This window comes from Acanthochromis polyacanthus, chromosome 16 (genome assembly GCF_021347895.1).
Source record: "Acanthochromis polyacanthus isolate Apoly-LR-REF ecotype Palm Island chromosome 16, KAUST_Apoly_ChrSc, whole genome shotgun sequence".
Lineage (NCBI taxonomy): Eukaryota > Metazoa > Chordata > Actinopteri > Pomacentridae > Acanthochromis > Acanthochromis polyacanthus.
The window spans coordinates 31,254,328-31,315,275 of NC_067128.1; the positions used below are offsets into that span (position 1 = coordinate 31,254,328).

At 40.5% G+C, this 60,948-nt stretch overlaps 2 protein-coding genes across 3 annotated transcripts in view; one reads left to right on the forward strand and one right to left on the reverse strand.

Moving 5' to 3' along the window:
* LOC110963605 (F-box only protein 30-like) overlaps positions 1-4,481 on the reverse strand; it is a 6,937-nt gene extending 2,456 nt beyond the window's left edge. Inside the window, exons 1-2 of the mRNA XM_051960869.1 lie at positions 4,323-4,481; positions 1-1,761 (exon numbers count right to left, since the gene is read on the reverse strand). The exon at positions 1-1,761 is cut by the window's left edge and continues 321 nt beyond it. Of these exons, the coding sequence (XP_051816829.1) occupies positions 1-1,725 (1,725 nt within the window). The 5' untranslated portion in view covers positions 1,726-1,761; positions 4,323-4,481. The remainder of the gene's footprint in view (positions 1,762-4,322) is intronic.
* Positions 4,482-12,231: 7,750 nt separating this feature from the next.
* Positions 12,232-60,732, forward strand: grm1a (glutamate receptor, metabotropic 1a). 2 transcript variants are annotated; one of them, XM_022212023.2, is made up of 9 exons: positions 12,232-12,371; positions 13,189-14,029; positions 18,226-18,475; positions 46,486-46,721; positions 48,709-48,955; positions 49,522-49,690; positions 52,396-52,522; positions 55,755-56,691; positions 58,259-60,732. In XM_022212023.2, exons 2-9 carry the CDS (start codon positions 13,300-13,302, stop codon positions 59,067-59,069), a joined length of 3,507 nt encoding a protein of 1,168 aa, XP_022067715.1. In that variant the 5' UTR covers positions 12,232-12,371; positions 13,189-13,299; the 3' UTR covers positions 59,070-60,732. The 2 variants fall into 2 exon arrangements, with proteins under 2 accessions (XP_022067715.1, XP_022067723.1); XM_022212031.2 differs by having other exon boundaries at positions 58,294-58,523.
* The last annotated feature ends 216 nt before the right edge of the window (positions 60,733-60,948 follow it).

Below are 60,948 nucleotides of genomic sequence, written 5' to 3' on the forward strand. Positions count from 1 at the left end.
CTGGGAAAACGTGCAACCGTAATACGCCAGAGGGCAGCGTTGCTCCATCCAACCGTTGAGACCTGCGTGAATGTCGCCGTGGACATTTGTGAAATGGGAAGAAAACTGGTCCCGGCGAAATGACTGACCGCAGACGAAGGGGAACATGTGCTGGTAGCGGGGGTTAGGAGGGAGGTAGCGGTTATGCGGCACGGCCTCGACCTCCAGGGCTTCCAGGACCAGGCCGAGGCGGAGAGTGCGGAAAGGGCTGGGGTAGGTGAGCTGAGGGGCAGCGTGGTCACAGGCAGACGCAGACGCCATGTCACCGACTCTTGTGTTGGTCACCAAAATCGCAGCAGGAAATGTAAAGGTCTGTGTGCCAAAGTCAACATGGTAACCGTCGACATAGACTGTGTCAGAGATCCTTCGACACTCTCTGGACTCTTCTAAGCAGAAAAGTAGGGCTGCTGTGATCAGATCAATCTCACCTAGACCCATTGGATCGTCATCCTGCTCTAAGTCTGAGGTATCCGCTGCCTTGTCCTCCATTTCTGGTCGAACTCTGCATAGTGACCTGTCTGGCATAATACCTATCCGTCCATTGGATAATGAACATTGGCCCTGGCCTCTGAAAAACTGGTAGCTGTGGAACTTTCTCTCAGGTGCATAGTTATCAGTAAGAACTTGCCCTCTGTCTTCCAGGACCACATGACCAGCCCTCTGAGCCACAGCCTGGCCGATAGGCACTGGAGATGTCATTTGAGGGGACACTGGCTCCTGAGAAACATCCATGTCATTATCTTGCACCTCAACAGGACAGGCTGTTGCTCCTGACAACGGCCCATTGGCTGTGTTTATCACCTTTACATCTGCTCCTTTCAGAGGCCCATTTCCATTCAAACAACTCGAGCAAACACTTTGCTCCATCATGTCTCTTGTGTGCAAACCATCAGCATCTACAATCATTTTGTCTTCCAGACCATTCTGAAGGTCTCCACTGCCGCTAAGTCTCCGTCTCTGCACAGCAGCTCCTCTGTTCACACACTCTGTGTTGCTTTCACTGGAGCCAGCATTGCTAACAAAGTCCAAAGCTGCAGCTAAGCTTCTTGCAGTCTCCACTGTGGCCTCGTACAGTTTGCTATAGTGCTCCTCGTTCAAGCCATTAATTCCACTAAGAATTTTCTCTTTTGCCGACCCTGGTGGTGGCGGTTGTGGCTGATGTGAGGACTGTGAAGGTGACTCGGTAGAAGCAGATGCTAGCATAGCTGAGTGTGTTGCCCTGTTCTGATTACTAACAGGAACAAGCGGCCCTCCTTCGGCCGTAGGTGCCATTGCAATCACCTTGAGGGACTCCAGCAGTGTACGCTGGTCCTGTAGAGCGAGTGCCATGTCCAGCTGCTCCACCTCCTCCACCCCACGGCTCAGGCTCTCATAGGAAGTGTAGTCCAGGCAGCTAACAGGCCATCTGTTCCACTCCATAGTGCAGCACACCACTCCAGCTGGACACACTTCCAGGTGGGCGTACATCTGATTGCGCACCATGGTGGCAGGGCAGCCATAGCCACTGTTCAGGCAGGGAATCCTCATCAGCGGACACATGAGCTGGTGCTCATCACCTTTGCAGGAGTGAAATACGGCCCCACACACCAAGGGACAGTTGACAAGGTCACAGGAAACCCCTGGTTCAGGTCTGACCGTGCATCTCTGGTTGATACAGGACATGCAGTGAACATGGTCCTCCTCCATCTTCAGCGCTCAGGGAGTGGAAAGGTTCTGGAGTGACTCTGAGAAAATCAAAACCAAAAAAGGCAGAAAAAGAATGGAGTGTCAGTGCATTAAAGATACAACAAGGAAAAACAAGACTTCATAGAGGCTCTCTGGCTGATAATACACAGACACCAAAGTGTGTTTCAACCCTCTAAGGTAAACTGCTTTGATACACTGCATCAAAGCATGTGCCAAACACCAAGTCAACTGATGATGGAACAGAGGAGGACAATCTATCTTTACCTCTATAATTATTCTCACTTTGCATGTGCGCACTGACGACTGCCTTTTAAAACAAGAATATTAAAAATGGCATTATAGGTAGGAAGCATGTTAGCATTTTATTGTACACATTAAAGCATGAAACAGTAAAATCGCCATTGTTTTGTGCCAGAGCTTTGGTCCAGTCATGAATAGCTGCTATAAATTTGTAAAACCACCAGATGTCAGTGTGTGCACTGAAATCCATGACCCAATCTTCACTGTGCCCAAATATCCTTAGGCTTTGATGACTATTACAAGCAATAAGTGGTACAGAAGCCCTAAAATTTCGAGCCTCACTTGAATTAACTGATCACAGTGTAAGGGATCACACAAGAAAATGACTAACTTTTATGCTGCTCTGCTTTCAAATTATCTTGTGAAAAAGCAGTGACCTCATGCCGCACTTAGTCATGAATACAACAACATAATTTACAAGAGAACGAACTGTAATGAGCATTCAAATTAATCAATAAATCCAGTAGACTGACTGTCTGGACAAACCGAGACAGTCTGAGATGCTGGAGAGCTTTCTGTTCCTAGGATTTGTGAGTCTGCACAACAACAGTGAAACAGTGCCCCCACTCCACCCCGTGTTGAAGTCAACTGCAGTCACGTGATGCATCTAAAAGGCTGTCTCATACAAGCACCTTATTAGGAAGCTTCCCAGCTCGATATCAAGGAGGCTGAAACCCCTCCTTTCTCACATTTGGGACTAGAAAATACTAAGCCTTCATTCCATCATAATTCTGTAGTCTTTTGTCACTAGAAAAGTGGCAAATCACTTACTACGCATCCTAAAAAGCACTTGATTTTTTAGCACAGCATAGACTGTATCTTTTAGAGTATGCTGAACACACACTATTGTCCAGCAATGCACCACATAAATCATCCAGAAGTGTCATTCACACCTGTAAAATGTGGCACATGGTGGTGACATGCCTCCTAGAAGATCATACAAAGCTTTTCCCCTTGTCAGTTTAGTTGGCACTTTAATTCCAAAGGTGTGACTCTGTGTGATCTGATAACACATGCATTATGTAATTTACTGTAAGTGTAAACTAGTAAAGTATGTGGATTTACTGCACATTATGATATGATATAATTTCATGTGAAGACATATTACTGAAAAAATGTTCTGCAACTGAGAACAATGATGCTGCTGCAAAGATTGATCGTCTTCCAAGCACTTATTGTGTGCTTAATGTAAAAGCTCTATTGCTCAGTTTATTAACACCTACAACTGCTTTTATCACCAACAACAATCGCGTGTCTTTTTAAACCTCAAACATTCCTTATTTCTAAGTAATTATCGTGAAAAAAACGGTTGCATTTCAGTGTAATCAAGCACGACATTCAGGATGATTATCGACAGCGCTATAATATTGTTTCCAATATTTAATTCGGGATGTGCTTGTTTTTTTTTCATTGTTTAAACAGTTATGAACAAGATTTGCAGATGTGATTTATCTATTTAATAAAGAAATTATATTATCCTATTATTCTATACGCCATGATCTTTAAATTATAACATTACTGAGTGAAATCAAGCAATATTAATAGACATGTAGGAGCTACTGTCACTCTTTGGCAAGTGGAAAATTGCATTAGATTAATTCAATTGTTCCTTAACTGTTAAAAAGACCTGTTATAGGTATAACCCAGTGCACAGAGCAGTTAAAATAATGTAGATCGGCGCTCCCCCATCAGTTTTTGGCTATATCTAATGCAGGCAAATTGAAATTTGATCTCTTCTTATTACAAAATCTGTGGCTAAAACAATAATCGCAGCCTTGTTAGACAGTGTCCTTACATCACCTAATTGGAGGCACAAAATTATACATTTTTATCAACCCATCAGCTTGGGCCTATATGTAGTTTTCTAGCTTTAGCTAACTTTGATTATAGCCAGCAGTTTATCAGGCCGCTTTACTTGTCTTAACGTGAGCTCAGATTAAAGCGCATACAGTTTTAACCAGTGAGGCACCAGTGACAATAAACTGAAGCTAGTTCATGTTCCTAGCAGTTAAAGTTTATTTAGAGCAAACACTAACGTAATGAAGGCTCAAACGATAAACAGCTTCAGGTACGGTGCGCATTAGTCTGTATACTGCCACACAAGTGCACGCCTGTCTGTTGTCAGAGGTTCCTTCTTCATTAAATCAACTTGTTTTTGTAACAATGGCAGCTAGCTTCCAGTCGCCGGCGGCTAATGTGTGCTAACAACAGCTAGCTTGCTATCTCGGAAGTTGAACGGTTCACAACAAGGCAGCCGAGCGACAGAATGTCGGATTATCGCCGAAGACGCTTCTCACCTGGTCGTCGTGCTGGCAGGAAAACGCGTGGTACGACTGGTTTGGTTGTTTTAAAAATGTAAAAACACAGCAAACGCCGGCTGTTAACTGGAGTTACCTCAGTAGCGAAACTGCTAATGATAGCAGGGCTACTTGCATCTCTGCTCACTCAGCCTCCTGTTTTTCAATCGAGGAAACTTTATTGAGCAAAATCCACTTTACATTTGACACTGGTCTGAAGAGAAATAACAGAGAAAACAAAAGGGAATGTGGAGACAATTTCAAAGATGCTTAGGAAAATGTAAAATATCATGCAGTACAATAAAATCGTGTGTAAATACATAAGTTTAAAAAAACACTACAGACAACGTCACTAATAACAGCAGTATGGACTTTTATTTAGTATAACCTGTATAATTGTATTTATTTTATATTAAATTAAATGCCATTCTATACAAGAAATTAATACATAAATGAATAGATATGCCTATGAAATGAATAAATGTGGCTTTTATATTATTTTCATAATAAATAAATGAGGTAAATGACACAATAAATATGAAAATATGTATAATAATTCAATCTGTGTTTTTTATTTTGAAAATGACATTTTGAAAGGACCACTTGTATTTATGTCAGAGAAAATAGATTTTTGTTTTTATTTTTATTATTTTTATTATTTATTATTATTTTTATTAATAATTTATTTTATTTTTAATGTATAGGAATGTACATAAAACAGAATTCTATGGTACAAGCTATAATGAAGTGAAATATGAAAATCAAGTATTTTGGGAATTTATTTCCAATATAGGTAACAGTGTACTGGATTTAAAATTTGCAGTATAAGTTAGGATGTTTCGTTTTTTTTACTCTGCAAATTCTCCAGCAGTGACAGGGCTTGGCGTGGCAGGTAATTTGAAGTGTTTATGAGACACACCTTTGTTTGACCTTTGTGACTTTGTGCTGCATTAAAGTGCTCTGACTAAGCCTGTGTTGCTGAGTGTCAAAATATAAGCAACACAAATTCAGAGCAACTGTTTGGCTGTATGCGACAAACCACAATTAAGCATTAAGCTGATCATTCTGCAGAGGTACTTGTTTCTTTGCCAGGAGAATAGAGAGAATAGAAAGTGTCACATTAAAACATGTAATCCAAATTATATTCTATAGAATACACCAGAATATATTAATTTCCGCTTGTGATTTATTTTAACAGTTTAAAACTGTTTGCAGAAAACTCACATAGGTACTTACAAATAATGCTGGTTAACTGATGCAAACACAAAACAGACGTGAAAAGAGGTTTTCAAAATACAATGGAGATAATAATTTGAAAAGAATATGAGTGACGCTCGCTTATACTCATTTGAGTGTTTCATAGAAGATTGAAGTGTACTGGGGAGTGATAATCTCAAAGGACTGAAACAGGATATTTGTTTTCCAATCATGTCTTTTAAAAAACTAGGAAAAACATAACAGCAATGATTTTTCTTTCTTTTTCTTTTTCCTTTTGCAGTAACCAGCAACAAACAGGAGAGATCACTGTTGCACCGTGATTCTGTTCAAGCTGCTTCTTTGTCGTAGATCAACGATGCCTCATTTTGTTGTTGTTGTTGCTCTTAACAGGGGGAGATGCCACGTTCGGAGGTCGAGGTCACCTATGTAACAGCACCCCAGGAGCTGGAAATGCTGAGTCACAGACACATCAACGGGATGGTGCGTAGCGGTACTGAATAGACCCTGAATGCACTTGTCATGAGATGTTGAAACAGCAGTGGGACCATCACACATTTACACCAAATAAAATCAAGTAGCCAATTCAGAATCTGAGATGAATTTCTTTGATAAAAGTATTTTTGAGCTAAGCCAATTTTTTTAAAGGCATAAAAAAAAAAACATTATCCAAACTAAACTCATCTCAAAATAAACATACTTTAGTTTAAGGTTACATATCCAGATTGAGGTATACCTCATGTCATTTACAATGTTTTATTAATTAAAGCGTATGTTCAGTTGATTTTGCATGACAACAGAACATAGCTGGATTTTCTTTTCCTGTTTTTAGCTTGTTTGCTTTTGGATCATTCCAGAATTGCAGGACATTTTAATGTCCTGCTCATCAAATTTCAAATAATCCATGTACAGAATACTAAAACATACAGTTGTTGTGTAAATTTACTTGTCCTGAGACCAAATTTTAAAAAAAAATAGGATAAAGGAATGTTTGAAAATATTTTTAGAAATACCGAAGTCTGGAGTTCCCCCTAAAATGCTATTTTTCTCTTGTCCCACCCCCCTGATTACCAAATTGAATCGCAGATAAAACAGTTAAAATTAAATTTAAATGTCCTTTTTGGTATTATTTTTTTATTGATGTCTCTTGTAATTGTGGGAACTTTTTTTTAAAGCATCATAATATTTTAAATAATAATTATTTTGCAAGGAACATGTGTCCCACAACAACCCTGCCAGCATAACCTTTTTTGCTGGTAGAAGAAGAAGAAAACAGTGAATCACATGAAACGCTGGAATGAACATCATCAAACAGTTTTTCCTAAGAATGGGTGAAGCAGAGCTATGTCCTCTCTTCTATTTTTCATAATTTCATCACATTGTCGGCTTTGATTGAATGTCTCACTGTACCTCATACTGTTCTTTTATGCATATTATCAGGTTAAGACGAATTCTTTTGACTTTTTCCTTTACTTTTGTCCATCATTAAATTTATCCTCTTGATCAGCAGTCACAGCTAGCTAAATATCTAGCTTCTACTCCTGAGAAAAAGCTAACATTAGCATGGATTAGCAACCCCGTTACTGTGATTAGAGTAGGGTTAGCAAACTTACCCATTACTGATGACATGTTTTTTGTGCTTATTTTCAATTCTTGTATTTCCTTTTCATGTTGCCTTGTGGCTTAGCTTCACCACTAACGGTGTTGTGAACTTCACTCACCTTCACCTGCATCTGTTTACCAGTTTTTGTTTGTTTTCTTGAGCACAAATCCATGCCATCCTTTGCAAGTTGTTTTGAGTGGCATAACGTGTCATTTTTAGACAACAAACCAAGTATTAATGTAAGATTCTTTGCAGTGCAGTTTGTAAACTGTCATTTTTAATACAGCCTATCAATCCTGAGGTGGTGAGAAGGAGAGGTGTTGCTGCCGGTTGAGCAAAAAGCAAGGACATGCAAAAATGGACTCGCTAGAAGATTGATTGATGGTGTTTATGCTTCGAGGAAATTAAACAAGAATGCAAGTTTATGCTTTTTTTCTGCAAATGTGGACTTATGCCCCAATGGCAACATCAATATTAGGTGTAACAGAAAAAGGGAAACACTCCAGAGACTATAAGAATGTAAGAATAACACAGAATGCAATAGTTTTTAATGTTCCTTTAATTGATGCTTGTAGTAACCGGTCCCTTTGACCAATATTGTATCATCAAAATATTAATAGCTTGCTGCTGAAGTCATTGCTTGAAAGCCTTCCCGTCAACCCACGCAAACTGCAGTCCTCGAATAGACCAAGTAGCACATCACCCTTTGCCCTGAAGTGTGGCTGCAGCATCCAAGTAGTCTCGATCCTTCCCAAACATGTCACTTTTATTCAGGTTCACTATCAGATGCTCGCTCCCGACGCCCCGGGCACCAGCAGTGGCAGTGTCACAGTGGCTCCCTAAGTTTATTTATGATTTGTACCGCCTGGCGTGAGTCACGACAGGACCCCACCACAGATTAGCCAACACATGCCCACTGGGAGGAGACCCACACTTTGCTTTAAAGGGTTAAATTGAAGCACGCTCACTTCCCAACTTCATCACATGCAGCAATTTGGTGAAATCAACGCATTTATTCTCAATGTAAAGATATAAGTTGTGCTAATTTCTTATTAGTTTGACTAAAAATGCCTGTTGTTTTTATTTTCAGAACACTTTATAACTTAAAAATATGAGTTCTTTTAGCTTGAGCCACTTTGCCTCAAAATGTATCCATAGCTACACTACGGTTCAAAAGTTTGGGGTCACCCAGACAATTTTATGTTTTCTATGAAAATTCACACTTTTATTCATGTGCTAACATAATTGCACAAGATTTTTCTAATCATCAATGAGCCTTTCAGCACCATTAGCTAACACAATGTAGCATTAGAACACAGGAGTGATGGTTGATGGAAATGTTCTTCTGTATCCCTATGGAGATATACTGTTAAAAATCAGTCATTTCTAGCTAACATGGTCATTTACCACATTAACAATGCCTCGACTTGATTTCTGATTAATTTAATGTTATCTTCATTTGAAAAAGAAACTATTTTTCTTTTAAAGATAACGACATTTCTAAGTGATCTTAAACTTTTGAACGGTAGTCCATCCATCTCATTATCTATTCACCACTTAATCCTCAGGGATTACAGGACGGCTGGAGTCTATCCCAGTTGACTTAGGTCAAAGGCAGGGGACCCCCTGGACAAGACACCAGTCTATCACAGGTCTACATATAGAGACAAACAATTGCACTCACATTCACACCTACGGACAGTTTAGAGTCACCAGTTAACTTGCATGCAAACTCCATGCAGAGAGATCCTGGGAAGGCTAGGACATGAACCGGGGATCTTCTAGCTGCAAGGTGAAAGTGCTAATCACCAAGCCACTGAGGCTGGAACAATAATGTGTGAGGGTATATATGTATATTTTTTGTATAGTTATTTTATGATTCTCTTTTTTTTATTCCTAGGCATCACCATCCATCCATCATACACCGCTTTATCCTCACTAGGGTCGCGGGGGGTGCTGGAGCCTATCCCAGCTGACTCGGGTGAAGGCAGGGGACACCAGGTCGCCAGTCTATCACAGGGCTACATATACAGACAGACAGTCACACTCACATTCACACCTACGGACAATTTAGAGTAACCAATTAACCTCAGCATATTTTTGGACTGTGGGAGGAAGCCGGAGTGCCCGGAGAAAACCCACGCATGCACAGGGAGAACATGCAAACTCCATGCAGAAAGATCCCAGGCCCATCCCGGGATTTGAACCGGGGATCTTCTTGCTGCAAGGTGAAAGTGCTAACCACTGTGCAGCCCTAGGCATCACCAGTGAAACCAAATTCCTTGTATGTTTTGTACGTAATGGGCCATTAAAGCTGATTCTGGTGATAAGTTGAATGAATAAACAGCTGAGAGTTCACTTAACGCAATAAAATAGGTTCATGAGACAGAAAATTAGCTCACTATATAAGCAGACTTCCTATTATGCATTAATATATATTCAAAACTCAGTTTGTGAAAACAGACATCATGGAAACTTGCTGTGTTTTAGCACATGTTAAATTCTCTTCTACTTCTTTTCCTTTCGGCTTTTCCCTTCAGGGGTCGCCACAGCGAATCAATTGCCTCCATCTAACCCTGTCCTCTGCATCCTCCTCTCCCACACCAACCGCCTTCGTGTCCTCCCTAACCACATCCATAAACCTCCTCTTTGGTCTTCCTCTAGGCCTCCTGCCTGGCAGTGGGAAACTCAGCATCCTTCTCCCAATATATTCACTCTCTCTCCTCTGGACATGTCCGAACCATCTCAGTCTGGCCTCTCTGACTTTATCTCCAAAGCCTCTAACATGTGCTGTCCCTCTGATGTCCTCATTCCTGATCCTATCCATCCTGGTCACTTCCAAAGAGAACCTCAGCATCTTCAGTTCTGCTACCTCCAGCTCTGCCTCCTGTCTTTTCCTCAGGGACACTGTCTCCAGACCAAACAACATGGCTGGTCTCACCAGTTTTGTAAACCTTTCCTTTCATTTTAGCTGAAACTCTTCTATCACACATCACACCTGACACTTTTCTCCAGCCGTTCCAGCCTGCCTGTACACGCTTCTTCACCTCTTTTCCACACTCTCCATTGCTCTGGTCTGTTGACCCTAAGTACTTAAAATCCTTCAATTAAGTTATGGCTCCTTTGCTTTAATAATGATCATAACAGTTTTAAGCATGACAGAAGTCAGTTTACAGTTCCTACACTCAGAATTAACCCCTTGATGCCAATTGTTGCAAATTCACGACATACTACTTTCCTCAAACTGCAGTCGAGCTAGCATATCCATTCCCCCAGTGCCGGTTTGTGCATATTCAGTACGTACCTAGGAACGTTTTGCAAGCACTGGATCCTCGTAGGACCGGTCAGAGTGGGACCTAAATTATTATATGTCTGTTCTAGGTGTAACAGACAAATTAACAATCTCCACTTGATTTAGCATCAGCTGGGAAGTAAAGACACAAATAATTTTTAAAAAATATAGAACTGTAAATAAATTCAGATGTCAAGGGGTTAAAATGCATTCTCTGAATGGTTAAAAGAAAAAACAATAAAAGCACTCAGCGAGCGCAGTACTCCGCCAAGGCTGCTCAGTTGTTGTTTGATTCCTGATGGATAAGTCCCAAAAAGTCGATAGTGGTGGATTTGTAGTAGGGTCACAATCATGTGATCATCAGCAGACAGCTGACGTAGTGTTCACTTGGTGCTGAAATTACAGTGACATCGTGTCACTGTCTCACAGTACAGAAATCTTTAACAAATCCGTCAATCCAGACTATAAGTTCCATCATTGTCAAACTCTGATTACTTGGTCCTTGTGTCATTTCTGACTTTCCCTGAAAATTTCATCCAAATTTGTAAATCCATTTTAGAGTAATGTTGCGCACAGACAGACAAACAGACAAATGTACACCGATTGTCAGATAACTCTACCACGTTCCTTGGTGGAGTAACAATTGCTTCAACAGCTGCAGCTATAATTTCTCAATATTAAATAAAGAGGAAACTCTATGAGCCTAAAAATAAATAAATAAATAAATAAAGCAAATCCATCTGTCGCTGTATGTTACAAGCTTATTCAACTTCATATCTCAAGTTGATTAAACTTGTTTTCCCCAGTTCAGTTAATTAAACCCAGACAGTTTCCAAACTTTCTAATAGAATGGTTATGAACAGATAAATCAGCTGAGGTGACAGTTTTAAGGCAGCACTGGAACTCGCATCTCTAATCTAAATGAACTTAAAATTATTTACGGTGTGGGAGCTGGAGCGGTTTCAAAGCTTCCATTCAGTGATAGTAGCTTGTAGTAGCAGCTGAACTCCTGAGGTGGGCGATCGCTGTGAGAATATACTGTATAGAAAATATGTACTTCTGTGTGTTTGTGTGTTTCCCAGTGATTGCTTCAACCCTTACAGAGAACACCATGGCACACCAGCTAATAACTGTTCTCTCACACCTCAGTGGACTCATGAGATTAAATAGTGGCAACACTGAGATCAAGGCTGTAATTGCAAGCGGTGATCCTCAACCAGACGCTAGATGGCGCTATGGAGCCTGTTGGCTGCTGTCCTTGGTGCTGGAGTCATCCACAACCCCCATTTTTCAAGTAGTTTATTGGAAGCCAGAGGCCTCAAGTAAACTCAGAGTGAGGGTGAGAAGCTGGTTTGTTGTTATCAGTCTAAAATCCCTTCAATTATAATGAGCTGTCCGATAATTAAAATAGTGGATCACACCTAATCTCGTGCCCTCTCCCTCGCTTTAAGATAAACCAATTATTGACACACTGATTAGAAGTGAATTTGAATGTTTGTAATGAGATACAGGAATAATGCTGCACCATCCGTAAAACTTCCAGAGGCTGTACCAGACGCATTCGTTTTCTGGCTCACCTGACATTTTACGCACAGCAATAAGAGATGATCAGCTGACTTATAATGCATTATATGCAAATGAAGATTATTTATTTGGAGCAATGTTGTCATTCCTTGCAGAAAAACCATTGCAGGCTCTACCGTAAATGTGCACACCTATGTAGGCACAGATACTAAAGAGAGGGGGAGGAAGACAAAATGTTACAATCGCAGGGAGGGAATTTTTCGAGTTGAGCGAGGAGAGGGAGGGAAAGGGAGCGGGAGAGGGAGGGGGGGGCAGATAGAGGGGGAGAGAGAGAGAGAGAAACTCAAGTAATACCACCGAAGACCACGCGCTACAGAAGACGGACGAAGGCACGCGACATGTCTCAAGGATTCAGGTAAGTTTGGATGCAGAAGATAGGGGGGGAAAAGAAAATGTGGATGATCCAAACAGAATAACGCAAAAGATAGATTGGATAGATTGGAGGTGACAGTTAGAGCAGATGACTCATGTTATGCCTCAAATGATGTGCTTAGTTCATGTGGTATTCTAATTAGGCTATTTTTTTGTTACTATGGTTAATGTAAAACGATGGTTGAGTGGCACTTTCACGATACATTGTATGAAGAAATGTGCGCGTTTTAAGCGAGAAAAAAAAACCAGCCTCCTCTTCATGTGGAATCCAGATAAAAAGGGTGTCGATTGTGGAGGGCTTTTGGTTGTTATTGGGAATTAGATGAGTCAAATCGGGAAGAATTCAGTCTGTGAGGGGATGACGAGTCCAGGCAACAGTCCCAAAGACGTCCTTGTACGTGTTTGGAAAGCGCGCTGTCCGCGGTGCTGAAATCTGCCTGATTCCCTCACCTGGCAGCTGATATAAAATCTGGGATTTTTTTTTGTCATTTAACACCGCGATTGTGTGAGAAATCTTCAAGTGTGCGTGGCTTCACAAATTCACGCACGGTTAGTGACAGCAGCTACGCTCAGCCAGTCCTGCCCACGTGAGTGTGTGTGTCTGTGTGCCTTGCTCAAAGGCATCCCGATGGGTAGTTGATAAGGGAGGACGGTTGCCAGCTGCAGGAATGTGAAGCAGGGCGTTGATGGAAAGGAGCATGCGTGTTCAGTCATTATTCTTTCTACGTGAACATTTGGCACAGCTGGCCTCGCTTCTCCTCGCCCACATTTCACAGCCGTTTGTCTTGTTGTCTCCGCAGGTGTGTGTGGATACGTCCCAGGTGTCGTGCTCGCAGGTCATGGCTGGGATAGAGGTGGAAGCGCTGGCAGGGAGCAGATAATATGCCTGCGCATTTGGCACGGCACACGCGATGTGGCACACTATGGCACGCGTAAAGATGGGTCTCTTCGCTCTCCTGTGTCTCTCCGCATGCGTCCTCCGCGCCCCGGTGCTCTGCCACAGCAGCGGCATCTACGAGCGCTCGGCCGTCCCACGCGCCGTGTCCCGCTCCGTGGCGCGCATGGACGGAGACGTGATCATCGGCGCGCTTTTCTCCGTCCATCACCAGCCGTCCGCCGAGAAAGTGGCCGAGCGCAAGTGCGGGGACGTCCGCGAGCAGTACGGCATCCAGAGGGTGGAGGCCATGTTCCACACGCTGGACCGGATCAACGCAGACCCCAACCTGCTCCCCAACATCAGCCTCGGTTGCGAGATCCGGGACTCCTGCTGGCACTCGTCCGTCGCCCTGGAGCAGAGCATCGAGTTCATCCGGGACTCCCTCATCTCCATCCGAGATGACAAGGACGGGTCCAAGTGGTGCATTGACGGAACCCCGTCCAACCAGCCGCCGCCCTCCAAGAAACCCATCGCAGGAGTGATCGGACCCGGATCCAGCTCTGTGGCCATCCAGGTGCAGAACCTGCTGCAGCTCTTTAACATCCCGCAGATCGCCTACTCTGCCACCAGCATCGACCTGAGCGACAAGACTTTGTTCAAGTACTTCCTGAGGGTCGTTCCATCAGACACCCTGCAGGCCCGGGCCATGCTGGACATTGTCAAGAGGTACAACTGGACCTACGTGTCTGCAGTGCACACAGAAGGTGAGAAACCATAGCTGTTCCCCTCTTAGCTGTAAATAACATCACAGTAATGTACCAATGTGTTTGTAGAGAATATTGCAGAAACTTATTTATTCCTTGTAGTGTTTTTAATCAACCATGGCATGCAGACTTTTGAGTTTGACAGCAGTCTAGGATCACTATGCAGCTGTTCGATTCTGGGTGGGGGTTACTGAGCATTATTTATACTGGAGATCCTGGAAAATGGTCAAACACTATCTTAAAATGTATCTGATAAGCCTGGTTTTTGGGTCTGCATTTGCATAGAATTCACACTAACCCAACCACAGTTTTAGGTTGATCCTTAATTGCAACTTTGCAATGTTTGTAGTGATTCCTTTACCTTGTTTTGAACATCTTCCCATGCTTTGGAGCCAATTTGAGTGTATCTTCACTTATATTTTCATTTTTTTTGTCAGCCATTAACTGCAATTGAGCGTTGTGTTTGAATGAATTACAGTAAATCATCTCTTTTTCAATAACAAGCACTAAGGAAGAGGGTTGCATATTCAGTAAGCACTGGGTGGTCTAGTACTTTGATTTCTTGAAAAATGATCTTTTCTCCACCTTGTTATGTTTGCCTTTAATATGTGGATTTAAAGCTAAAGTTTCTTGGCTGTACGGTTAGTCATCATAGTAAGTTTTCAAAGTCGATATCTGTCCGAACACATCAGGGACTGTTTTAACATTAATAATGTAGGTGTTCATTTGGAAATGTTAAATTACTTCCACGGTTTAGTGAGGTGGACGAAGCTAAAAGGACATTACTGTTAATTAAAATGGATATCTTCTCAGAAACTTTAGTGTTTTCGGACCACAACGGGCTCACTTTCTTCTCGAGGAGGCAGAGACTGGAGGTAAAAGGAGAGAAACGGGGGACTAAGTAATTACTGCGACATGAATTATGTCCACGGCTTTTCATTAAAGTCTCGGCGAAACACAGTCAGTGATGTGCACCCAAATTATGACTGACAGGCTACATTACCCAGGATCCCCTTCCCTGAGCCGCAGACTCGTGGGGAGTGTCAAACATCTTTGGAAAGTCCTATTATAGTCAGGTATTGGAGATGGGATTTGACACAGGTTGCTATCAGTTAGATGAAGACAGGGAGTTGGGGATGTGTAGTACCTGGAGGCAGAACTAGGTGGCGTCAACTGTCTGATCTTGAACATATGCCTACACTAGCGTCCTCTGGGACTGAAGTCGTAATTTGAAAGTGATGACAGACCAGTCAGGGGAGGGCATTTGCAAGCAGCATCAGTTACTCAATAGGTTGCAGTGATAGAAGCAGGAAGCCTTTTAAAACTCCACATGTAGTTCTATCATTTTTTTGTATTCAAATATAAATCCTTACACTAAATAGCAAAACAAGAAACAGCTCAGAGCCACTCTGAATGTTTTTAAGACTTAACATCATTATTTGCCTGTTGCAGCCTTTCCTCTGACCTTTGAGGAGTCATATGTAAATTTGCTTGTTTGTTTCCCTCTATCTTTAGTTATCTCTGAAATTGTGATCATGACTGGCTTAAGCTCATGAGTTTTCACTCTCCGCCACCTTAGACAAGTTATAAATGCACCCTGTTGCCCGTAGCAACAGCTAGGGCTGCGAAAATTGCATAAATTACCTGTTCCGATTATCATCTGTCTGCTAGGAATGCTCGGAGTGGATTTTTTTTTTTCGGTGGTCATTGTCAAACGGGCTGTCAGCTAATGCACCACCACCCACCCGTCTCGCAGCCGAGATGGAAGAAGTAAAATAATTGGATATCATTATTTCCATTTACCAGTGGGAGAATGAAACGAGGCAATTGAAAATATCATCAAAGGACTATTGGAAAACCAACACATGGGCCCATTGTGCGCCACAGTAAATGCATTACAGCGATGCCTATTTTAGCTGCTGTCTTCCTTGCTCTAAACAGCCAGGTCCTCAAGAACATGGCCTTTTATCGAGCACGACAAATGTTTTCAGATTTATTTTCTTTATATATATCTACACATTGAAACACAAACACATGTTCAAGTTTATTTTTTATTTTTTATTTAACCTTCATTTAACCAGGTAAAAGACCCATTGAGAACGAGACCTCTTTCACAAGGGTGACCTTGCCAAGAGAGGCAGCAGCAAACGTCAAAGTAAACAAAACAGACAGATAACAATAACAACAAACATTAAAATATTAAATACAAGTAATTAGATACATAAAATACAGGAGTCATATTTACAATAACAATTTAAGAACACAGGCAATGTTCAAAGGATTTACGTTGTCGATACCTTAAGATAGAGCGGAAAGCCTCCAATGAAACAAATTTTGACCACTTCAATTTAGATTGAAGGGCATTCCAAGCAGAGGGAGCAGAGTAACTGAAAGCTTTATTATCCATTTCAGTTCAAACACGATGAACAGAGAGATGTAAAATGTCATAAGATCTTAGGGCATAACAGCTTCTAGTTCTCTGAAGAAGAGTGCATAAATAAGTGGGACCCACACCAAGAAGTGCTTTGTACACCAGAGTCATCCAGTGTGTATATCGTCTTACATTCAAGGAAGGCATGCCAGCTTTAGCGTACAATTCACAGTGGTGGGTGAGACGGCTACAGCCAGTGACAAACCTCAGAGCACAGTGGTAGACTGGAGTAAAGGACTGTAGGCAGCTGGTTGAAGCACACATATACACAACATCACCATAATCAAGTATCGGCAGAAAAGTAGCTGACATCAGAAGCTTCCGAGCTCTGAGGGAAAAACAAGACTTGTTTCTATATTAGTAACCGAGCTTCACCTTTAATTTAGAGATCAAGTTTTTGATATGGACTTTAAAGGAAATGTCCTCATCAATAGTTAATCCCAGGTACTTGTAGCTGGTGACCAACTCTAAAATTTTACCATGGGCAGTTCTAATTGAAGGGATACCCTCAGAGCGAACAGAAAAATTAAAAAAAAAAAAAAGCATAAGTTTGGATTTTTCTGCACTTAAAACCATTTTCAATTTCTACAGACGAATCTGCACGGCATCAAAGGCAGACTGCAAGAATTCAAATGCCTGTGCAATCGAATGTGAACAGCAGTAAATTACAGAATCATCCGCATAAAAATGATAAGAGACATTTGGCAAGTTTGCACACAGATCATTAATGTAGACTGTAAACAGAATGGGTCCTAAGACTGAGCCTTGAGGTACACCTTTTGTGACCTCAAGAAAGGTAGAACTAACTCCAGCCATTTGAACACACTGTGTCCTACTTGCCAAATAACCATCAAACCAAGACGCAGCTTGTTTGGAGATGTCAATCTTGAGGAGAATTTCTAGCAGAAGACTGTGATCCACAGTATTAAATGCCTTAGATAGGTCAATGAACAGAGCAGCACAAAACCTTTTTGAGTCCAATGACTCAAACACATCATTTAAAACTTTAAGAGCAGCAGTTGTAGTGCTGTGCTGCTTCCTAAAACCTGACTGAAGGGGGTCTAAAATGTTGTTGAATTCTAAAAATTCCTTCAGTTGATCACAAACCAATTTTTCAAATACTTTGGTGAGAATACATAATTTGGAAATAGGCCTGTAATTATTCCCAACTGAGGGATCACCTCCTTTTAGCAGTGAGAGGACAAAAGCGGATTTTCCAAACTTTAGGAAGTTTGTTGATCGGAGTGACCAGATTGTCTGTGTAATCCAGCTCCAGCGAAAGCATTGGGCTTCATCAACAATCCAGGCACATTGCTTAAAATGCTGGCGTCTATGTGGAAACAGAAGATTTAGATTTGGATTCTTGATTGGGATGCCGTGTGGTGAAAACAGGGAGAGCTATCTTCACCCCTCGTGGCTTTGATTGCAGTCAGTAGCCGGCAAAATCTCCAACACTCATTATCAGTGGATCAGAGCCTCGGTTTCATTCGGGGGCTTGATGCAGCAAACAGCCGCTGGGGGGGATGTGCTTTAAGCATAACATTGATTGTCCATCAGTGGAATAATTAGAGATGTACGGTTGAAAGCAATTACTCGTGCCATTTAATAATGTCAATGTGGTTTTTTACGAGTAACAAGCCATGTATTGGCAAATATTGACTGTGTTTTAATCAGATTATAACGCCCTATGTTGTCCATATACACAAACGTTAATTAAAAGACAACTTAAATATGTAGTATCTGTTTTTTTTTCCATCATCTATAGGAAACTATGGAGAGAGCGGCATGGAGGCCTTCAAAGAGCTGGCCTCTCAAGAAGGCCTATGCATTGCCCACTCGGACAAGATCTACAGTAACGCGGGGGAGAAACACTTTGATCGACTTTTGAGGAAATTACGGGAACGTCTCCCCAAAGCTCGCGTGGTGGTGTGTTTCTGCGAAGGCATGACCGTCCGAGGTCTCCTGATGGCCATGAGGCGACTGGGCGTGTTCGGAGAGTTCCTCCTCATTGGCAGGTATGGATGTTTGCTTTTTTCAAAACCTTTTAATTCAAAGTTCGAAGCATCTCTCTTTCTCCCTCTTTCTTTCTGTCTTTTTTTCTTTCTCTCTGGAAGCCAGCGAGATGCTGTGTTGTCTTCCTGATGTGCACGTCGCCAAGACAACCGAGAAGAATTAGACCGCATTCCGGTAGCGCTGAATAGAAATGTTCTCCAGCAATGAATAATTGGTATTACTGTCACAAATGCAGAAGTAGAGAAGCAAACAATGCCTCAAGTTCATTCTCTCCCCGCGTGCGCCATGCCTTAATTGTTTTTTGAAGGCAGTCATCTCGCATTTAGCCTTCAAATACAAGCACACATAAAGAAGATCATACTGAATCCTAAACATGTCGCCTTTTGTGCTTAAACCTCCATCTCCACATTTCTTTCTCTGTCTGTTAGTCAGTACTGAGTGACTGTGACTGACTGCAGCCATAATCTTAGTCATTAGAAAAGGCCAAGTAGAGCCGTCTCGCACACTTATACAGTGTCATATTGCACCATGAAAATCGTCCTCGAGGAACATTCACAGTTGTCAATAAAAGTCACAGCATACTCGATGCCACTTTTCAGTTCATTCATGTGATATCTTTTTCCTAACGTCGTTGCGGAGAGGGGGATGAGGGTTTTTTTGTGTTTCATTTTGGCACCTGTCTGTTCCGGGCCAGTTGTCAGCTGTATGTTCCCTGAGAAGGACATTAATGAGACAGCTAAGGATGACTAAAGCTTGTAGCCTAATCAGGCAGTGTTCGCTGGAGACATGCAGAACACTGAGAGAGGGCGACTGGCAGTAGCTTCCATCATTATTGTGCGTTTGGCCTGCAGTCCGTTCACATTTCACAGATTAGGACCTGTGTTTTTCTGCAAAGAAGGGATGTGAGAATCTGTGAAAAGCCGGTAGAGTAAAATCATGGCAGTAATGGTAGGAAACTTGATTTATAATGCACCTTTCTTGAACGAAAATGTAAAAATACGACCAAATTAGGCGTATTAAATGTGAATACCACCAAGGGATGAGGGCACAGAGTGAGTAAAATGAGCACGATGAATGAGTTAAAGTAAATAAAAACATACATCAGACAGCTAAAGAAGCTTTCGCGAAAGAAGGTTTACGAAGAGGTTTAAAGGAAGCCTTAGAGATTTCGTGACCTGGGAGTGTTGGAGCTCTGATAGCAGAATCCTGATTAATCACACACTGTGACCTGGGAATAACCAGTGAGGCTGTATCTGCAGATCTCAGCAATCGATGTTTTTTTTTTTATCACATCAATGAATCAGAGATTTATTCAGGAACAAGGCTGCTTAAGGCCTTGAAAGTGAGCAATAGTATTTTGAATGCATGTGGGATGTCATTTTGTCATTTAAACTCATGAGCTTTTTAGTGAAATCTATGTTCAAGAATTCTTGGTAATGCATAATGTGAAAACAATGAGAAAAATGCTCCAGACAGTAAATTCATCTTCAGATTATCATAAGGTGTAAAAGACTGTTTTACATTTCAGTGCCTCTTAAGAACACATGTTAAAAAAAAAAACACTGATGCAGTGCATGTGTCTCATAGATTTTCCCCATTGTGTTTGTCATCAGAAAGACTCATTTGCTATTTAATTCTCTCTTTTGACTTTCTAATTGTAGCATTGAAGATGTTTCTGGCGTACGTCTGTACTGCAGCTGAAATACACATATCTTGACCTTTAAGCTTCAGTGTACCGCCGGCGGTACACCTACTAATTTGCATAGGAATTTCAGGAATGTCCGACGGGTGCAAACGCGATTATACAAACACTATACACCGATGGAAAGCTTAGATTCTCATGAATCCGCCGGTATAAACCTCTTTCAGATGCGATTACCACAGCGGGTGAGAAAAACACATTTGTCCGACAAAAACAAATATTCATCCATCCGTTCTCTATACACGGCTTCAAAGCACACAGCGCGACTCACATTTCCGGGTTTATTATTACACACAAAAAAAAAGATTCCACAAAAAACGGCCATAATCCAACCTTTTACATCAGATGACACAAGCCAGTAAACTATTTTGTCCAAAACATGTCCTGAAGTCGGTATAAAATCCCCGAATCGGTCGTTTTCAAGGAAATGCACCTCCCGATGCGCGTCCACTATTCCCCGTATTTTTCGTAATTTTTTTTATTTAAAAATAGAATATTAGCGATTTTTTGTACTGAAAACGGCTGGAATTGACTGAAGCTTAAAGGGTTAAATGCAAAGGCATAAAATTCGTATTTCTTTCGAAGAAATGGCAACAGATCCCATGGCCATGCAGTGATTCTACTCCCAAGTATTGTTTGCATCGTCGAAGCTTATTCCTCCTTACCCTCCTGTCGTTCAATCGTTACTTGAATAACCTTTGCCAAAAATGGTGCAATGAACCTAGCGACCAACTCTGAAAGATTTCCATAAGTTATGTTTCTTTTATTTTGAAAATGGGACAGTTTGTGTTGATGTACATTTCCACGTAAATACGAGAGATTGCAGCCGTGTGGCCTGTTTCCATCTCAAGTCCCATTGGCAAATCATAAATCAAGAAATTACAAATAAGATAACAAGATAAGATTTCTCTTAATCATTGTTGCACATATCTCTGTCTGCAATACACACAATTAATCTACACATGTCCCTTTTAACACTATTGCACATATCCCATTATCACAATCACTCATGATCCTCATATAGACACTGTGTGGCTTCAGAACCATGTGCAAGGCAGGGAAGTTGGAAATTGGTAACAATACAGACAGGCATAATATTTGTTTTCATTTTTTTATGAGACTTTTTCAAAAAAGTAGTTTTTTCTGGCATTCTTGCCTGTGTTTAATATAAATGTGGGTAGACTGAACCAGAAAATGTGAGAGGAAGAGAATAAATACATGCAATGAACGTCTGATTAGCTAGAGATCAAGCCAATGCAGCTTCATGCTTTCAAACTTTAAGCTGCCTTTAAGATGTGAATTAGGACTCCTTGTTGCGTTACATAAAATCTCCCAATGAGTCAATCTAGTTTCTTACACGTACTTAACACGCACATCTAGAGCTGGTCTGATCAACGCCTCTTGTGTTGGCTGGCACTTCTTGTCATTGCCATTATCCTCTACGAAGCCTTTCCTATTTCCTGTAATATCTCCCAGGGGTAGAAATGAAGAGCTGTTAAGTGCTGCTCTTACCAGCAGCCTGTGTTTATGTTGAATGTGATATATTCAATGCATACATGCATATTTAGGTTCTAAGCAGGTGATGGCACTCTTTCTTTTGCTTTTAAATGATCTATTATAAGGACACTCTGGGATCGGCTATGTTCCTTCACATATCTCTACTTTTTTTTTCTCTTTCCTCCATAGGAGATGGGAAAGTGTCTTTTTTTAGCTTTTGTGGTAGTCTCTATGGGCGGAAGTAATGCTTCTGGGTCACAGGAAAAGAGAGAGAGAGAGAGAGAAGGAGTGTGTAAAAAAAATGACAGAGCAAGTCTGGGCCGAGACAGATGCCAAGCTTAGTGTGTGTGTGAATGAAGCTGGCAGACAGGTATTAGCTCATCAGGAGGGAGATTGTTTCCTTCATTTATGCTTTCACTTCTGAAACAGAATCGCTTCCATGAAGTGTGTTTGGGGATTTACATTTGTGCGCACGCAGAGCTACAGATGGCCGGAAGAATTTTGGAAACAAAATGTATTTAAACTGTTGCATGGAGGTTCAAATGTTGCAAAGAAGTCTCATGTTACCATGCGAGGCTGCCTGATTCTCACGTGATTCACAAGATAACAAGAGAACCTTCTCGCCGAGAGTTAAGCGATGTGCTTCTTTCAGTTTGTCAGAGGAACTACTGGCATCTGTAGGCGTGTTTTAGGTGCTATGATAAACTATGCTGAGTTTGTGGTTTGCTCATCCGTTATTTCTTAATTGGCAGTGATAGATGAATGGCTGGCCCAACAACCTGCCAAGAATTTTTTGAACATGCCTGCCCTTTTTTCCGACCAGTTTTTACAGTACGACTTCTCAGATGGTTCAGTTTAACGAACCATCTGGCACATCAGGTTCAGTCTCATGCACTTTTTGGGTGGTTTTTGCTGCTGTAATTTATGTATTTTTTGCATTAACAGTGCTTGTAAAAGCATGTCCCTCGTAGCTATGAACTCCTAGGAACTGTTTAATGCAGGGTTGTCAAAGTCATTTTAGTTCAGGGGCCACATTCACCCCAATTTGATCTCAAGTGGGCCGGACAAATAAAATCACAGCATAACAACCTATAAATAACAACAACTCCAAATTTTTCCTTTGTTTTGATGCAAAAAAGTACATTCTGACATATTTAAGGAACTATCTTTTTACAAAAAATTATGAACAAACTGAAATTTAAGAAAAATCAATTCAATTTCAACAACATTATGCCTCAATTTATCATTTACACATTACAACTTGCACATCACAGTTTGTCTACAAAGGCCCAACACATTTAGTCACAGATATCTGGAACTGAATGATATAGTATAGACAAAAATACCAAAAACTGGACAAAATGTAACAAAAATGAGACACAAACTGAGAAAAGCAAGAAATAAAATGACAAAAAATGAGAGAAATGACCTGAAACAAAACAAAAAAGAGACAAAAAATTCGACAGAGAACTTCATATGTGACCAAAAAATGGACAAATGACACAAACGAGACAAAAAATGACAAAAGCGTGAAACAAAAAAAGTTACACAAAACAATAATTAAAACACAAAATGACAAAAATGAGACAAAAAACACAAGCGAGACAAAAATGAGAAACAAAATGACACAGACGTGACACAAACAATAATAGACAAAAACATCAAAAACAAGACAAAATATTACAAAAATGAGACACAGAATTACAAAAGAACAATGAACTATATAGAATTTTACTTTCTGATCAAAACAACTTGTCATGGTCTAGAAGTTATTTTAAATTTATAGATTTACAAATTGCCGTTAATGTCTTCTCTGTAATTTTTACACTCCACAAAATCGTCCTGCTGGCTAGATTACACCTTCTGGCGGGCTGGTTTTGGCCCGCGGGCCACTTGTTTGACACCCCTGGTTTAATGTCTCACTGTTTTACAGCCTGTAAATGTACAGTTTCATTTCACTCTCATTGCTTTTACTGACTAATTGCAGTCAGAGAAGGCAGCTGTTTTCAGTGAAAAAGCTTCAAAACCCTCTTTACACTTCCTGCCTAGCATCAAACAGCTGACAGACAGAGTTAACAAGTAGCTGGTGAACATATAAGACAGAAACATGGCAAATGACTGCTAATGTTGCTCTGTGTTTGCTGGTTATGTAAATAAACAGTTAACAATCAATCAATCAAACCTTTATTTTCATTGCACACTTTCATATACAATGAAATATCATTTGAGCTGCCCTGCCAATATCATCTAAAATGGTATTAATAAGTCAGTGCTGTGGCTTTTAGTACTTTGCCAAGTGCAGCATTTACACAGGGGCCAATGATGTCAATAATATCGGTCTTTTAATGCAAACAAAACAAAACAAAACCACTCACTATGTGACACCACAGTTTCACTTCGGTGCTCTAGATTACAAGCATATCAGAAAAGGTAACTGAGGTAAATGTAATTGTTTCACAGCGTCCTGTATGAGTCAACTGAAAACAATCGGTGAGAAAATAAAAGTTGATATCACCTTGAAAAAGCTGTTATATGAAGCTGAAGATCTGACAGGCTAAAGCATATCAGAGTACAAGACAATGGCAGCAGCAGTCAGCACATTATCTGTCCAAGGTTTGTCAAAATCTGAAGTACTATTACAGCTTGTTCATGTAGAAAAAAAGAAAAATCTATTCTTCAAATTGCATTGTCCTCATCACTCCAATCCACAAAACAAATTTGACTCTCTGAACTGCAAAACCCATTGCTTGGTTTGATATCCATGTTTCGTTTTGTTGTTTTTATTATTTATTCCAGTCAGAAACTGTAAAAACACAAAGAATTGGTAACTTTCTGGCGGTCCTTGAACTACTCATCTGGGATTTGCTATTCTGTTGAAAAGTCAAATCAAAGCTTGAAGTTTTCATATTTCATCGCCATTTATCACCTATCATCAAAATCCTGTTATTCTGTATTCTCATGTAGAATAAAGAGTTAGTGCTAATGAGACTCTGTTAAAAAAAAAAAAAAATACCAGCAGCTGGAATTGATGGGGCTCAGAAACTTGCACACAATTTAATTAACTTTTCCTTGTGTCATTTCCGATGGATACGTTCCTATAAGTCCGCAGTGGTTGACTTGTATTAGGATCGCCACCATGTGACACTCAGCAGACAGCTGACATAGTGTTCACTTGAAGTCATAGTTACAGTGACGCTGTGCCACTATCTCACAATGATACAAATCCCTGGATCCAGACTATAAGCCACATGACTACCAGTCTCTAATCACTTGGTCCTTGTGTCATTTCCGACCTTCCCTGTAAATTTAATCCAAATCCGTTATTCCGTTTTTGAGTAATGCTGCTAACAGACGGACAGACAGAAGGACAAACGTACGCACCAATCACGGTCACATAACTCCACCACGTTCCTTGGCAAAGTAATAAATAAAAGAAGCAAATAGTTTAATACCTATAGTGTGTAGAGCCACAATTTTTTCCCCAGTATTTGTAAAACCTATGGACACTTGAAAAAATATTATACGTATGAAATCTAAATTTTTTCAATTCATGTAAAATAATCACAGTAATCTACTCATTTTGTGTCATTATAACTGTGTCTTACTGCACATAAGACGATGGTGAGTTTTCTCTACTTCTAGCTATGATTGTGCTGTTTCCATAGAGGTGCAGGACGTCATCTATGCCACATCTACGATTACTCCGTCAAGGAGGATGGCGTTGGTTTGTCTGTTTGTCTGTAAGCAACATTACTCAAAAACGGACTAACAGATTTGGATGACATGTTCAGTGAAGGTCAAAAATGACACCATGACCATATGGTTTGACTTTGGCAATGGTGCGGCTTATAGTCTGGATTCACGGATCTGTTCAAGATTTCTGTATCATTGAGCGATAGCAGCATGATGTCACTGTAACTATGACAAGTGAACACTACGTCAGTCTGCTAATGATCACATGATTGCGATCCTACTACAAATTGTCCACTGTGGACTTATCGGGACTCATCCGTCAGAAATGATACAAGGAACAATTGATTAAATTGTGGGGGTGTTTCTGAGTCCTACTAATTCCCACCACCCGCTACATATTTAGGTCACGCGATTTAGTATCTGTACATAACGTCCACATGCATTACACACGCTTGTGCTCAGTACAAGGTCATTTTGTTTGTGGTTACATTTATATTCCATGTCCACATTCTACAGTGCCATGATTTTTGCTATGACTTTTGTCAGGATTTCAGCCATTGGAGTTCTTATTATCTATAACTATATTGCAGTCAAAAATGAGCCGCACTGAGGGGAAAAAAATGTAACAGTAGCAAAAAATACCCAGAAATCACCCTTATCATCTCCCCATTTAACTACACTTCACTCGGAACAAACAAAGCAAACAGTACAAGAGGTAAATTAGCACACAGAACGGTCTGGAACATCCAAGAGCAGGGGGCATTATGGTTTTTCCTCCTCATGGAACACCACAGGGGCAGACGAAAACACTATATGGCTGTAGCTAGTAGAGAGCTTTGAATCTGCCAGCCTTTGTTTTTCTGTTCAGCTAACCTACTCTTCAGACAAGGGCCAGGTGTGGCAGTGTGCTCAACCCACTTTATCCCTCTCTGCATCACTTCAGCACTTTACATCCACTCTGCTCTGGTACTGTCACTCGGATGGTCTCTTGTCTTTCCCTCTTCTCGTTTGCCAATCATGATTTTTGCCAATCAGCTGCCTCCATTGTTGTGCGACTGCAGGCATACACACATACTGGCACTCATCAAGGGATAATATTTATTTAATGCATACTGCAGATACAGACTGCCAACACGGATTATTCATTTTTACTCCAATCAAGAAGACGTCTTCGTGTTGTGTTCAAGTACATTTCAAAGTAATTCTATTCCATCAGATGAACAAGCGCGATGCAGAGGCATTAGATGGAATAAAACGTGAAGCGGATGAATTGATTTAACCTTAGCATTTCAGAAATAATTGTGTGACAGCGCTGGGAGCCGGTTGCCGCAGCAGCTAAGGGGAGTCATTCAGTTCCGTGGTAAATTGGTCGGAGATAGAAAAAATCTGAATTCTTTGGCTGTGCAGTCCTGCTGGTCTGTGCACAGGTGAAGGTGGAGACTCCTGCAGAGTAATCTGATGAGAACATATTGAACAGAGATCTTGATAGAGACGGAGAAAGGGAGTGAGATAAGGAAGCAAAGCATAGTCAGGAGCGTCTTGTGCTAGTTTGTCATCTAGTTTTGTATTTTTTTTTGTTTTCTCAGATAAGGTGAGGGATGATATGCTTTTTAGCAGGCTGAGAAATGTTTCTTCGGTTTGTCCTTGTAGTGAAAATGATGTTCAAACCTATGTTTATGATAACCACACAAGGACTTCTTGTACTTTGGTGCACCTTATAGGGAGGAGGTTGGGGCGGATGGATGTGTCAATAAATCTACTGTTTTTGACATTAAAGCTGCACTAATCAGTATTTTTTATATCAACAAACAGTAACAGTATATCTTGGAAACATCAGTATCATCATATTTAAGTTTTATAGCTAATTCTATTTTTACTCTGCCGAGGAATGCAGTTGAGTTATCTGACGATTGGTGTTGGTTTGTCTGTCCACCTGTCTGTTAGCAACGTTACTCAAAAACGGACTCACGGATTTGGATGAAATTTTCAGGGAAGGTCAGAAATGACACAAAGACTGAGTGATTAGATTTTGGCAGTGATGCATCTTATAGTCTGGATCCAGGGATTTGTTAACCCTTTACGCTTCAGTGCGTCGTAGGTGTACCGCCGGCGGTACACCTACTAATTTGCATAGGAATTTCAAGAACGTCCGACGGCTGCAAACACGATTATACAAACACTATACGCCGATGGAAAGCTTAGATTCTCATGAATCCGCCGGTATAAACCACTTTCAGATGCGATTACTACAGCGGGTGAGAAAAACACATTTGTCCAACAAAAATGAATATCCATCTATCCGTTCTCTATACACGGCTTCAACGCACACAGCGCGACTCACATTTCCGGGTTCATTACTACACACACAAAAAAAGATTCCACAAAAAACGGCCATAATCCAACCTTTTACATCCAGACGACACAAGCCAGTAAACTATTTTGTCCAAAACATGTCCTGAAGTCGTATAAAATCCCCGAATCAGTCATTTTCAAGGAAATGCACCTCGTGATGCCCGTCCAATATTCCCCGTATTTTTCGTAATTTTTTTAATTTAAAAATAGAATATTAGCGATTTTTTGTACTGAAAACGGCTGGAATTGACTGAAGCTTAAAGGGTTAAAGACTTCTGTATCATTGCAAGATAGTGGCACATCGTCACTGTAACCATGACAACAAGTGAACGCTACGTCAGCTGCATGCTGATGATCACATGATTGCGATCCTACTACAAGTCGACCGCTGTGGACCACGAGTTTTTTTTAAAGATTTCATCCATTGGAAATCATACGACTGAGCAGCCTTGGCGGAGTACTGTGATCTCTGAGTGCTTTTCTTGTTTAAAAATGACATATCTGAAACATACGATAGGTGTAAAATGTACATAACACTCACTCACTACTAGACCGCATCAATGTCAGCATCAATGACTTAATTCTCATAAAGCTTTGGTTAAATATAGATCATTTTAGCCCAAGTAGTTTACTTCTTACATATTTTTTATATTACACAAACAAATGACAATATTTAAGTTCTGCAATTAAATGTATTATAAATATATTGTGCTAAAAATAATTTTAATTGCCATTTCTCATTCATACAACCATGTCAAGGCTCGATATTGCACGGTTTTGACCAAGCAGTACTACATATATGTAAAACCAAAAGATCTACAAATGATCAGAGATAAACAACATAAAAAGTGAATTAACTGGTTGATCTTCAAGTGGATTATTGTTAATCGGAGTGATTTTAATCTGGATGACTGCTATAGAGAGAATCTATCTGGCTAACTGTATCCTCCTTTTAGAACAATCATTTACTTCATATTTGTATGTTTTCATCTTTAAAAAGTCTTTATAAACAGCAACAACAACAAAATAGTGTGTAGATGTGATTTCAGGGTAACCTGATGAAAAAAATGTTAAACTGGAATAATGGAAGATGTTGATAGAGACAGTAAAAGAATGCGAGCAGATAAGGAAGCTCAACATAGTTGAGGGCATCTTGTGTTAGTTTTTCATTACTGATCTTGTGTCTACTTTACATTTTCAGAAAAGAAATGATTTGCATCTCGGTAGGATTTCTTGGGCCTTGAGGCCAAAGCTACAGCCAGAACACTCATTAGGGAGGAGATTGGGGTGAATAGAGGGGTCAGTAAATGTCTTGTACTTAACATTAACGCTGCTCTATGTGTTATAATAATCCATTTTAGATACAGCCTTGAACTATAGGAAATTGCTTAAGATTCCCTGGATAATATAACCCTAAAACAAGATGGTCATTTGAACATAAACAGCTTCATGCCGTTTAATTCTGCATTACATTTATATATCACACAAACAACTGTGCGTAAATCAGATGCACAACTCAAGTCCATATATTCTGCTAAACTAATTAGAATTTCCATTTCTAGATGGCACAGGCACTAAGGCTATTACTCAACATCATTTTTATAAAATATATAAACATGTTCATGCCCTTTATCTGTATCTACATATTAATTAAATTCCTATCACATAGTGTTTCCCGTGGTGAGCTTATTTGCATGCACCTGTGGACTTCCACGAAACAATAGTCTCTCCATCTTCTCACCATAAGCAGTATAGAGCGCTAGTGTGTGTCTGATCAATAGCAATGTTTGCAGCATTGATCTCTGCTCAGGTCTGCTGTTGGCTTTGTTTCTCCCTCATTCAAAACATTCAATGTATCTGTTTAAATGATATAATCTGAACGTATACTCGTATGCTATATTGTTCCAAAGTTTGAGGTCACTTTGAAATGTAAATCTTCGAAAGGTAAATGACTATTCTAGCTGAAAATTGCTGATTTTAATGGAATATCTCCATAGGGGTACAGAGGAACATTTCCAGCAACCATCACTCCTGTGTTCTAATGCTACATTGTGTTAGCTAATCGTGTTGAAAGGCTAATTGATGATTAGAAACCCCTTGTGCAATCATGTTAGCACATGAATAAAAGTGTGAGTTTTCATTGTCTGGGTAACCCCAAACTTTTAAACGGTAGTGTAGCTATTAAAAAATTGGAAAACACTGGAAAAAACACCTAGATCTGATCTAGAAACCTAAGTTTGCACTTTTTGAACAAAATTTAATCAGACTTTAGCCTAAACAATGCTATTTAGATGTCTTTCAGACCTCTAATCGACAGAAAATTGCTCAGTGATCAGCTATCTGATGTAAACCGGTCATAGTAATTACCACTGGAAGTTGAGTCATTTCTGACTTAAGGGAAAACGAGCATTCTCACAATTCCATATGTGTAGTGCAACATGTAAAACGGAGAATCAGTCGTCAGGCATCATCTTAAAAACCTTTAATATTTGTGCTGTCAGATTTCTAAAAATTATAAACCTTTTGTTGTTTTTTTTGTTATAAAATTGGAGCCAAGGTGAAACACTTGAAACAATGCAGCCATAAGAACATCTTTGATAATCCCAAAGAGCAGTCAAGTGCGAGGTTTTAATTATTCATAAAATAAAATTTGTTTAGTTGTGAGAATATGTCTGTGAGCTGACAGAAATGCAAACTATCCGGCAGTTTTAACTGAGGTTTCCCTGCGGCAAACACCATTAAACTCTCTCGCACTTCAACTCTTACAGGAAAAAGTCTGAATCCCGAATGCTAATTTCCACCTACTCGCTTACATAAAGAAATTGCCATGAAATTCGAGTCTGTCTGCTGAGCTGTGGTTTGAAAACACTGGATGTACATTTACTGTACAGCGTCTTTTGTTGTCATCCCCTGTACTGTCTGAGCCCCGGCAACAAACCTACTTTCTGAATGGCAGCGCCGAGTGAATCCACCTACTCATTTGCCTGCTTGCTCTCTGGCAATTAGCAGCACTTGTTTTCTCTCTCCCTCTAATGCTGCTTGAATGCTGTTATTACTAAACATCATTTGCATAAGCTGCTTTTCTACATGTAACACTCATTTCTGTCCCTGTCTTACATGTACAGTTTTGGTCTGGGTCCCATTTTGAATGCCTGGTTCTTGTTTTGTTTTTTTTGTTTTATTTTATTCTTGACAAAATGGACACTGACACAGGAATGTGGCTGCTCTGCCTCTGTAATGGCTTGGCACTAGTCATTAACAGGGTATGACTGTGTCTTTTGAGGCTGCGCCGAGGTGCAAAGAAAGCTGTGAACCCATATTGTGTGTGTCGCATGGATTCCCGGCGTTCGGGCTGTCCTATTCAATTCTCCCTAAGAATGGGACTCGGGTTTTGCTCCGAGCTTGAATAAATGAAATGTTTAGGGCGAGGGAGAAAGAGGAGTTGTGACTCGACACATTTAGCTGCTTGTTTTCTTTTCTTTTTTCTTCCTCCTGTCTTCTCTAAGGCTTTCATCTCCTCCCCATCTCAGGAAGGAGAGTGCGGAGGATGTGGAATTCTGCCTATTGACTTCTTCTCGCGAGCAATTTGGCAAATAGCAGGGCATGAGCAAAGAGAGACCTTATCTCTGGCAACGGCGCGGGAAGCAATGCCAACATAAATGGGCATCTTCGCCATCCAGAACTGTGGACGTTCGAGGGGTTAAGACTGAATCCTTCGTAATTCCTCCTCAATCAGATCTTTAAAAATACACTCAGATTTATGAAAACTCTGTGGATGTTAAGATCAAGGAAGATGGCGGTAATTTATTTAGATTTAATAACTCGATATCGAAACCATTCCAGCTTATAAGAAAAGACATCCCTTTTGCTTTACATGCTAAAGGCCAAAAAGCATAAGAAAGTTTTCCCAGATCATCTATAATCCTCTTGTATGTTTTTAAGGATAGCTTCATGCTCCAGAAACATCCCTCTTTCCTGCAGCCTGAGCATTAATAGTGATACATTAGGTATGAATGCAAGGACTCGATATTGACAAAGGGGTGATGGAAGGGTTCGCAGGGCAAAAAAAAAAAAAAAGCAGAAGAGCAGTCTGCATGTAAGTTTAAGTGAGAGTTGACTGGGGTTTGTCATGCATGAATCAAGCCTGATATTATTTTTGCCAGCAGTGCAGGATTTACTGTACTCACAAGAAGAAAAGACTCGAGTGCAGCTTGTGCTCCAGTCACCATGGAGATTCTGTTTGGCCTCATAACGGAGTTGATGCGATCGTCTCACTGCAGATCTGTCATTCAGTCTGTCAGCGGGGCTCCGCACAATACAACACAATGGTCCCCTCTCAGAAAAATATGGCTGACATGTGAAAAAAATCCCTCCTTGCAGCAACAGCAACAAAGACAGTAATTATAAGATAAAGACACACTGTTGACGTCCGTTTCGGTAATGGAGCCGTGCTTTTTAGTGCACACACATGTGGCTCGGGAAAGTATATGCAAGTTGAGTCGGGATTCATGATTACATCTGGTTGTGTTCCGCTGAGCCACAGAGCACAATGAGCTGCATTTGAATATTTATGACACGCTTCTGATGTTAATTGAAAGCAGCCACACATTGTCAAGGACATCTCCCTCTTTCCAATTGATGCCTTGTGTTCCCTATGTGTGAGGGGATGGGTGAATGACATAGGAGTGATCAAAAATAGCACGCGGGCTTTGCATCTGGACATAGTTGTCACATCCTGACTAGCAGAAGCCGAGATGCTTTGTCGTACAGACAGCAAAGTGTATGGATGCACAAAGGAAATCCACTCTGCAAATGAAGCGTAACTACTCAAAACACACATCAGGAGTTGCAACAATAGAGCAATTATAAAAACAATTATGACGGTGAGAAAAACACACTTTTACTGTTTTTAATTTTTAATTCTCTCTCTCTGCATTTTCTGGTGAAGTAGCTTCTCTGCATTTTTTACTCACTGTGGGTTTATTTTTTCTTTGCCACTTTTAGGTAGACAGAACTCAATTTTTTTTGTGCATGATAGCACAGTTATAATGCCACAAAATAATGGGAAAAAAGTTTAATTTCTGCAATTTTACCAAAACAAATTCTGCAAAAAGCCTAGAAACCGTATGTGCAGCATTTTTCCAAGTTAATACTTTTCATTTTTATTTCTTTCTATATCCGTCTCTTAGCTCTTTTGTGTGACACAGCTTGCAGTTCAGCCGAGTACAGCCAAAAAAAGTCCTTGAAGTAACGTCGGGTGACTGTCACTTCAAGTTGAGTCCCTGAAAGCTTATTTGCACTGAGAGACACAGAATTTTTGTTTTTGGCAGAATTCAAATCAATCAAATTGTTTGTTTTTGGTGGAGACATGTGGAATCACAAGATTTTGACAAAGTAGTACAATAGTTTAACCATTTGAAGCTCCGATTTGGATTTTCCTAATAGAACGACTCACCACAAATGACTAGTACTAGCAGTAATAGTAGTGAAGATTGACAGAAAGCTTGATATCTCTGCTTTTAGAGTTTCTGGCTCTGATAAATGGTATAATTTTGGCTTCTTTCTTGAGCGACGATAATATGCCTTTCAAACCCACTGATGGGTTTGAAGTTCAAAGGGTTAAGTCGTTCAATGTGAAAAACCCCAAACATATCTGGTTTCAGCCTGTAAAGAGCAAGGATTTCAGTTTTTCCTGTTTTGTATTGCTGTCAGTTCAAAAAACCTCGGATTCCGAACAGTTACTCAGATAAAGGAAGCAATTTGAAGACAATTTCAAAGCTCTGAGCAACAGTGATGTAACATCTTTCATCGCTTACAGCAAAGGAGGTGGATTGTGTCCATTTCCATCTCCAGCTGGGCAGAGCAGCATGTAGAGGAAGAGGAGAAGTAGTTCACACGTTGAATTCCCCAAAATTCATTGTTGTGACCTACTAAATCTTTTACTTTTAGATGTACCTCCCAGGTGTGTTTCCCTGCGACACAGAAACCTCTGCTGCTTATGGATTTCTCTCTTCTTATGAACAGTTACAAGAATGCATACATTTTCCTCATCAAAATCACACAAAAATGTGTTTTATGAGAGCTCCAGGCTATTTGTAGGACAATACGTGTTTCTGGCAAAATCATAGCTGTGATTTTCTACCATGTGATTTCCCTCTTGTAGTGTGAGGTGCCTTTTTTTGCCCCAAATACTTGATACATTTTGCTTTTTGTAAGTGCAAAAAAATGTGCCAAAATACACCACAAAGCAATGCATTTTTACATTTTTGTTACCACTGTTTGTATACAGACGACATCATGTTATTCTTTACAGTTCTCCAATATCTTACAGACTAAATGATGAGTATTATTTTGGAAAAATACAGATTTGTCAGTAGTTATTAGGTATCACTCATACAGCAGAGCCTGGAAGCATATCATACATCTCAGGAAACTCAAAAATGAAACTCATCTTTGTTAATAATGTAATAATAAGCAAGCAGATTACATAAATCATAACAAAAAAAACATGCATACATTTAAAAGTGTAAGAATACGTGGTAGCAGTGTTCTTCTTCAGCCTTACAAAATGGCTTTCCATTAAATCGACCAACTAATAATAGGATCCCGTCATCCATCACTCACTGCTGCTGCTGATATTTAACGCTGAGACTTTGTCGAGGGGGTTTAGTGGTGAATTGACATCCGTTGGTAGTAGAAAAAAAAAGCAAGCAGGATTTTTTTCCCAGCAGTGTTCCCTGTCAATGTAGAGGACACCGATCTCCCAACTCAAACTGGGGCATGATGAATAAATAAAAGCAGCCTGGATAGGCTTTTAAAGGCTCCCCGGCACTCCCAGGGCCTCTGTGTCACCGTGAGAGAGTGAGTCTTTTTCGCTGTTGCTGCCGCCAACCAGCCAACAAGCTACCGTCCCCTCCTGTTTTAACTCCACGGATATAGCAGAAAAAGGAGGAGAATGGGAGAGTAGGGAGACAGATGTGCGGGGAGGAGAGTGCTCAGGAGAACAAACCCTGCATAAACAGTTCTCCTACTGCCAGAGCAGTTTCTGTTACTGATTAATTAAGAATGTTGTGGGATCAGCAAGGAGATAAGTGGAGTTGAAAACAAAAATTACCCCTGAGAGGTTCTGTGGAGGGAAATTAAAGAGGGAGGCCTTGAAAATGGCTAAAACATTTACTTTAGTTCTGTAGTTTTGTGCATTTTAGGAGACTTCACTGGGGTATTTTTTGATGTTTTATATTTGTACTCTGCTGCACAGAGGGAAATAATTCACTTTTACTTCACTACATTTGAAAGCGGTAATTAACAGCTGCTTTTCAGATAAAAAAAAAAAAAAGTTGTTCCTCCTAAACATGAAAGACATTGTTGTGGATCAAACTATGCAACAGAAAAGAATGCAGTAGAAATTTCTCGTGTTTGTCGTCTAGATAAGGCTTGTCAGTGAAAAGATGGTCCTTCTGAGCTAAATAACCTCTTATCCTTATTTGTAACTGTTTTCTTTGTTTTGATATGGCAGTTGAAGCAATGACCATGTCTGATAGTTATGACGCTTTTGTGATCTGTTCATATTCTACAGGGTGTCCCTAAAGATTGAACACATAGGAAATCTCATTAACTACATATTGCATTGCCTTTGCAGATTAAATATGACTTTGTCGAAAGAAGAAAGATTTGAACTGGTACTTCTCAGTGGACGTGAAGGATGGCCATATCGGATGATAGCAGATGAATTTAATGCATGTCATCCATGATTCCACTTGACTTTTCCACTTTGGCAAAGGTGCTTAAAAAGTTTAAGGAAACAGGCAGTGCCATGGACAAACCCCATTCTGGACAAACACATGTATCACCCAAAACTAAAGAATTGGTCATCGCTAAAATTCATGCTAGTCCCAATAAACCACTTCCCTAACCCGCACTGATGTCCCCTGACCTAACCCTGACAAACACAAGCCATGGAAACCCAACGCTGGCGCCTGGTCTGTCCGCACGCCGGCAGCCCTACACACACCCTAGAACAGCCAGAAAAATCTACAATTGGACCATTGCAATCATTAAACCATTAGTTGTGGTAGGAGACTCAAACCTATCACGCATTCCTACCTTCCAGGATGACAGGGTCCAGGTTGATAGCTTTCCAGGAGCCACCTTTTACCACGAGAAGGGAGTCCTGGAGAAGTTGAGTCCAAACCCCAGCACCGAGAAAGTTATACTGTCTGTAGGCCTAAACAATTGCCTCTCCAGACAAACATCAACCACCATCTGGAAGTAATTACAACAATTACTAAGACTAGCTGAAAGCAAGTTCCCTAATGCTACTGTAAATTTTCCTGTGATAAACTTCTCTTTTTAATGTAGATAGAAACCAACAAGCACTGTCAAGAATATTAAATGACAATATCTTAAAAAGGTGTAATTTCTTACCTAAACCAACTCCATTTCAAAACTTAGTCACATGACCCGGTCCACTGGACTCTGCAAACAGCCCGTGAGACCCCTACCGGATGTTAGGCCATCCCCTGACCCAACCCTAACCCTATGTTCATCCATTACCTCCACTGGGAAGAACCAATTCAACTCTTTCTTCTTTCGACAAAGTCATATTTAATCTGTGGAGGGAAAAAATATAGTTGTAAGATTTCCTATGTGTGCAGACTTTAGGGACACCCTGTGGATTTTGCTCCCTCATCAAGAGGTTGTCAGAAAAGTTAATGAAATTCCTTAACTAAAATAAAATCTGAGTGAAACCTACTCAAGTAAGCTTGAGAGTTTTTGCCCATCATCATTTTTTGCCTTTTGCTTTCACTCTTTTTGAGGCTCTTAATTATGCATAGTTGCCGCCAGTTACACCAAAACCTGACAAATTTCACTGGTAAGCTGGGCTTCTGTTTTTTATTTATTTATCTGTCACATTTGGCACCTTCAGAATTCTCACAAAATCTGTTTTTATCACTAATTTCTTTGCAATATTTAGTCTATATTTATTAATTATTAACAGGTGTTTACATTAAATATTCATGGCCAAGTAGCTCCATTTATTTAGAAAAAGAAATAACTGTCAAAGTGGTATCCAAAATTTGATTTGTTGCTAGAAGGAGACTTTAGACAAATGGAAGCAGCACAAATACTCAACCTTGATCTTCGAGGGATAAAATGCAGCTTACCATCAAGGCCAATGCATTCCTATCAGTACTCAGATATAACGGTCTACACAACAACTTTGTTCCATATCCTATCACTTTAAATGCTTTCTTCAGAGTGTATTCTTTTTTCTAGATTGACAAGCTATTTTTCACTTGCAGCTCTTCTGTTGCCTGTTGCCGGTAATGTCCAAAGGATCTGTTTGAAAGACAGTCTTACCCATCCACAGCCGTCTTTTTGTAACTTACTGTCAGCAATTCAAATCTAACCCTCAGGCCAGGGGCTCATATATGCTGGGGTGAATGCAATTTACTTTCAAAAAGATGTTCCTCCTCTGGGAGTGTTCGATTGTAAATCATTAGAAGGGCGACGACAAATGTAAAGTTGAATTGTTTTTGGGTTGTGGTTAAAATATCATCACTGAAATTTTGTTAGTGTTATCATAAGTCTACTCATTAAGGAGGAAAATAGTGTTATTACTGTAATGTTTTACTGCCCAACATTATTGTTTATCACATTAATTGTTAAAAAAACAGAAATCCATTGTGAAGAATTTTACTTTTTTTATATATTTTCTTTTTGCCTTTTTATTTTGATAGTAGCAGTGAAGAGTGACAAGAAACAGGGAGAAGACCTGCAGCAAAGGGCCATGGGCAGGACTCCAACCCGGGCCGCTGCGTCGGAGACCAGCCCCTGTACATGGGTCACCCGCTTAACCCGATGAGCTATACAGGCAGCCAAGAGTTTTAGTTTTATTACCTACGACATATTCCTGAAAACAATTACATGTGAAGATGAATTTAAGAATAAGATGAAATAATAATGGAACTAATTGAAGACTGAGGACATTTTGCTGGTACTTTTTCTCTGAGACAGCTCCTGAAAGGTTAGGGCATGGTTTCGGTGAAGGTTAAGATCGGGGGTTTGAACCTCCATTATGTCCTCACAAAGATAGACATGCAAATCTGCGAGTGTGAGTGTTTTACATTAAGATCAAAGCCTTAACGCGCGATTTGATTTTTCAGAGTAATTACATATTTGTAATTACACTAGTTGACAGCGGTCTGTGAACGAAAGGCAGATTAAAAGTTTTTCTATTAACTACCTGAACTTGTATTTTAACATTTGCAGAGAGCAATTAGGAAACTCTTGACTCCCCTATCCTCCCCTTCCTCTTTTTAAAGTAACTCTTCTCATTCATCCTCCAGGGGAAACAGCGCATGTGATTAAATCTCTGCCCTGCCAATTAATTCATGGCTTCATAAATATACAAATGTGCTATCAAACTGGAACTGGATCATCCGAGAGAGTCGGGGGAGCTCTCAGTCTACTCACTGTTGTGTACAAGTCTATAAATTATCCAGCTGTTGGCATGCTGTGCTCCCTCTAAACAATGCTACACACCATCAAGTCTCAGTGACTCCTCAAAAGACACGTCCTAGTACTGGGACAGCAGCATACAGACTTTACTTGCAGAGATAAAAACTTACCTATGGTTCAATAAATGTGTTTAGAGAGTATATTAAAAAAGGGAAATTACATTTAGTTTGAGATTTTGTTTAAATTACTTGTCTTATATTGTAGGAATCAGTTCTCAATAGCAAAGTTAGAAGTAATGTAATGTACTGCTACAAATAGGGAGGAGGATTGGATGTCATGGCTTTTTCATATTGCTACACCTACTGGTGGCTTTTCTAGACTGCCGTCTATCTATTCCTTTTACACAACATTGAAACCAGCTGCCTAAAATCCTGCAGCTCTTGTAGCCTTTAACATATGACATCTGGGGGCATATTGTTTGGGTCCTGTGTGTCGATTAGCGAGGCATCCATTGATCAAGTTTGTTCTGGAGCGTCTTACAGATGCTTAACCTGATTGGGATCAAGGGAGTTTTGAAGCTTGGGTCAGCACATTGGGCTCTTGGTTGTGTTCCTCGATCTGTTCTTGAGCAGCTTGTCCAATGTGGTATTGTACTGAGTGAGCATACTGGCATTAGGAGGGCCGTTGACATTAAAGAAGGTGAGATTGATCAGCAATATTACTTATGTGGGTGGTATCTGTCGAAGTAACATCCACATGATTGAAAAAGACCCAATGTTTCCCATCAGAACATTGCATTTGAATGAGAATATCAATGTCATTGACCTCACGAGTCAGTGGTTTTAAATAGAGGTGTTAGGGTTTTGAACAGTTTTCTAAAGTGACAGTGGACAGCCTTAACTACTAACAATTGATTAATCAGTAACAGAAAATGAACTCTTGGTGTTTATTTCTTGTCCTAATGACATATGTGACATTATATATGCCATCATCTGACACAGACAAGCAACCTTTAGGTCACACTCGGCCTACCAAAGCACATATTTGTTTGCAAACAACATAGGAGCTGTAGTCGGTAGTTATTAAGCATCACAAGACACTCTACCATGGTTGCATTTTCAAAGGTTAACTATCACAATGCTTTCTGCTTTACAACAGGAACCTTGGGTAGTAGGAGGCTCCACTTTGTGGCACAAATAGGCACTGCAGCTAATATATGGCACATTTTCTGACATGCATGTCTTTCGTTTTCTGCCTGATCAAATGTTGTGGCTGATTAATGTAGAACATGATCTCCTGATCTTGTCATAATCAAGAATGACGTTTAAGTCTCCTCTGAAGACCTCTTAATTCTAAAAAGCATTTTATTGGGGCTCTTTGTTCCTCAACAATCCTTGCATGTGTTTGGTTTAACTATTTATCGGATTAGTTTCTAATTATAGTTTTGTAAAGATGTTTTTTATAAAGGAATATATTTAAAAAAAGTTTGCAAGCACATTACTTACTGCCATTACTGCTCAAAGGTATATTAAAGTGACTTGGACAATGAAGATTCACTTTCTTTGCCTTTCTTAAACCTTATCCATCAAGGTGACGGTGTGGTTACCTTTTGTGTATTACGTGAGTCATTTTGGAGTCCATACAGTTTTATTTATAGAGCTCAAATTCACAACGTATGTCATTTCACAGCGCTTAAAATAGCAAGGTACAGATCTATGGATTATAAACAGAGAAGAGAAAACCCACCAATCCAAAGCTGCTTTTGGATTCCCTAAGAAAAGAAAGACCTCAGATAAATCAGGCCTAGGGAAAGCGGCCATCTGCCTCGACCGGTGGGGTAAGATTGGTAAAGAGGGGGATGAGGATAGCAGATAGAGGACATTAGTGAATGACGTTCCATTAAGACAAAACAAAACAACCCCAAAAAGGTACCAAAGTAGCTTGATTCAATTAAGAATATAAAGAATTGCATTTGAATTACAATCCTTTCAGGTTTCTGCTGCTTTATGTTCCGACTTGAAGTTCAACAACTGCAAAACTAATAACACAGCTGAACAGCAGTGGCTCCTTAATCTGCTTAAACAGGTGTTCCTCTGGTATATCTGAGTCAGGTTATGCAATAATGGGCCTTCCAATATGCAGTGCGAAGCCGTGGAACATTGAGGTGACATTAAATCAGATTTTGTCCCATTAGGCGGCCCTCTTGTGGCCTGAGAGTTTTGATGAGCTGTTTGGAGTTGTGCCAGACAGCGCTATCCTGAAAGAGGAGGGCGAGAAGAGGGAATGTCATTTTACTTCATCACAAACTCCACTGTGAGAAACAGTCAAGCATGTCTCCAATGCGTCGTGCATTATTCATGCCGAGTGTTGAGCAGCTTTCCACCTCCTCTCTCTCTCTCTGTCTTTCTCTTTTTTATCTCCAAACAGTCTGCTTTCCAGTCTTATGTTGGAACAAATAAGTTAAACACTGAACTGTACCGAGTAGAGCACATTAAAGGCAGTTACCCTGGCAGGTAGTTGCATTTATGATGCATTTCAAGCGTACCCATATGCAAATCTTCAAGTATCCGTGGTTCTCTGTCTGTAGTAACTGTGATGAAAACGAGAGAAAGGAACAAAGACTGTATTTAGTTAGATTGAATGAAAGATACTGTATGTGACCAGAACCGATGAAATTCACGTGCCTTCAACTTTTAACTCAGTAAAAGGCTCGGTTGAATTGTTCTTTTCAAATACACAGACATAACAGGCAGATGTGGTTACAGCTGTTGTGTTGCTGCTGTAATTCTGCCCCCTCACAATTACCCATGCCTTTAACAACTTGTTGCATGCAGTGGAAAAACACATGTATGATTAAAAGGATCTTTCTAAGCACCATTTGCTACCAGTTATGGAAGAAAACATTTTTCGTAAACTTATTCCCTGCATTATATAACAATGCTTCGACATAAATCAACACACTGTATCTGCACATCAAACTTATTATGTCCCCCATGCAACGATACAAGACTGTATTTTCTCAGATGCATCCTATTGTCGTCTGTAAAGGCAGATAAACAAAAAACGATTAAAAACAGGAAACTGAAAGTCAAATTAAGTCAAGTTAAATCTCTGTCAGGGGAGAACAGATTTGATTAGCGTGTTTGGATTTGCATATGATTTCAGTATTGGAGTGCAGAGCTGTGTTACAGGTGATATTCAAATGTGAATTCTAGAGGTTTCCTGACACTGAAGTTTTGTACATTTTTGACAAGTTTTGATTTAAACTACAACAAAAACTTTGTTATGGACGAAGCCCAACAAGGGTCTATAACATAATACACTAATGAAACAAGAGAAATGGATCAAAGAAAGGGATTTAGTTGAAACATTACACAAAACATAGGCATTTACATACAGACAGTGCATAAAAATGCAAATGACTCTACATACTGGATTGAACCTGACTGCATTCAGTTCACTGTTGGTTCATGTTGCTTATAGATTTAATTAAGCTGCACATACAGCGATCAACAGTAAACTCACAGGTGAAGTGTGACAGTGTTCTTCTTGTTACAATCTAATATTCTGCTGAGAAAACTTGAGTCCTGGCATTTTTGTGGATGTTATATTCACATGTAAAACTCACTGAAACATTGTTAGGGAGCGACAATAAAGCAAAAGGACTCCCTATTTACCCAGGTTTAGGACTGAGGCCACAGACACAGGTGGGAAGCCTGAAAGTATCGACAGAGTAATGCATTGTTGGTTGCAGCATTTTTTTGGACAGTAAAATAAAGACTATGTCTCAGTTCATATTTGAATTTCCAGCTCGTATGGATGTGTGGGTTGAATGTGGTGTATTTTTGAGGGCAGCTCACTCACCTTTAGACACACATCCCGAAGAGATGATAGGATTAGAAGATGAGGTATCAAGTTTTTGGTTTATTTTTGGGATTATTCCCATTTACTGTCCATTTCTTCCTGCCCAATGTACAGTATGTGTAATTCACATGACATTCACTGGAAAAAATGCCCCTCTCAAAACAAGAACAAAAAAAGTTTATTTCAAGGAACTTTTACAGTGAAATAAGTAAAAAAAAATCTGCCAATAGAACAAGTGAAAATGGTTTGGTAAGATTTCTTGAAATAAGATATGATATTTAGATTATTGAGATCTTAAAACAAGCTGGGAAAACTTTTTTTGCTATATTTTAGGTGTCAGGCTTACGTGTCTTAAAATAAGCCAGACATGCTGAAAAAAATTGCAATTTTTGACTTAAAAATAGATTTTTGCTTTCATGTAACCTCCTAATTTGAGATGATTTGAACTTATTTTGAGTTTCTTGTAAAGTACAACTCAAAACAAGATAATTTCAAGCTTGTTTGACTTCAGATATTTAAGATGCATTGTCTTAAAACAAGTCCCTCCATCTTGCTAAAATGTCACTTGATAAGTGAATTTGTCTTAAAACTAGTGGGATGAGACATTTTGACTAAAAATAATGCAAATAGACTTGGAAGGATTTTGAGTTTTTGCAGTGTTTAGCTAGGGAAGAGTCAAACTAGCTCAAGCATACTGGTTTTATCGTGTATTCCAAACATTTCCACAAATTAGTTTGTCTCACTTTTCCTCGATTGGCTGTAATTGTGGACAAAAGGTCAGAGACTTTGACCTGTACACACACGAACATGCACACGTCCTCATCCATCACCCAGAACATCCCATGTGTGCGAGGTAATTGGTTCCACGGTGAGTCACACCTAATTGGTGTGTAGCTGTCAATAGCACAGGTATTTGAAGGCAGCAGCCCAGAGCCCGCATTAAAGAGAGACATGGAAAGTAAAATACAGCTGAAAACACTCAGACTGAGGGACAGAGCGAACTCAGAGCGGTGCTGTTTTTCTGTTCATTTGTTTTCAGTGTTCTCACCAGAAGAAGAGTATTAGTAATTTGTCTGAATGCTTAAAGTGACACTTCTTCACATTTTTCTTTTCTCTTTCTGATGGATAGCCAGGCATTTAACTATTAGACACTGTGCCTTTATCATATAATTGCCCTGGTGCTGGCTTTGCTTGACTGGCTTCCTGTCAAATTTAGGATCAAATTCAAAATGTCTTTAATTGCTTTTACGTATTATATTGATAAATTACAAAGAACAAGGACGTCAGATTGAAGCACTGCCAGGATGCCATTTACATCGGTTACACTGGCACACTAACTTGAATTTTGCACCCTGCTTTTTTTTCACCATATTTATTGGCATCAAATATTTTATTTGTCAAGTTTTATGCTTTATGGCAGTTTGTTACGCGGTACAGCTAAATGTTTTGTACATTTAACTCCTTCATCTTCACGAAGATCATGTGGGACTGAAGTTAGTTAAAAGGAGCTCGTGTTTGACTGTGTTTGAAATAGTGTTACATTTTATCATAACTTCTGTCTTTTCACAGCTTTGGTCTGGCATTGCTTAGTCTGACTTACCGAATGTAGACTGCAGGTATAAGCTTGCCATCAGCTATGCTTGTCATGTGACTTTCTTCTTCCAACGTGCTGTTCAAAATCGTCTTCACTACAGATAACTGCAATGACCAGTACTTCTCAGCAGCATTTGACCATCACTAAAAAATGTTTTTTTTAAAATGCAGAGGACTTTGTTTTGTGCAGTAAAGCAGCCCTGCTAGCTCCAATCAAACAATTGCCCCACTAGTGTTTTGATAGGACACTGTTGCTATTCACCTATCAGGGATATCATTATGACCACCAGCCTAATATTGTGTTGGTCCCCCATATGTGGTAAAAATGCTCTGAACCAATATGATCAATGTTATTCACTTCACCTGTCAGTGATTTTAATGTTGTGGCTGACCAGTGTACTAATGAGGTGCAACCAGAGCGATCTCGCTGTGGGAACTTGTCGGTGCTCGATACAGAAACACTGTTAGGAGCGTTTTGCTCTGCTGGCTGTATATCTGTCACAGTGTGAGAAGAATTCCATTGCTATATTGTGCTTTATAATGCCTCCACAGCAATAGCACTACTCCCAGACATGCTTGGCCTGCAACACATACAAAGCATAATACTGTCTGTTCATCGTGTTTCATCATAGCTCAGTGTTTCCCACTGATTGAGGATTTGAATGCGGTGGTGGGTTGTACGGTGGGACTGATGTGTTTTTAGAGACTCACGCCATTTACAGAGGTCCAGAATGCAAGCCAGGTTGCTTTCCAAACCTACATTTTATGGATGTCCCCCTAAATGCCTCAAATGCACCTGAAGTGGCTATTCGGCGGCTGTGCACAGAGAAGCCTCTAGTCTCCACTCTGTTATTGCAGTGCATGCAAATTTAAATCGTGCTTAACCACCTATTTATTAAAATCATTCATGCTGACAGTTCTTCCATGTGTTTGATTAACATATTTATTGGATGCATTTCTTATCCCTGTCTTTAAAGAGTGATTTTTGGGCTATATCAGTAAGGATTTACATGCAAATTACTTAGTTGCATGACTGCTCGAGGGGTTTTTATATGTCTAGGCACTCTATTAAAGTGACTTGGACACTGCTCTCTCCTTTTTCTGCCTCATCCAAACCTTTGCCACAAAAGTGACAGATGAGAAGAAATGCACATGAATACCTTTTTGTAGCAGTCACGTGTGTCATTCTGAAGGCACTCATGAAAGATGTCGTAATTGGGGAGCAACATCAGGAAAACCTCATATGCTTGGAAAAAAATTGGATATTTTGTGTTTTAGGTATTAGGACGAGCGATTTACATTTAAATTGGAATTGGTCTCCTGCTCCTGCTGGAATCCACATGGCTTTTATATTGAGAAGGGCTATACTAGCTCAAACGCGCTGCTTTTATAGGGGATTAGTGTGAAAGTCTCCTTTTTCCTCGACTGGCTGTAATTGTGGACAAAAAGGTCAGAGACTTTGACCTGCACATGTACAGACATGCACACATCTTTATCCATATCCCAGAACATCCCATGTGTTGCGAGGTAATTGGTTCCATGGTGAGGCACACTTAATTGGTGTGTAGCTGTCAGTAGCACACCAGGTAGGCAGGAGCCTATATTAAAGAGAGAGAGAGACACGGAGAGTAAAATACAACTGGAAACTGGCTCAGATTGAGAGAAAGAGCGAGCTCAGAGCAGCGTATTTATCTGTTAATATGTTTTTCAGTGTCCCTTTCACTGGCTTTTTCCATTTCTCTTATAGAGCCCACTTTCCAGCTGTGCTTCAAATTAGCCCGGTAGGGTAGAAAATTCTTGCACAGAGGGTTACACAAGCAAACAAACAAGCAAGCTGAAGGTATTGTGTAAAGCCCACATTTACGATTGAGGTGCCATTGTTGAGATTTCCATCCTCTTAAATTGAGGATTGCTGCACCGGACTCGAGATAAGCCACCAAGCAGAGCTGCCACACTAATTTAACACTGTGCAAGAGTAGAGGCTGTAGTCTACCTACTTTGGTGGAGTCTTATTTCAATGAAAACAGTATGCATAGCAGAGTTTGGGCTTGAGCGGTGATGTTCTACCATCATGTTTTCTGTGTTTTGGTGGTTTCTTGCTCATTAGCGTCCATGCACTCCAAACGGAGACATGGAAAATATAAGATTTAGCTTGTTTCAGGTCTACTGTAACGACGCCTTTTGCTCTATGTCTGCATGCTCAAAAATTCACTTTTTCTCAAAGGGTCTTTGCATCACCATTTATACGCTTCAGTTAATTCTGAATGTCGTACGTTTATGAGCATTTTGCAAGCTGCTACTTTCATTCAGTGCAAAGCTTTGCCTATGCAAACATCATGATTTTTCTGTGCCTTTAGTGCTCGAAGGCACAAAGGAACCAAAGAAGGAACTGACAACGGTGCTTTTGGTTACCATTGAGACTTCTTAAAGCTACTGGTCCGGACTGTAAAAATAATAATTTAGCAATTCCTTTTGAAGTTAAACATTTATTTGTGCTTGCACTAATCAGGCAGCAGAGACGAAATTGGTTATGAATGAAATGGTGTCCAAGCTACATTAGTGAAACCTTTTTGTGTTTACATTGTTCATAATGAATGAATGGGTGAAGCAGCTCTTGTAAACTGCTTTGTGAGCTTGTCAGTCGGGATTTACAGCTACGTGCAAATTACAATATACAACCACCCAACGTAAAGGACACATGACAGTGATGAGGACAGGATACCATCACTGTCGAGCGGTGCCTCTCATTACGATGACAGTGTTTTGTTCTTCCTCAAATCTTTTTCATTATCTTCTACACTTTCCCCTGTCATCATTGTATTATAGCCTCTTTCTCTCTTGCTGTTGCAGTGACGGATGGGCAGACCGGTACGAGGTAGTGGAGGGTTATGAGCAGGAAGCAGAGGGAGGCATCACCATGAAGCTGCAGTCGGCAGTGGTCAAGTCCTTTGATGACTACTACCTGAAGCTGCGACTGGACACCAACAAGAGAAACCCCTGGTTCCCCGAGTTCTGGCAGTATCGCTTCCAGTGTCGTCTTCCAGGTCATCCGCAGGAGAACAAGAACTACAAAAAAGTCTGCACTGGTAGGTGTCCAAGAAATTTATATTTTAGTTGTTCATGAATGGGTATTGGTGTTCAATGTAGTGCTTTGTTTTTCATTCAGTGCTCTCAGGCATCGCTCTTTTCTTTCATCTCACCAGTAAGACGACAGGGTTAAATTTGACCAGGGAGCAAAACTCATGAATAATAACAAAAACTGTGCTTTTTTTCCCCTCTATTTTCCTCCTTGAATATTCTCTCCATTTGCTCGCAAAAGGTGACCACGGTAAATTGTGTTTTTGGCTTGTTAATAGCATTTCAATCACAAACCAAAATTACTTTAAACAAATCCAATTAACACTTCAGTCCAAATGATGCTGGAATAAATTGCTCAGCACGCTTTCAATCAAATGATGAATAAAATCAATCAGTGGTTTGTGATGTGTTGCCATCTAAGAGCGGTGCAGTCACAGTTGCTTTCCTATTTTGTCTGTATCGCACTTTTTTTTCCCACAAACCTCTTATGTTCCAAAGATCTTCAGGGTGGTAAGTGTATCTTTCAAGCCACTGTTATGACTTTGATTTTTGTCTGACGTTCACCCGTACTCATTTGACTTTTCCAAGACAAGAAGAGTTTGACTGATCCTTTTTAAAAAAAGACTCTCTGTGATTTAGTCAAATGGCAAGATGTCTTCATCCTGGCAGTCAGAGACTCTCAGTTGTAGTAAGAATTGCATCAGTCAAACTCTGAAGTGAAGCACTGGGCTTGTCTGTACTGTATGCGGAGTAAAGTACAAAAATTGTGCACTTTTTCAATGTAGAAAGCAATAAGGAATGGCTCACAGGGCACACACTGTTGACACAAACAGCCAAAAAAGATGTACGGAGATGGATCACAACGTTTGTATGTGCATGTCGATGTCACAAACCAAAAAAGTCAGTATTTTAAATGCACTGTTTCAGGAGGCAGAGAAGAGGAATAGAAATGAATTCTTACATTATTCAGTATCGTCGTCTGACTTTTGTTTTTCATCCAATTTCCTGTTCTCCATAACACTGAGGTTCGACAGTGTGACAGTGCCTTTAGATGACTGAAGTACAGCTTATGTACACAGTCTCTGGATTTTCCAACCCTTTCTCCACAAAATTACGTTCCACTACAACTAAACTGCATTTTCAATGAAAGGGAATGCAATTTTGCTTGAAAATAAATGTATTTTCCGACCAGTTACATGGTGAGGGAGGCTGCTATTTTGCCACAAAGTCTGCAATAGGTGGCAAAACCAAACCAACCACTAACCAACCAAAAAAATAGATAATGGATTTCCCCCATAAAGCCAGGGTTTGTTTCCCAAAGTGGAAGAAATCGCCATGAGTTGTACATTTTAATTCCATTTTCTTTCATTGTTTACTTTTGATTTTCACTTGCTTTCTTGTTACGTTTAGGCACAAAACTACTGCTTAGGTTTAGGAAAATGTCATGCTTTGTTTGTCACTTTTACACATCATAAGCTTGGTTAAACAGGTTAAAAATGTCATGGTTTAGGTTAAAGTACAGTCCTTTCACCAGGTGTTTGAAGCATCTCCTCCATTTTCTAGGTTACCAGAGTGACAAGTCCCACCTGATCTAATATATGATTGGTTGGCTGAAAAGGAACAAGTAAAACAGTGGCAAAAAAAATCTGTTTGTTAGAAATGTATTTGTGATACCTTACAAACAAACCTGAAGAAAATATGTTTCACTCATTACATAACTGAGAATGCAGTTTAGTTGTAGAGGAATGGGGTACAGGAACTGGGATTTTCCCAAACAATAGTTGCTCTACATACCTGCTTCCTATTATGCTTTGGGACATCATGTTTTGATAAATATATTTTGCTGCAAAAGAGACCTTGGTTACTCTTTCTGTTCTTATGCTTTCCCTCCTCCACACAGTGTAACTCCACAAAGCACCAAACAAGTAGGAATCCTTCACTTGCAATTCGTAATTCTTCCAATGGTCTGACGACCTCTTCTTTCCCCTCTGACAGGAAATGAGAGTCTGCATGAAAACTATGTTCAGGATAGTAAGATGGGCTTTGTCATCAATGCCATCTATGCCATGGCTCATGGCCTTCATGACATGCACAAGGAGTTGTGTCCAAGCCAGACAGGGCTCTGTGAGGCCATGGACCCTATTGATGGCAGCAAACTGCTGGACTACCTGCTCCAGACATCCTTCAGAGGAGTCTCAGGGGAGGAGATTTATTTTGATGAAAATGGAGACACTCCAGGAAGGTAAGAGGACGAGGAGGGTGGTAAGAATGTCAAAAACATTTCAAGAAAATGGAGATTTCATATCATCAGCTTGGTCATTAATCTCCCTTCTCCCATTCTCCCACTCATTAGCACATGTGCAAATGCGCACGTGTGCGCACCGTTTAGAGCACGAAAGGATGTAATTAGTTTGGACTGGAACAGATTCAGTGGATTGTCTACTGTGGCAGCCACTCTGATCTCTCTTCAGTCCAACAGACAGCATTTGACAGTCAGAAAACACAGCCGTGTCATTCCTCCGTCAGCTGGAGGTGAGGTGGTGCGCGTCGTGGTTCGATAGAAAAGTGAAGCCACACTGATGCACTGGCACGAGCTCTTGATGTCACACGAACAAGGTTGTAAGAAAGAAAGGTTTCTAGGAACATCTTATCATTAAATTACCTGTCACTCTCCCTTCCCCACTCCTCCACTGTGTGTGATCTTGAACTCCCTCATGTTCTCCTCTCTCCCACATCTTATCTTTTTTTCGTCTTTCCCACCTTATCCAGACTCATTATAGTCTCCCTTCTCTCCCTCTGTATATCCAGATATGACATCATGAATCTACAGAATGTGGGTGAGGATCGCTATGACTACATTAATGTGGGCTCCTGGCACGAAGGCATCTTGAACATCGATGACAACAAGCTTTGGATGAACAGCAGTGAAATGGTTCGCTCGGTCTGCAGTGACCCCTGCTCCAAAGGACAGATAAAGGTAGGGAAACAAATCAGAAATTCATTAGTATTGAGTGTCCAGCTTTAGTTAGTTTAGTTAATTTAGTTCAGAAAATTATTAGACATCAACAGCAGTGGAGAAAAGCTATTTTTCTAAACAAGAACATGAGTTCAATTTTCCCAAAATTTTTGGCCTATTCAGTTCATAATTCCAAGAATGCTAATAAAATGGCAAGAAAAGTGTAATATTTTTGTCTTTTGAGCTAAATGCGGACATTTAGTACAACTTTATTTTATCGGTTTGTGTCATGGATGTTGCTTACATACTTATGAACTAATATTTTGCAGATAATTTTTACCACGGGTTGCATCTTATTTTAGCATGTTAGAATGCTAACAATAGCTAGCTTGGTCTCCATCCACTATACAGTTGAGACTGATGGAAATATCATTAGTTTTTTAGGTATTTCATAATAAAGTAAGGTACTGGACAAACTGAAATTGGCCATTGTATTTGGTGACTGGGCATGGGATTGATGAGAATCCATTCAACAATGTTTGAGATGGCTCCCTGGATGGTCAATGTAGTCTCACAATTACAACAAAATGTGTAGGTTGATGCATTTTCTGGCCTATATTCCATTACCTTGCCTCCACATAGTGTGACACTCACAAGTTTAAGATGACTTTCTTTAGCTTTACACATCAAAAGAGCCTCCAAGTCTGCTTTAGCAGGCTGGATGAATGTAGATATCACCCAACAGAATGAGGTTTGAGTCCTGCCTTGGACTATTCTATGGAGGCACTTTCAATTTCTTGTTGCTTTAGTATTCAGTCGCTGCAGGAGTTATGCTTAGGCACTAAAACAACTTGCATAGGTTAAAAAAATATCATAGTTTGAGTTCAGATACACCCACACAAACACTAACAGCACAGTTGTGGTTGTTTCTCGCAATTCTTGGGTCCCACCCCAGGAATAGCCCCGAAAGAATGGAAGTATCTCAGAATTTCACAGCTTTTTTTAACAGCTTTCTTTGAGCTGGGCTTGGATGGCACTAGAGAATAAGTCACAGGATTTCGAAAGTCATTCGTAAATACCATCCAGGAATCATAAATATCTGTATGTAACTTTTTTTCCATACCATAAATGTAAATGATAACAGGGACCCTATGGTGTGTAAAATGAATCCTTGGATATCTTTCCCATAGTTTATAACTTTTCACTACACACCAAATATATTGTCATGGTGGAACCAGTGGAAACAAATCACTACAATCATCCGGATTCAGCCACTGGGTACCATCAAATGTCTACACTTATAAGGCACTTATTGCTGTGGTCGTCATAGCTTAAGACAGAGGTGGTATTGCCCTTTTGCACCTGTGCTCTGAAATAACTGTCATTACTGGTGGCATCTCTATTTGCTATAATTGCAATAAATGTTATCTTTCACGTTTGTCCTTTTAGTTAACCTTTTCAACCTGAACCAGTTTCCGGTAATTTTTCATTCCTGCTACGTTTTTACTCAGAACGGGCTCATTTTTCAATGCAATATAAAGTCCTGCACCTCTGCACAACCTGCACAACCATGGCTAGAAGTAGAGATGATTCAAAAGTATCTTCTCTGTAGTACAATAAATTTAAAATGTTACCGAAAAATTGAAAAAAAAAAAAAGACTCTACATACTAGACATATTTCAGTATTATTTCCATACCTGGCTCTTGTCTGCTTTCTGTAAACACACCCTGCAGTTCAGTCGAGTTCAGCCGAAAAGTCCTCGAATTTTTGTTTTGTGACTGTAGCTCGCAGCGAAGTCACTTATGGCTTTGTGGTTATGCTAAGGACCGCAGAAATTTTTGATTTTCTATATAATCTGGTTAGAAAAAAAATGTTTATTTTTGTCAATTTTTAAAATTAGACAAGTAGAATAAGTTTTTTGTTAATAATGCATGATTTCAAGCTTAGATGTGGTTAATTTTTTTGACACAACTCATCACAGATTAGTAATTGAAGGACTGCAAGAGTTGAATATAGAATGATTTTTTTCTGTTTTTACAGTTTCTGGCTCTGATTAATGTTGTAATTTTGATTACTTTTTTTAGATAGCAAGCTTTTCAAATTTGTGTGCAGGTGTTGGGGTTCAGAGGGTTAATCTTTCAACATATTCTCAGCCAGCAAGAGCTTTGAGGATGTTACTCTGTCCTCCATTTTCAAATTCTGCCTCATCAAATTTTGCAAGGAAGCACCACATCACATCACATTTCAAACATGTTGAGTCTAATTAAATGTGACTGACAAAATAAAAAGACAACATCTCGGTTAAATGTACACACTTTGAATTACTTCACATAAAAACTTTAAAGAAATGCCCTAATTTGCTTCATCTGGGGCTGATTGTTTTCAGTCTGAGGACGCATCCTCTCTCCCGGCTGCTCACGATTCCCCCCTCTATCTGCTTTGTTTCCTGCCCCACTTATCACCCTGCTTTACATATCACAGTGCTGGTAACAGCTTCTTTGGGAGTAGAATGTAAAAGGAGCTGGCCTTGTTTTCTAAACACTGTCTGGGGCCCAAGAAAAGAAAAAAAAACTGCATAAGCACATCCTCGTCTTTGATATCCCCTTGATGCTGATCGCTTATGTGGGTTGCTTAGGGTTGCTTGTCACGGTTCAACGAGTGCTGTGACCGGTTACTAAGATGCGTCTGACCCTTAATTGTTCATGTCTGGCTTCTCTGCTTGCAGGTGATCAGGAAGGGCGAGGTGAGCTGCTGTTGGATTTGCACCACATGCAAAGACAATGAGTACGTCCAGGATGAGTTCACCTGCAAGGCATGTGAGCTGGGATGGTGGCCGGATGATGAGCTGGCAGGTAGGGGAATCCAGATGCTCTGAGCCGAACTGCTTCTGTTCCATCCATGCTCCCTATTTAGCACCTCTGAACCAATCCACACCTATTGTTTGACCCATTTCATGTATTCGCTCGCAGCTGGCCTACCTTATGCCTGATCCCAAGTCAAGACATTCACATCCTATAAGAGCAATTTCAGGGAAACGGTGAGATTCATGTATTGGTTTTTCTTAGCTCTAATGCCCCCGAATCCTCCTTTCACTGCTGGTTTTCGACATCCAGGCCCTCTACCCCTGCTCTCCTAGCTCTCTCACCCTCCACATAACTCCGCTAAAAGTGATACCGCTCACTTTCCTCCTATCTGCTCTTCACCTTGTTGTGACCAAGTGGTTGTTTTGACAGCAATTCATAAAGTCGAGAGGAGCTCTCAGTTTCCAGGTGTAAAATCCTATTACTGCCATGAGAGGTTCGGGGATACATTTCAGGAAGCTATCGAGGGACAAACTCTCATTTTGCTCTTATTACTTTGAGTTATACTGTCCATATTTTTCCTTCAATATAACACTTGTTAAGTCACATCTGAAAATGTACAGCAAAAGAGTGAGATTTGTTTTTGGAATCTTTAATTCCAAAAGCTTAGGATGGACGGTCAGGAATAAGGTATTTAAGGATCGAGTTGCATGAAGTTCGGCTGATGCACCCGTAAGCAAAGCTGGGTGGAAGGTCAGAAGAAGAGAGGCAGCATCTCGCTCATCTGAGCTTCGAACACATTCCAGTGCATTTAAATAAAAGCCCAAGGTACCAACTGGTTTGATATTCTCATTCATACCTTTACCAAGCAGTTGAAAATACCCAGTTTCCCCCAGGGAGACAAGTTGTGTTACTTTAAAATTCCTGATTTCCTACAATTTGACACATTAGGAGTTAGTGTGCAGACCAGAAGTGGGTTTCTGCGTGAAGTCACTGTAATGCTATTAGCAGAAGCATGTAATTTATGGAGTGTTAAGCCAGGGAAGTCTGGGGATGTCAGCTCTACTAGCTTCCCCTGCATGCTGGATGACAAGTATGAAACTAGTGCGTCATGACAGAGTTTACACACACACACCCATGTGTTTGCACATGCACATGGAAATGAGAGAGAAATCTGACAGAACTAGAGCTTGAAGATGAGTATGATGACACATGCATATTGGTTTCTGACAGCGCCGGATAGCAAAAATCTGGACCCTTTAAACATGCAGTGACAGTGGGCCCCTTTACGCTTGTATTACATTCACTGTCATACCTGTACAAGCAACTACATGAACAAGTTAACATCTGTCTGAAACATTTATTATACTAATAAGTAATTAATAATTTTTAAAAAGAATCTCCACAGTCTACAATGCCAACATATTTCTACTTACTTTTCAGCAGCAGATTGTGATAGGGTTAGACACGCATACATTTCTATCTTATTCCATGAAAAAGCAATCATATATGTCCCTCATATAACTCTTGTACAATAAGCTGTACAATAACTTTAGCTTATTTTGTGATGGCATTCAAAATGTTACCTTTCTATTAACAATATTTTATGAGTTACAGGTCCTTGAAGTACATGGAGATGGGTCGAAGTTTTTCCACTTTTAATTTGCATTTCTTTTTTCCTCAGCATTTCATATCTCCATGGATAAAAGAGATAGCCACATAAAATGTTCAAGGACTGTAAAATACAGCTGAGCTGTGTTGAAAACTACAGCAAAATCAATTTTACATAGAAAGCACGACCCACGTCAAAGTCTAATCTGTTTAGCGTGATTTTTTTTTCCACAATCAGCTTTGAGCGTCGGTGTCATTGGATATGTCATAGTTTTAAAGAAAAACTGCACTAGTTTAATGTAGATGACACAGAGTAACAGAAGCAATACGTGGTACCCTGGATATGTTATCTGTTTTCTGATAATTCACTGGAGGAATCTTTAAAGAGTGCATTTTGAGTTAACTTTCAAGGGTCATATCAGCATGTAGGCTATAGGTGGTTGGTAAAAACAAGTTCAAGCATATCAAACGTCTCATTATTACCAACTTTCAGACACCAGGCACATCTTTTAGCCATGACTCCTTCTGTGTCAAAATAATTTGCTGCCCAATTTTTGTAACCGCATTGACTGTATGAACTGCGAGCGAGTCGAATGCACAGGCGCCAGAACAACGGCTTGACTTTGGAGGTCCTGTATTCATTTATGCATGCTTTTCATGGATGGTGCCCAAAAAAAGGAGGATGTTCCAAACTATCCAGATATCTTGTGCAATGTCCATCCAGTGTGCTCTGGCAACAGACTATTCTGTAGCTCTTGGCACACCTGAGGAACGATTATTTAAACAGTGCTACAGCATAATTAGTAAACAGCTGCTATATTCTGTAAAGAAATAAAAAGTCACAGCCAATCTTTCAGACAGTGACAGGGGCACCATGTGTTTTTCTGTGTTCACTGTGAAGACAACGCATAGCAGACTATCACCTACCCTATATTAGATATACCGTAATGTGAATGAACCTGTGTGCACTCCTTGTCTCCATTCAAAGTCAGTGCATTGGGATGTAATCTCGTTTTGCCAGTCCATTCTGTAATGCATAATGGGCTGGCTGCAGCACGCTGTCATCCTGTTATAGGAGAAAAAATACACTCTGGCTTGTTTGTATTTCATTAAACGAATCACAGTTGTCACGGGCAGAGCGAAGCGAAGGATGCAGCTTCGGTGTTTGCTCAAAACAGAGGCGGGTGGAATTGTTTGAACATTTGCATGATGGGAGGCAAGCATTGTCATTAATAGTCCCCCCAAAAAAATCAAGCACGGCTGCTTCCCTGCATGTTCTAAATCCTTGGAAAAACTGAAAATTTTCAGTGTGGTTGGAGGTTGTTGTTGTTTCCTATGGTGAGGATAACAGTAACAAGCAGAGAGTGTAAGGGGGAGAATGGCATCATAAATGAGCAGTGGCTTATACCCACATCCTACATTCGATGAGTCAGACTAACAGGGATACAGAAACCATGGATTGATGTTAAACCATCAGCACCACATCAGAGGAGCTGAGGCCTCAGGCACCTGGTTACTAAGCAATTTTAGACTTTCTTGGAGACCTCTAATCTGTGCTATCATTCATTTCTGCTTTACCACTCATCTATTCTTTTCTAATTTACTTTTCATTTAATTAAAGGCACTGCAGTACTACCTATAGACTAACCCAACATCTCCTCTGCTTTTCCAGGTTGCCAGCCTTTGCCGTTGAAGTATCTTGACTGGGCAGATGTGGAATCTATAGTTGCAGTGGTTTTCTCCTGCGTCGGCATCCTGATCACCTCCTTTGTCACCTTCGTGTTCATCCAGTACCGCGATACACCTGTGGTTAAGTCCTCCAGCAGAGAACTCTGTTATATCATCTTGGCAGGCATCTTCCTGGGTTATATCTGTCCATTCACCTTAATCGCCCGTCCCTCAGTGGCCTCCTGCTATTTACAGCGGCTCTTAGTGGGCCTTTCATCTGCCATGTGCTACTCTGCCCTCGTAACCAAAACTAACCGCATCGCTCGTATTCTGGCCGGCAGCAAGAAGAAGATCTGCACCAGGAAACCTCGCTTCATGAGTGCCTGGGCACAGGTGATCATCGCCTTCATGCTAATTAGCGTGCAGCTAACTCTGGAGATCACGCTGATCATTCTGGAGCCTCCTGAGCCGATCAAGTCGTACCCGAGCATACGTGAGGTCTACCTCATCTGTAACACTAGCAACGTAGGCATGGTGGCACCGCTGGGGTACAACGGACTGCTAATCATGAGCTGCACGTACTATGCCTTCAAGACACGGAACGTCCCTGCCAACTTTAACGAGGCTAAATACATTGCCTTTACAATGTACACTACCTGCATCATCTGGTTGGCCTTTGTGCCCATCTATTTTGGCTCCAACTACAAGATCATAACCACATCGTTCTCTGTCAGTCTGAGTGTAACGGTGGCACTGGGGTGCATGTTCACACCCAAGATGTACATTATCATTGCCAAGCCAGAGAGGAATGTCCGAAGCGCCTTCACCACGTCGGACGTGGTGCGAATGCATGTTGGAGATGGAAAGTCTGCGGCTCCATGCGGGAGCAACAGCTTCCTCAATATGTTCCGCCGGAAGAAGGCTGTATCTGGCAATTCCAAGTGAGTAACCTTTCATGTTGTTCTTTTTGCTCAGTGTTATGGTATGCTTCCTGGGGTGACTGGGTGAAGACCAAATGATAAGATGCCAAAACACTCACTGACTTTTTAAAGAACTAACATTACAAAGCTCAGTAAACTATCACTTATTTGCAAACCATACTAGGGTTGTTGTTTTTCCTATGATGTATAAATATTTGAGTGTTTATGCATGATGTCAGTGGTCCATTTTTAACTTCCCAGTACCCCGGTCAATGTAAGAGTAAACACATACACTGATTTATATGGCACATTCCCCTCCCTCTGAGAATGACATACTGTAGCTGAATTCACTAGAAAGCTCAAGGTGGGACGTTTGCTGCTATTGAAAGCTATGATTATTAAAGTATAGCATCTAAACTAGATATAAGACTTGCATATAACTTTCTTGAGATCCACAGCAGTGGCACATGGACAGGTGACTAAAGTAAGGAGCGGGGCAGAGAATGAGAGTGATCCCGATATGTTTAAGTGTTGTCTCTTTACCCTGTGCTATGCAGCCTATCTAATCTTCTAACCCTTTAACCTTCTACACTGAGGAGCGTACTGTAAAATGTGTCAAGGCTGGCAAATGTTTTTGGTTTTGGCGGTGGTAATTCAACTCCTTTCCTGCAGGGCTGCACTCTCAACTGAGCTATTGACTTGTTTTATTGTCATATACCACCAGAGGAGGGACTCAGAAGCTCACCAGATGGAACAGTGAGAATGCAGAAATAGTTTTAAAGACGACATCAATAATTTTCTCCACACTTTTGCCCAGTGTAGTGCAAGCATTTTTGGAAGATAAAGCTTAATTGAGTAGAAAATTGAATATGAAAAAGAGTGTAGTAGGATCACTTTTAAATTGTTTTTTTTTCTGTATTCAACAAAGACAGCCTGATTGGTTAATGTATTTGATGACACAAAGATATAAATGTGATCCTCTGTGATGCTGTCACTCCTGAGCTGGCAATGACAAACATATTTTTGACACTGCAGCCCTCCAAGAAGGAGATCTGCCACCCTGCTGCTTTTGGTTTATCCTGAATTAACCTCACATTTAACTTTTCTCAGCATGAAAACCCTCCCCTAACCACCTCCCTTATGAATCACATTAGAGCCAGTCCTAGCTTATTGCTCACTAAACTCAACTGTCGTCTTCGGGCCAGTTCAGGCACCAACACGAATACTTTGCAAATGCATGCGTCCCATTTATACCTTTGTTAGCAAATAGGGATAGAAATGAGCTGGATGGCTCTTTATCCTGTGAACTCAATGTCTAAAGCAATTTGAAGATCATAATGCTGTCTGCAGCACATTATGGATCACTAGTCGTGACGTTGATAAATGTAATGCTCTTTAGAGCTTATGAATGGACCCTTGAGCAAAGCTGTTACTGTCGAGTCAAGTATTTTAACATGCGTCAGGAATGTTGAAATGCTGCTGCTCTGTTTGTGTTATTGTATGTTGCTGCCATGTTGGTGTTGTTTTATTTCTGTCTCCACCTCCTGGTTTCCTGTGAAAGTAACTTGGGTCTTTATCTCGTTCATAGTTCTAATGGCAAGTCTGTGTCATGGTCTGAATCAGGTGCAAGACACCCTCCGAGGGGGGGGAATGTGTGGCACAGACTGTCTGTGCATGTGAGGAAACAAGAAGCCAGCTTGAATCAGACGGCGGTCATCAGGCCCCTAACTAACACCCCCGACCCCCACAGTTGTGAGCCCTCCACCTGCAACCTTGGCACAGACCCACATCTCCCCCAAGAACCGCCCGGAACTAAGCCTCTGTACAACCTGGCGGAGGAAGACGACGAGGGCGACGCACAGCGCCCCCTCTGGACCTCCACTTGCTCTGAACAGATGCAAGGCCCGGAGTCTGATTTAGACGAGCCGGCTCCTTACTTGCCCTCTCGGAACACCACCACAGAGCGCTCGCAGGGTGCTGTGGTGGACACACACAGCTCCCACGTCCCTTCACTGAACGACCACGCTGCCAGGGAGCCGATCCCTTCCAACCAGCCTTTGAGCTTGACGCCCTCTCAGCTTCCCTCAGCCCCACGAGTCGGAGCGTTCGAAGACGAGGGGCCCGAGGACGAGGAGCTGGACCTCTTGCACAGCTACATTTACGATGCCAAGGATGAAGGGGATGGGGAGGACGGGGACGGGGAGGATTTAACTCGGCACAAAACAACTCTGGAGGATTCCCTCGCTCTGTCTCCCCCATCCCCCTTCAGAGACTCCGTGTGTTCGGGGGAGTCTGTCACCGGCTCCCCCATCATCGAGTCGCTGCTCAGTAGCCCTCCAAGCTCAGTCTACACCTCAAACATCCTCCGAGACTTTGCACACAGCTCCTCAACACTGTGAGAGCAAAAAAAAAAACTGGTACTGATACGGTGGCTGTCAACAGACTTGTGCATCACACAGACAGGCATTTTTTCCCCACATACACACAGACATAAACGCATACATACAGTTATATTATTTAACATTTCAAGGTTTTTAACATTTATTTACTTTTTGCTTTGCCATTTGCTCGCTTGTATTTATTACTCTGCTTTTATCAGTAAGTGGTTAAGAAAAAACTAAGTGAAGATACATCAGGAATTATCTAAGAGTACTGCAGTCTGTCAGTGCACAAAGCCTTTTTCTGTAAAATGTTAAACTGGGAACAGTGCCAAAACTAGTCAGCTCTCATGCCAAATTCTGACGAATGAAGCAAACTGAGAATCGTTAAAATATATATATATATATGTAGCTGTGGTTTTCATAGGCAGTGCAATTAAGTGGTCTGCGAGAAGAACAAAAAACCACAATCCTATGTGTATATACTGTGTTTGCAGAGTGCACTTTGGCACATCCGCAGGCCAGACTTTTGCTAAAAACCACGATAGCTCAAGTGCGTTTGAGTTTCGATTAGCTCTGCTCTTCTCTGCTGCACACTTCTAGGTCTCTTCACGGGTGCAGCAGTCACAGTATCTGCTTTTCTTTCCTCATTAATTGATTATCTCCGCCTCAGCTTCCTCTCATCAGACCTCATTGCAATTTAAATATTTTACAAATTAACAAGAAAAAGTGTCGGTTGAATATTGTGTCGCCAGGTGTGCTCACCACAAAAGTATTATTTAACGAAGTGAGATTTTTCCGCTCAAGACTTGCGCTGTATGATATATGGCTATAATGTGCCAATCAAGAGTTGTTATCAACCTACATCCCTGCTTTTTCATGATGTAGCTGATACAGGTACTAGCGTGATTGTAGATGATGGCAATGTTGTTCATTCAGTTTACACTCGATCATAACCCTGAGAACAAGTTTTTTCTGCGCATGGGACGTGATAAAAGAAATTGCTCTTGCTTTCCATGCGGTGTTGATGTTTCTCACGTTTTCCGATTTTTGCTGTGTCGGTGTAATGGAAAACACATTACAAAGTTGTACAAATTCGCAAAGTTTGTAATACTGTTAAGCCATCTCTTGTTTTTTCACACAGGTGGTATGTTTGTAATACTGATAAATGTTTCTATATTTAGAATGTCAACAGAAAAAAAAAAGAGTTTATACATTTTGAAACTGTCCTCAGATACTTGTCAAGAAGCAGTGTGTTTGGTTTTTTGGGGTAACTTTTATTAAGCTAACTTGAGTCAATTGTATCCTATTGAATACATTTGGTTGTAAAAGTAACCAATGATTAGTTGCTTCTTGTAATGAGATGATACATGTTTCGATTTTTGCTTAAATCTTGCATTATAAACTTAAGTAGTTTACTTGAGGTTAAGTTTCTTAGTTCTTTATCTATAAGAATGCAAGTCATTGCAAAGTACAAGACTACACAGTACGTAGTGCAATTGTATTGTATTTCCAAATGTTTTTAGTCGATTATAGTGTAAGTTGTTCGATGATTTTAACCAATGTAAAATATACGAGGTGCCACCTGTTCAACACTGTCGAATCTAGAATGAAATAGGCCTTTATGTTTTGGGTGAGCTGAACATGAACAATGCTGTAAAATAAAAACTATTTATATTAAGAAGACTGATTACTGCCTGCAATAGCTTGAAAAAAAAAGATGCGGTAGCCATCTGGTTGGACTGCAAAAAAAAGTACTTTAAATCAATGTTTTTCAAATCAGAGTTTGGGGGCCACTGAGGTTTTCAAGGTATCCCAAAGAAATGGTTTGTAGCCTCCAGAAATTGTTTTTGTGACCTCACTCAGGTGTTTGCCCTTCTCTGCCATACCTATGCCAAAT

Bases quoted from the DNA above. Each gene is read 5' to 3' on its own strand.
- grm1a (XM_022212023.2), top strand. From the start codon at position 13,300: ATGTGGCACACTATGGCACGCGTAAAGATGGGTCTCTTCGCTCTCCTG. The intron at 46,722-48,708 runs GTAGGTGTCCAA...CCCCTCTGACAG, and splicing joins CTACAAAAAAGTCTGCACTG to GAAATGAGAGTCTGCATGAA. The intron at 49,691-52,395 runs GTAGGGAAACAA...CTCTGCTTGCAG, and splicing joins GCTCCAAAGGACAGATAAAG to GTGATCAGGAAGGGCGAGGT.